This window comes from Puntigrus tetrazona, chromosome 22 (genome assembly GCF_018831695.1).
Source record: "Puntigrus tetrazona isolate hp1 chromosome 22, ASM1883169v1, whole genome shotgun sequence".
Classification (NCBI taxonomy): domain Eukaryota; kingdom Metazoa; phylum Chordata; class Actinopteri; order Cypriniformes; family Cyprinidae; genus Puntigrus; species Puntigrus tetrazona.
In genome coordinates, this window is record NC_056720.1 from 15,415,812 (window position 1) to 15,476,759 (window position 60,948).

Below are 60,948 nucleotides of genomic sequence, written 5' to 3' on the forward strand. Positions count from 1 at the left end.
CGACTTGCATTCCGACTGCAAAAAAAACACTTAATTTCAGTCAATTGGTAATAAACAGCATGAGTTTTAATTGATTTCACCACAAGCTGAGAGCCGTTCAAAATAGTGCTCATACAGATAGTGTTCGTCTCAACAATTGTTTTGCAATTACTTCCCATGTATGGAGCGCTATGTGACTCAAGTCCATGTTGTCATTTTCTTGTGCCATTTTGCATCTCGTGCCCCCCTCTGTGCAAACAAAAAGTTCTGGTGAAACGATGACAGTCTAAGAAATATGAGGAAACAGTGATAGTCGTGACTTCCTGTCATGATGTCATTATTCCTACGAGCACTGTATCTTTAGTCAGACACACATATAAAAAATAACTAGCGTAACAGGTATACATACACAATGCATAAAAATATATATGTGTGAATGTATTGGATGAATGAATGAATATCTATATATATATATATATATATATATATATATATATATATATATATATATATATATATATATATATATATTGTATTTTTGTATTATGTATTATTATTACATTCAAACAGTTATATATATATAATATGTATTTTTACACATTATGATTTTTTACTGAATATTATTTGTTAGTTAGAAATCTTTCATATCTGAAAAATTAATGCCAGCACTAATAAATGTGTGAACGTACAAACTTTGAAAGCGTAAATATTTTTCCAACTGTTAATCAGGAATGAAAAGTTCCCGATCGATAGAATAAATGCATTTCGAAAACAACACCCGCAGCTAAAGCGGTTTGGTGAAGCGTTATTCGTTCTGATTAACGCATTTACAAAAATGAATAAAGATTTAAATTTGGACAGAATACAAGTAAATGCACTTTTAATGACCTGACCATCAAAGACTCTCTTTCATGAATTTTCATTGCGTCTCCACCATTAGGTGAATAAATTAAGTAGCTGATCAAAAATAAAAACAAAAAGAGCCCAGCTTCCCTCACGCTGTATAATTAATCACACAGTATAAGTAATTTAATGATGGAACTGATTTGCTTCAGGTCCACGTCAATATTGAAGAAAGATCACAAATCCCAACCCTAGAACCAACTGAACGACAGGCTCCCATGACAGGAAATGACAGCGTACCCTGGATACAGTCAGTGCTGGTTTTGGGGTTTGGGTTAGGAAGGGGTCGTGGTACGTGCACACACACACACACACACACACACACACACACACACAGAGACAGCTCTCCCGAAGAATGGAAGCACTGTGTCACGGCCTCCGGTTTGCTAACCAGGGCTGGGTCTTTGACAGGGAGGGGCTCTGGGTGCCTACATTTAAAATATATGAAAGTAAACAGGAGGGCAAAAATAGAGTCTGCGGTTTTTAGGAAGCACCACAGAAAGAAAGTAGAGAAAGAAAGGAGGCAATAAAGGGAAGTTGAGAAATTCAGAGTAGCGTAGTATTTTAGTCTCATGCGCCCTGAAGAAATTGAAATCACATGTGCTGCAGAAAGTTGTATACTCAACGTCAAGCATGACGCATTGCGTTTATTTGTACATTTTAAGTGACATTCGAGCGAATCTGACAATGTATGTAAATACGTAATTCAGCTTCTACGTGGTTTTGGGTAAATATAGCATTCCAGTCTTATTTTTTAAACAGGGAAGTAAGCTTTTTCTGGTAACAGACACATACCAGGCTAATAGAGAACATCTTCAGAGTGTTCTTGCACAGTCCCCTTAGATGTATAAACAATATTATTCCAGTAACATTAATAAAATCTGGCCTTTAATAACATCTTCTTTTAGTTTTTTTATGTTGCTACTTGTTTCAGTTATGTTTATGATTGTAATGAATTACAATATGATAATGAGAAATACCAGTTTGCACTAGTTTGCCGTTAATATCTATACTGCTGCTGCACAAATAGCATACAAAATAACCCGCTGCGGACCTACACAGGTGGAGCTGGGGAAGGTGGAGGCTTTCAGAGGAACGCTAAACGTTTAGTTGAGCGAATGCTAGTCATTTTTATGGCCGAACTATATATTTTGCGTCTCACACTATAACTTCTTTTTTTGTTTGTAGAAATGCACAGCATTTTTGACAGCATTTGTGATGTAATGTTGATTACACCATTTTGTATGTAATGTTGATTTCCTTTTGTATTAATAATAATAATAATAATAAATAAAGAAATAATCAGTGTTACTGTGATGCAAATACAATGGAAGCAAATATTGTATTAAACATTTATTGTTTATAGTACAGCCACAACAGATAAACAATATACATTTGCGAACATGATTTTATTTCTGCGTAAAAATAAATTAGTTTAATTCGCTGTTTATGAGAGTGCATTATCTAAAACCTAAAAAATGACTGAAATTGTCTTTAAAGCAGCTGGTAACAAACAAGTTTCAGCGTAAGCATTAATGTAATTGCTTTTGTAAAATTATAAGCTTCACATTTCTATTTCTAATTTTGTCCTTGGCCCTATTGACTATTGTAAGTTGCTCCTACGGTTAGTAATAATTTATAGCAATCAGCAATATGCCGTAAATGATGCCAATTGAGCTTATCTGGTACTTAACATGGAAAATTTACCTTTTAAAAATAATCCACATAACGCTTATACAAACATCTCCAGTAAACGAACTTAGCTTCTGGTGCAAAAATATCAGTGTTTCATTCTCGCTTTGTGTACACTCTCAGACTAAGATGGTGAATCATTAATTACAGTAAAGTGGATCTTAGTCATCTTTCCAAACATGCTTACTCAGAAAAGCATGATGAAGAAAAGCATGCTTTGCATGACAATGAAAGTATAGGCTAGTAGCAGTAAATCACCGAGATAACTGCAGGGTGTTCACGGGTAAACGTTAGCGTTGATTCGCTAGCTCCTTTTACGTCCGCGTTTCGTGAAAATGCTTGTTTAGGTGTCGTTAGCCGTTTCTGGGAGGGTTTCCTTCACCCCTGAAACATAAACCCGCTTCTCTTTAACGTTAGCGCTCACTGTAGCGTTAGACGTTTAAGAAGACAAGCGGACGATTTTCAAGTTCTCATCACGGTTTGCCGCCTGTCTGCCGCTGTTGAAACTCGGCAAAACCCCCAAACGCGTTCTAGCACGTGAATCGCAGGCCTACCTAGCATAAACGCTGGCAGCGATTTTTTTTTTTTTTACCAGCGCGATGCTATCAGTCCTGGCAGCTGCATTGTGCTAGCAGGCACCATCCAAAACACGAAGGCTGGGGGGGGAGGCAGAGCACGCAGAGAGGATGTGGAAGTGGTTAAACCGTTGAGGCCGTGGTTGAGAAGGTAGTGTCATGCGGCCACTGCTGGGAAACAGTCGTTAACTGGGTGTAGAAGTCACTATTTCGTTCATAACAAAACAGAGATGAAACGGAGAGGTACAGACCATTCTTGTAGCTGGCCGCTTGTGAGAAACAAGGGACGTTCGGTTTGAAAAGATCAAGCGTGTGTCTTGCTTTGCAAATTGTTGGCTTCGGCACTCACAAAGACGCACTCTCTAACTCTCTAACATACGAAACTGACCCTTTCTACCGACGAAAAAAAAAAATAAATACACTCATTCATTTGAAGAGCTCATAAAACAGAGACGCTTATTCTCATCGAGTGTTTCATTTTTATTTTATAAGGGAGTTTTTAAATTATGACGCGTTATTTGAATTGCTGAATAAGGTCAGGAAGGTCAAGACCTCATGCCAAAATACTCAGAAGAGGATATAATGTGCATTTAAAGCTGTTATTAACCCTAACTAAATATTATACCGTATGTGTTATTTTATGTTTATCCTCGATACATCTAAACTCTCTATATGAGAGTTTCAGACTTTTTCAGACAGTAACAAGGTTAAGTATTTAATAAACATAAAAAAAATAAATGTATCTAATTATTAAAAAGTAATAATCAATGCCAGAACAGTAACAAGATTGCAAACCTAAAGTAAGCCATTTATAGTATGCTATTCAATGTTGGTTTGTAGTTATTGTAAATGTTAAATTAAATGGAAAATTTGAATTCATGTAAGTGGAAGAAAAATGTTTAGCCAAAATGCAGTTTGTAAAAGATTTTGAATGCAGTTTAAACTCTCATTTGGTGATTCTGTAACAATAAATTAAAAAATTCAGATGTAACCTAATCTAAGTGAGTTTGGGATCCAGTGTTGGCACATAGTTGGTACATAAAACGATTTCAATAAATTATAATTTCAAGAAAATAAAATGTTTTGTTCTCTACATTTTTAGAACAATAAATTAAGTAACAGGGCTGAAAATGCTGAAATCTTTCCATCGTGCAAACAGCGTGTTATATGGTTGTTGTTTTTTTAAGTTTAAAACTGTTACCACAATTTGAGACATTTTAAATAAAGTTTAAAACTGTGACTTTGTGACTTTGTATTGATGAACACAAACAAAATCATCAAATGACTCACAAATTGCGTTTATTTATTCAAATAAATAGGCAAGAAGACTAACAGGGTTAAAAAGTAACAGGGATATGCATCTATAAAAGCATAAAAAGTAATATCCAATGTTATTGTGTAGAAACCGGTACAAAATATACTTCATAAATATTCATTTCTTAACAGTGATGAAAATGATTGAAATTATGCCGGCGAAGTAGACTTCTGAGGAGGGTCAGCAAATATATCCACCTTAAAAAGGGCTTTTAAGCTGAGCTGATATTATGTTAGATAACGGTGTAATATCTATTAGTTTTAACATCAAAAACATGAGAATTTTGTCTCCGGTTCTTTAAAAAAAGTACAAAAAAGAAGGAAGTGCCCCGACAATAAACTGATTCATAATTTACACCAAAGATTACCATAAAGCATAAAGTACAGTAGGCGCAAGCTCTTGCACTTTTATTTAAAGATAATTTCACACCTCCACCTTCCTGGTTGCCTCCGGGTTAGGCATATCAAGGAAAAGAAGGTGCTAGCTTGTCTGAGGCGTTGGATAAGCTCATTTGAAGACCATCACAGGCTCACGAATAAAAGTAGGATGACTGCGGAAAGGAGACGATTAAAAAACGAGAACCGTAAGATACTTCTCTAAACCTGATCTCGACAGGGGGCTATCAGAGAACTCTTAATCCAAAGCTCAGATTGATCCACGACTCCTTCACAGGTTTCGATTTTGTGGGAAGCCATTCAAGTGAGAGGGATCATACTGTATAATTAGACCCACGTTCCTCCGAATTCAAAACCACCTCAGGCCTCTCGTCTTAAGCTTAAGATATTGAGGGTAATTGGCCTTTCTGATGTATGTTAATCCAGAAACACAGTCCTTAACGTTGCCACGTTATGATTGACGGATAAGGAATTCGCCTCCTCGACGCTTTCCTCCGCGCGTATCTTTCGCATCCGCGGTTTTCTGACCTTGAATCCCCGCCGATTTTACAAAGGTCAAACGCGTCATTTCTGCAATAATGAACGCTTTTCTAACGCGTTACCTTAAAGCCTGTCCGCCGCTGGACGCAAATCGGCGCCTTACATAACCCGTTTCATTTCATGCATGACAAAATTACCCAGACTGAAATTATTTCTGAAATAATGAACCATTAATCCTACAAAACCGAACCTGTCTTCTTGAATATGACTTTATTTACTGGGGAACCAGCATTATCTTTCTCTGGGGCAGAGGATGTCACATGAATGCAGGGAGGCTTGTTTGACTCGTGTGTACAAACTCCCCCGCTCTCGGTCCTGGGGGTGAGGGATGCATCAGCGGCCGCGCATGGCCTACATGCTCACTCAAGCACACTGCACTGTGGCTCCAACCTTGCCTCTCTGCGACTGTCCTCTTGTATATGCATTTCGCTCGCTTTGTGCACAACCTACGGATTTCTTGCCTTTCGTAACGCGACAGAGTCAGGGCGGGTTTTTTTAGCAGAATCGTTCCTAAATGAAAACGGTATTTATAAATTAGTTTAGTTGCTTCGGACGTAGTAGATTAGGCAGAATATGCCGTATAGCCTATGCACACTCGGGCTTTTGAGGGACTGACAGCGTATAGAAGCCGCGGCTCTCAAGAAAATGTACGATATTGTTTTGGCAGTGGAAAACCTTTGTAATAAAACCTTTTTATGGCTTTTTAGACTTTTGTAAAAATACTATATATAAAAATAATGAAAAAACTAAATGGCTAAACACAATAAAATTCATGAAATTTGGATTTTTTTTGTCTAAAGTGATGTTAATGCATTTGATTTGCCGAAAAAATAGGAGATAAAACAATTATTTTGTACCTTACTAAGTCACCATGCAGTGACTGTTTTGTTTCTTTCTTCTGCGAGTGAACTTATATTAACTTTTCATCAGATCCCTTTGAATTATTTGATATAACAACGACCAAAATAGCACGTTTGTACTTTTTTTCGTATCATATGCTCTTCGTTTTAAATTAGTAAGAAGCCTGTTAGAGACCCCCGTCAGACCAGCTTAGGACCGGCACACGACCAGCTAAAGACCATCTTAAACCAGCATTAACCAGCTCAATCCAGCATCCCTGCTTTAAAACATACAGCACATGCTGGTTTACTTAACAGGAAATATAAATGCTAGCATTTAACTCTGATCAGTGATGTTGCTTTTCTCATTATTATTAATTGTGTTGTATTAATTTTACTGTATTCAATTACACGTCTCTTGCTATTTTCTTCCAAGTTTCTGTGAATCTGTTACTTGGAAAAAAAAACCCAAAACAGATGCTTACTGAAACTGAAAACCTGTACCGCAAAATAAACGAGACGTCTCGCACAATAACAAGACAGACTGATTAAATCACAAGCCCTGGTCATGACAGGCTTTAATGATGTTTAGACATTAATTGCAGCTAACTAACCAGTTTATGGATCAAAATTTGGGTGCTGTCAATTATTGTGATGGATTGTAAAAATGATTTCATTTTACTCGTTAATTCTGCCTTACATTCAATTAAAATTATCTGTAGTGCGGTAAAATAATTGGGAATCCATGCCCGCAACGGAGTAGTTAACATTGAAATGATTAATGCTGCTGGATTAAACCAAATATTTTCCTGATTTTACACGAAAAAGTAAAAAAATGCTTCCCTTAACATTTCATCCAGACATTGCCCTAGTAGTAAACATCACAGTAGCTTCACACATTCAGTTCTCTCAGTACAAAAGTCAGTCCAGCGGGCTGAGGAGGATATCAGTGCCATCTCCCACTTTACACCAACAATTCAATGCAGTGTTAAAGGGCCTATAGACAGTCAATGGCAGACTTATAATCAGAGCGATCGGATGATCCAACTATGGTTATACTCTGCCAGCTGCCAGAGCGTGAACAGAATTCCCTCTGTGCTGATGCTCAATATTTGGCTTCACCAGCAAAGCACATTGTGGCCCCAAGACACTGCGAAGAGTGTTCTGCATTTGCTAAATGTGCCAGTATTTATTGCATATCTTTATAAGCTCATAATACACACATTAAAAACCCCAAGTAAGTACACACATAGCCATCCGAATACATACATACGAACGTCGGATACCTAAATTCAGTACTTCAGACCTATGTGCCCTCTAGAAGCTTATATATTTTGCATTCCCAAATTGGCTCAAAATCACTTTCACTGTATTTTTTGTTCCAACCTGGTGAAATGACCTGCCCAAAGCTGAATCCTTAGCCAATCAAAAAATGGGCAAAGTTTTGATTGCTTTTATTGTCTTCATATATATATATATATATAAAACAAAGCCAAGCAAAGCCCTTCAGATGCAGGGTTTTTATGAGCTTTATATAGTGACTCCTGAAAAGCCGAACACTCTTGCTGTTCCCAGCAGCCCTCAGATGTACTGCACAGATCTCGCTCTGGGTCGTTGGCTCTCATGGCTGCCTGCTTTCATGCGCTCGCTCAGAGGCTCCGGGGCCAATGGACCCAGTCGTCCTGAAACTTACTTCCTGTTCTGTGGGCTCTCAGGCCTCTGGGTGCTCTCGTCTCATGCCACCCATTATGTCAGGGGTTAGTCAGGAGGAGACGCACGTAGGTTTCTTTTTTAATTATTACTATTATTTTTTTTTTATAAAACGATAATATGATAATATAAAAAATAACATGAACAGTAACACTAATAGGATACTCAAATGTTGTCTGAAATAATCTAAATGTTAGCACAAAAATTGCTATTTTTATGGAATGTTTATTTTTCTGAAATGTTTACTTTGTTGTTCATAAAGCTACTTTTTACAGAACGTTCACTGAAAATTCAAAAGTAACATTCCAATAATGTTTGCAAAATGATCAAATGGATTTTTTGACTGACCGAAAGAAAATGTTTTTTAAACAGTGGACATTTTGAATGTTCAGAAATGAAATGTTATGGCAGCCTGTTGCACTATGGGTTTCCCGAGTTCAAATCCCCGCTCGTAAAACCTTTCCCGATCCCTCCCTCCCTCTCTTTCCCACTTTTCCTACCTGTCATATTTATTATCTGCCATTTTTATCAGTCCTGATATCAAGCGCTCTCAGCTCGATATCATTGCAAGACACGCCCCCTTACTGCTGATTGGCTGGGGGTTTTTTTTCACTTGGTCCGACACCGTAGTCAATAGCACTTTTCAAAAATCACGTAGAGGACCTTTAATGTTTTCTGTAACGTTTGCATAGCCAGTAATTTTTGGGAACATTAGCTGGAGGGGAGTAAAAAGTCTGAGGCGACATGGAAATCTGAGCATTAAAATCATACTCAAATTTGTAGTATTTAAAAATATACATTGAAAAGAACTTTTATTATGAAAAGTCATAAACTTTAAAGACCCTGCACTTTTTCGCGCAAATCAAATACTCAATGTTTCTTCTAATTTATTGTTGATTATATAATCCGCAGTGAGTCATTGCATAATATTTATATTTATTAATAAATGTACTGTAGGGTTAGGTGTGCAGTACACAAGGGTCCCCTATTAGACTTCAGCTGGTGGTCTTTCCAGACTCATGTACTGTATGATCGTCTATATATACCAGGTCAAATTATACATGTGCATTTTACATGTTTACCGCAGAAAATGTATGGAATGTATTTATAGCCTTTATGGAAAAGCTTTTGGATTTGAGCCCAGTCCCCCCACATGCTCGTAATTTTTTAATGCGAGAATAAAACCGTTTCACCCAGCAGGACTTTCAAAAAATGCTTGCTCAAATGATCTTTACCGACACTAAAAGGGTCTCCAAATGGGCGTTTGGGGGAACAGTAACGTCAGAAACATCTTTTCTCCCATCCCACGGAACAAGAGTGGCAGACTCTGGTTCATTTTGTTGTTTTGCTTTTAAGACTTCTTCGGTTTCTCTATGTGGTCTGAAGACAGGGTCACAGACGGCCATAATTATTCAAAGCCTTTACAAAGAGCCGGGTGTAAACTGAAATCAATAGTTATTTTGTCAGTATTTACTCATCTGCATGTCTGTTGTCTATTTTTGCTACTTAAAATCGTAGAAAAATGGTAAATCTGGCCGCGAACTATAACAATAAACTAAATAATAAACTTAAAATAAAAAAGACTTAACCCAGTTTAATCATATGTAATAACACACCTTGCCTCAACAAGATAAATGATTTAAGATATCACTCACGATATTAACGTAGATAAGTTACGCCACTAACAATTAGGGTTAAGGCCTGTTCATACCTAAAACGGTGACTATAATAATAGCTTAATAATAACCACAAAAATGGACGATACTGCAGATTTATTACCTGCCGCTTTGAATGCATCCAGTAGGATGGATTCTGATTGGCTGTCCGTGTTCAATAGTTTCAATAGTGTGTTTCTGTTAAATTTAGAACAATTTTTTTATTGGTTTTCAACCTTAACATGCAGCAAGGCTTATCAATGTCAGTGCCAAAACAGTGGACCAATCAGAAGATCCTGGAGGCGGGGCAAGCATTTCAAGCTTTTGTGTATAGTAGCAAGTTGGCATGGCAACTGTTTTATTTGACGGCAACATGGCACCATGTTTCAAGTTTTTAGACATCTTATGTGTGAATGGCCTTTTAGTATGTTCTAAGAAAATTGGTTTCTATGGCAATGCTGTTGCGTTGTTATGACTATACTAAAAACAGTAACAGCAATACAGTTTACAATACAGATGTTGTCTTGTGACATGACAACAAGTTGCTGTCACGGCTGCACCGTATTATTATATTTTATCTTATGAGGCAGTGGCAGGAATGGGATGCGCAACTTCCATGCTTTCAAAACTCAAAGTACTCAAACTTTTCCTGCTTGACTTGCACTTCGCGACGACACAAGCCTGGTTCCGCAAAGATGTTCAACATGTTTTCTACATAAATGTCTGACGCGTTTACGCTTTTCGTGGCGTGAGGACGCGAGAGAGCTACGCTAAATCCGCTCTGACCGGTCAAACTGAAACGGATTTCCGGAAATGTGATTTGATCAGGATTCCAAACCCGCAACTTCGCTGCCGTTCGAACCGTATAAATATGACCGTATTTCAATCATATTTCCACAAAAACTATTTATTTAAAAATATTTAAATGCTATTCTAATTACGACAAGAAAATGGAACATTTAGAACACTTAGAACTTAAAATAAACATTCAAATAACATAATATGTGTCCTGTATCTATATAAAAAAACTGTATTTTTCCCTTGCCACAAATTTTGCGCAACTACTTGCCGTATCATTTATCCGTGTTGCTGTCGTTATAGTTGTGTAATCTCTGCTATTCTTTTTCTTCTATACTTTTATCTTTTTCACTATACATATTGGTTTGAACTGGCCTTCAGGGGCTGAATCTCTAACCCTAACTGCAGTGTGAGCATCACTTGACACGCTAAATCGCTAATACTTTACGTCATACCAATATAGATCTTTAAAAAGGGGGTTTCAATTGCTCTTTCCGTGAGTAACCAAGCGCCACGCCAGCTTCCCGTCCCAGCCTTCGGCACCAGGCTGGGCTCATCCCAGCATTGATTAAAGGTTTGCGCTGCCGCCCGAGGGGCTCTTTGAATAGACAACTTCCTGTAGTTTAAGGCCAGTGATTAACCAGCCAACCCCCTTATTCCCACCAGGCCCTGTGCTTTTGTGAGCTGTACGCCTCGCCTCCTCTTAGAGAGAGAGAGCGAGCGAGAGGGTTCGACAGCCAACTCAAACATACAAGTGCAATAATGGACCTTCTATTGTTAGCTGCTTCATTGTTGCCCATAAGTGCTAATAGCGCTACGACCCGGTCGCTATAAAACTCCAGAGCAACAAGGCCTTTGCTACGGGGAGATGTTCTGTCATTATGATGCGTCCGAGGCCCCTCACCCATAATTAGAGGCTATTTTCAAATATAGAGACCTCTTTAGCATGACAATTGGTCAGCCATTGTCAAAACGTGGAAGGTTCAGAGCCAGAAAGATGAATCCCAAAAAGATTGATGGTTAATTTGTGTTTTTTTTTCAGCTATTGAGCACAATATAAATACGTGAGAACATCCTATATAGATTAGCTTTCATAGAAAACTGACCCAAGATATTTTGCCTATATATATATATATATATATATATATATATATATATATATATATAGTAGTGCTGATTAATCACGATTAATCGCATACAGATTTTGTTTTGCATAATATATGTGTGTTCTGTGTATATTTATTACATTTATATAAAAATGTATTTAATATATAAACAAAATTTTTCTAAAATATACGCATGCATGCGCTTTGAAAAATCATTTTAAACTGCGTAAAATCGTTAGCCTTTTTGTTTTTGTGTGAATGCAAGAATAGTCTTTAATAATAAGTTTGTTTTCTTGTTTACGGTTTTGCGTATGTGCGTAGGTGCCGAGAGCTTCATTTAGAAACAGGTGCCTAAAAAAATCTTTCCACTGCTCACTTTTCATCTTAACTGGCGACAAAAATACTGTAAGTGACGTACATTTTTCAGATGTTTTTCACACTCCTCCACAAGCGGCAAACGTTTCATATCTAGTTGCTGCTGTTAAAAACTAAACATAGTGAATACATTAGAACAAACTAACAGTTATATAAAGTTATATTTATGTATTTGTGAATCAATGGATTTAGGCAATTCGAGCATCATTTGGGCATATTTTGTACTTGTTTGGGTTTTTTTATGCCAACAATTGCATTACATTTTTAGTCTAAATTAAATTTAAAAGACGTAAGAGACACCGAGACATTTTTCTGCGCTATTCATCAAGATTTTTTTCCTCGTATGGGCAGACTTGCTCTTCTTACATGTGTAAATAATTTTTTTTGGGGGGTCTTGCTGGCCGCGGCCCCCTCGGGCTGAACGGTATTGATCTTACTTTGCTTTCTCACGGCCACCATTCGCCCCTGTGGTGAATGAAAATGACACAGAGACCTCCGAGGCCGCCACCTGCCCAACACCTCCCTTTGTCTCAGTCTGGTGACATCATCTGACCCTGGGAATGTGGGGCCCCTTTTGTGTGACCTTCGGATTTGACTGAGCACCTCTTCCTGTGGTAGGTGCCTTCAAGCGACTATAAGTGGAGCAAAGTGTGCATCAGTGTGAGAAGTCTTCAAACAGGTAAGACACATGTCTGAGTCACTGTAAAAAAAAAACAAACAAAGTGGCGGACACTTTCAGAATGCATGTGTTTTTATATAAATAAAAAGCATTACAATTTATGCTAAATAAATTCCGCAAATGTGCTAATGTTTTATATTAAAATTAATGATTACCTAATAATTGATCAATTCAGTGAATGATATATAATTTAATTTTTATATAAATATTATAGCTTTGCAATTTATACAAATGCATTCTATACAAATTCTACACATGTGTTAGTTTTATATGATTAGAATTATACTTATTAAAATAAATAATTAACTAAATAATAATACATTTTATTTGTTTTCTGTTGATATGAATTACTGCTACACACACAAAACTGTGATTTAATAAAATGTATAACAAATGCATTTTAATTTATTGCATTTATAATACGACATATTATTGTATAAACTTTGTATATTTCGAATTTGTAGGAATGTTTGCTTTATAAACGATTGCTTTACATTTCAGAAAATGTTTTAATGATTTATTTAAAAATGGCAATTTATAATTAATAAATGCCTAAATAATTAATTTAAAAATAATTAAATAATTAAAACATCTCATGCCACAAAGGGGTATATTTCTTGATTTTTGATGATTCTTTTTAAAGGCAACGGAATATTGATCGTATTACATTGTCAAGCAGAAATAGGACTGAAGTAAAAGAGATATTTTTGTGCTGCAGCTTGGCTCGCAGATGTGTGCGTGCGAGTTCGCGTGTGTTGTTTTTGGGAGTGTGTCTGCGGGGCAGCTGCGTCTGAACTGCCCCCATTCTTACAGGATGTGACATGGCTGTCGGAGTGTGTGCTCATCACTCATATGCTACACAGTACATGCTTAGACGCACAAACACACACACACACACACACACACACACACGCCGGCTTTAATTATTACATAAAACGTTGAATACTGCCTATATAAAAAGCACGAGGACAATAACTAAAAATATGTCTGCAGAGAGGCCTCTTTGAAACCGCTTTAGATTTGCTTAAGCGTAAACAACTCAGCTCTTATTTGAATGAGAAACAGCAGCGATGCTAATGCTAATGCTAATTTAGTCGCATAATTCCAGCATCTGCTTCGAAACTGACCCCGAACCCGTCGACCACTGGACGCGATCAGATGCAGAGTAATTACATCCTAATACCCGCAATTCTTTTGTTTTCGCTCATGAAGGAGAAAGGAACAGATAGCAAAGGTCCTCTCTGCCAGAGCTCTCATTGTGCCCAGGGTTAAATATAACTGAGTGGAACCTCTAAAGCAAATCGGATCTGAAAGGCAGGCAAAGTCGAGAGTACGCAGCTGTCGGCAGAAACATGTATTTTTTAAAGGCTGCCCCTAATGATTCGAGACAGTTGGCAATTACGTAAGGCACACTTTTAAGGCCACTGTGGCGTGGCGCAGCCGTCCCTGAAGCTCGCTGGCATGTAATGTGTGTTTGAGGAAGCTGGCCTCTAACCAACATGAGAACGACAACATACACCCAGGGGGGAAAGAGAGGAAGAAAAGAAGGATTGCGACTGATAGAAGAGCTGATGAGGGTGACCGACAGAAGATTGCGAAGAGGGTATTTGCTCAGGGAGAGTGAAACGCGCACGCACAGATACGTAAATGAACGGCGTGTAGTTTGTGCTCCAAAATAACTGACGCTTTAGTTCGGTTATTAAAAAATGCACTGTGGCGCTAAAAGATTTAAAATGAACGTAGCACCTACAGTGTTAACAAAAGCAAATGTTTTAGCTTGCTCTTTTATTGTGATTTTTGTTTAATTGGACTCATGTCTGATACTCAGTATCACATATGTAAGGCTGTACCGGGTGCGCTAACGAGCAATTTTACTGCGTGAAAAAGTTTTATATATGGACTATATATATGGTTATATAAAAATTTATTAGTTTGCAAATAATACACAGTTAAATGTAGTTTGAGGTTATAATATAGTGTTGTGCAAGTTTTTATTATTAGTTTTAAATGACTGAAATCAAATAGCTGACTTTGATTTGACCCTGCTTCATAGCTCGCATTTTACATATAGACAAATAAATCAGCTTGACTGGAAATGATGCACAACATAAAATGAACATTGTTTTTTATATGCAGGTTTAAAGTCCATATATAGACTAATGTCCTTCACCGGATATGACATCTGTGACTCAACATGTAAACCGAGAGACAACCACATGCCATCAGAGAAACGTTTCTTCAATATTTTTTTTATCACACATCAAAAATCATCCAGTCCGGAGTTCAAGGTCGAATGAAGCTTGTTGAAAACCTGTTCATACATTGAAATACGTAAAGCTGTGCATTAGCAGTACTCCGATGGACAATCAACCATCCAGCCAACAAACAAAAATAATGATCTAACTGGATTGTTTTTATGACTCAAATGTACCGTAGCAAGATGATTTAATTAATAAGCTGTATGTTCATAATGAGCGATCAAAGATGCAAAATCAGGTCAGGATCAGGAACAATGAAATTAACGAGATTTGATACCTTGTGTTTAATTGGGGCCCCTGTGAAGTCTCTTTCCATTTCTTGCACAGACGAACAGAATAACTAGGGGCGTTTTTTAATAAAATAAATATTTTTTTTATTTTTTTACATAAGATCTGCGCAGACATCATTTTAAGCGGAAAACCTGCCCAGCTGAGCCTCCACCACTAGAATACAATCATTACAGCTCATTTAGACCAGACATACATTTCCCTATATTATTTCAAGACAACACCATATTTCCTTATTTACTTCTGCGATGTGCCAATGATATATCCCCAGCCATAAATAATAATCCATATTTGAAATGTTGATGAGCCCCGGGAAGAAAAGCCTTGGGCGATTCAGCCCCAACAATGGGAAAATATGGCATTCAGGCTGTACAATGGCTCAAATGCAGCCCTTATTTGCATTTCTGTTGACAAATTATCGCTAATATGGAAATATTTCTCCGGAAACAGCCGGCGCAGTTTGTCTCCCGCTCTGCTTCAAATCATTTGTAAATTCCGAGTGGATTACCTCCTTTTGCTGTGGCATAAAAAACCCCTCAGATATCACAAGTGGTGAAAGGGTTGTCAAACTGGTTTCTAATCTACGAGGGGGATTTAAATAAGTCTTGAATCGCGTTTCAGCCTCTACCCTACCCCTTGCCGCAGCCCTCCCCCTCTCTCCGCTTTTCAAGACGATCGCTTCTTCGGGAGCTTTCGCTAAGTGAGATTAATTCCTGAATCATAAATAACTTGGAACAAGTCTCCGGAGAGCCCTGCAGCCATGGCACATCAGAGACACGTACGCTGTACACGGGGGTCACGTAGTTTTATATCTGCTGTCAATTTGTAATCCTTCCTTTGTTTTAATAGACCGGGAAGCCGTCGATATTACCGAAATATGGCCGGTTTGACAAGACTACGTTTAGAAAGCTCAATCGCACTCGGGAGGGTCAGCAAAACTTATTTAGACGATGCCTGTTAAACGCGTATTTCAAATCAAAGCTGGCCTGTCGACTCGGGAAAGAAATAATCTCATAACCTTAAAAGCCGCTGTGTCCGTTCCTGACAAGGCACAATCCAAAGTAATACAATTATTGGGGCGGTTGATCACCGCGAGTTGAGGCTGCCGGTTGATCAGCGTTCCTCTGGGGTTCCTCACGGTCCAGGAGACGCTAAGGAATCTTCTCATTACTGATAAGTGTTATAAGTTTGCTGGAAGGAAGAGAGGGGGAGATAAACGCTGCTGTTAGAGGTGTGGGAACTTGGCAGCGAAGTGTTTACTTACTCCGCCAATCTAAAGAAATGCACCATAGCTTCCAGAGAGCGTTACTTGAAGAATTTAGCATTAAAATAAGATAGCCTAAAACTACTCTGGGCTATTTTACTTTGACAGCATGCACGTTATAATACTAAGAAAACACATTTTTACACAAAAGAACACAATAACTGTATAGATGGAGATGTGCAATCTCTCCATCTATACAATTTTTCAATTACGGTATAACATTTTATTATTTTTTGTAAAAATGGTTAATTATAATAATATAAAAACATACTGTAAAATAATCACATAGTTTTCTTTTAATATTTTCAATTTTTTAATGCACTTAAAAAAATAATAATAACAACAACTTTATATTTAAAAGGTTTATATACAAATTAAATACATGTTACCTGAAAAGCTGAATAAAAAAGGGTCACACACGCACAAGCGTACACACACATATATATCCCACGTTCAATAGCTCTTTAAAGTACATTTTATGTTGTTATATAATAAATAAATATCCCTGTAGTATGGTTTTAATATTTGCTATATGTGGTGTGGTTTCGCTACTGCACCAGTATTTTTAGGCATATTTAACAGAAGCTACAATTTGACTGTTTTAAACCGTTTCTAAAAATCAACCCGCCTTTTGATACGGAATCACGACCTAACATTAATGCCCGCCGTGTCAACAGGCGAATAACAGAAAAACAACCCGCTAAAATAAAAATATTTGTTTTCCTGGTGTGATACTGTAATAGTATAAGCGGTTTTCTTTTTGGCTGCCGTTTCTGGGCATAATTTCCACAAAATCTGATTAGAAATGCAAGTATATACACTTCAGAACACATGAATTGAATTACAGAACCTCAGACACACACACACACACACACACACACACACACGTCGCATCTAGAGCATTAGCTGCAGAGTTGACCTAAACCTGCTTGACCTCTGCTGGACGACATGCTGTTTATTTGAATTAGTTTGATATTCTTTTTCAGCATCAGGGCCTGCTGCGTCTTGTGTTTACTCCTGAGAGAAGGCTGAAAATAAATTTCCCTTTATAAACAAGTATAAACTTGCTAATATACTCATCCCAGCAGAATTATGAATGGTAAGCCACTGTGGTCTTAAAGGGACGGTACACCCAAAAATTAAATTCTTCATTTGCTCACCATTATATCTTTCTAAACTCATATAACTTTGTTTGCTTCAGCTTCCTCTTCTTTACTTTTTTTTCCCGCGCAGTGAATGGGGACTAGAAAGCACGATATACACGCTATATTGCAAGTCTCCAGATTCATACAATGTTTTCTTTGAGAAAAAAAAAGAAAAGCTGAAAGCTTCCACTATCGCCTCGACTCTCGTCCCCGTTCGTTTATTGTATGGAAAAGAGCATCCAGGACATTCAACACCATAACTCCTTTCATGTTCATGTTCAAGTCTGGAACAACACTGAGATATAAAAAAAACCTATTCATTTACAACGTTGAAAATTTTGAAACGAGACCCACTAGGAAAATATTCCGCTTAATATGAAAAAGACATCACTATTAGGTTGGCATTTTTTCATTTACTGATCAAGCGCAGCCGGAATATATTAAAGGCAACTCGTAGCTCTTCATTTTTAGAAGCTCCATCAACTATTTAAACGCAGAAATAGCTGATATGGCTGTTTAAGTTTTTCGAGAGCTACTTGAATCTCGTACATATTAATACACTCCGTGAGCCACGAGGCACTTCATGGCTATCACCACAGACGCTTGTTCAAACGTTGCTTTGGATTTGTCAATGCCTGTGAATAATTATTTGTCCAAAAGACGAACTTAAATGTGGCTTTGACTGCCAGATGTGGTAAACGGAGCTGAAGGCTCTGACAAGCCTGACAGCGGCTTTGACGCTAATCTGACTGCTGTGTAACGGTCGCGTCGTCGTGTTTGTATTCATGCATAATTGCCTAATTAGTTTTAATGTAATATAGCTATAATTACTTGTCATTACATTCGTCCCCGGACCACTAATTTACTGTTTTATAAAGCAACTCACCCATTATTTCAGGTGAACGAGAGCAAACGGTGGAAAAGGTGGCCCTGTGACCTCACACAAAGCTGAGATTTATCAAGGGTTTGCGCGAGGAGGGTGTTAAACAGCTGTGTTTACGTTGACCAGTGCTGGGAGTATTAGGTAGCACTGCGGAGACTAGCCAACGCTATCGACCAGTCGCTAATCATCTGCACCCCATATTTTATGCGTCACTTGAGTCCATTAATCAAACTCTCAACCTGTTTTTCTTCGGATTGTAATTCATTGCTTTTCAAAGTCTATTGAATGAATCTTTTCAAATGCACGACGCCAACCAATCCCGCTTGGCACATACTCAACCTATGCACATTTTTATTAATAAATAATTGCAGGACATCGGTCAGATGATAGACCGTGGAAGCTGTTTCTGCCTTGGGATAAAAAAATTACAGTAATAACAAGAGAAAACAGTATTCTTGACTTTTTACCTCACAATTTGGACTTGTTTTCTTGAGGTAACACCTGACAAATACAGACTTTTTTGAGCAGTTTGGAGAGAAAGAGCAAGAAGTCAGAGATTTGAGAAAATACGCCACGATTCCGAATTGCGCGACAAACTTGTAATTGTGAGAACAAAAGTCTCTGAACTGAGAAATAAGTCTCAGTCATCTTTGAAGTTGATTTGCATTCCGTGGTGAAACGTAAAACAGAATCCCAAAGATGTGAAAGAAATCTGAGGAAAAAAAAGTCTAAATTGTGACAAACTCAGAGAAAACGTCAGAATTGAGAATTCTGAACTTTGAATTCTGAGATTTTCAAAATTTTGAAACTTGGAACAACGAGAATCAGAATTATGATTTAAAAATTCTTACTTTAACGTGCAATTCTAAAAAAAGAGTCAGAATTACACAACGAAAGGGATATAAAATATTTTTAGAAGCCTTGAAAAGGAAAATAACATCTGGGATTTCTGTTAATAAAGACCTAGCCGTCATATCCTCAATTTGGTCGAGGGGTCGCAACTTAAGATCGGGCAGGTCGTTTCATTTGCGAATTGCAATAATATTAATGACTGTAATTATGATCACAATCACAACGGTACTTGTGTGCCGATCTGCATACCATCAACGCAACGTGCTTTTCAAAATCAGCATCAGTTTCCCAGTTTCTAAACCGCTCTGCTGACTTAATGCAACGGCCTTTTTCATTATGTTAAAAATGTACTTCATTTGGCTGAATTGCAGGCGCAGAGCGCAAGAGTCATTTCATGTAATTTCTTGGATGTTTCCCAGCACACACATTATTGGCTTTTTATTCAAAATGCTCCAACGCAAGCAGGTAAATGGAACAAAATTCTTACTGTGAGCCATCAGCGGCCAGCATAAATCCCAGCCATTAGTTCATTCTCATTCATACTGTACGGCGGGAAAATGTTCATGCAATATTTACACAGCCACCGCGCGTCTAGATTTAATCTGCTCGCGGCGTATGGGAGTCGACGCGAACGCTAATGGATTTTAATGTCCCTCGTGAAAAGTGACGTTTCGAATTGGTGCTTATTTAGCTTCAAAACCGTCCACCGTGTCTAAAAGAAACATATGGCGAAGAATGTCAGCTGGACGATGCAGTTCACGTGCTCTCGTTACAGGTCACTGCTCGTCGAGCATGTAGATTACGCGCTCTTTCGAATGCGTAGGCATGCGGCGCATATGGATGCGTTTCTGTGAAATCTGGGTCAGTTCTTATGGCTAGAAGAACTACTGAAAAAGTAGCGCGCTTGGGTTGGTTGCTCTTTTAAGTTACAATTATGTAGTACCCTGACTAAATAATAGTGTAAACGACCAAGATGATTAAATCCATGCAAACCCACACAAAACGAATAGAAGCATTCAAGCACTGATGCCTGTATGTTGTCAACGATTTCTGAAGATTTAGCCGCTTCAAGATTCCCTGCTGTTCAGTTTACACCTTGGTGGCGTAATAAGCAATATTTCCCCGGGTTTGCAGTCTGAATGTGATAAAACAAAAAGCGTTTACCGTGAAATCTTTCTTTTGAGCGTCTTCGTACGCTGCATTTAACAAGCACGACCGATTCACTCACAAACGACTCTTATAAGTATATCTTACAAGTTCTTAACAGTATAGACAGGTTCTTTGTAGTGAATCAACGACATATGTGTGCAACAGTAGTCTGATTCGTGAACAGATTCTTACAAACGTACATCACAATACGTCCAAATCGATTCACAAATACACTTTGAGCTGTTATTTAGGATTCATTTTAAAATATCCACAAACTCATAAAGCTATTACTACAGTGTTGTTATTGAATCAGTAGCTGGTGACAAATAATGCAGATTCTGCCAGGAATGAAACAGTTCCAAAGGAAGCCAAAGCGAAAATAAACGTGTAGTTGGAACTATTTTCATTGGGAGATACAAAAATAAACTTGCATTGATGTATAAGAATAGTGTGATAGTGTGGCTGTAACTAATGAATCAGATTCAAATCAAGAGCTTCAAAAGTGAATCAAGAGTTGATTCGGAAAATATAAATCAGTATCGACCGGCCGTAATGCCGTTTATTAAAAGAATGGAGTGCAATGCATGTTTATCATCATCAGTAACACCAGAAATGCGTGTTATGAAAGTAAACACTGTCGATTTATGTTGATTTGAACGCATAGAAATAGCTGTTCAAAAAAATCGTAGACGCTCTCAAAAAGCAGCCTCTGAGAGAGATAACTCTCTCTCTTCCTCATGTCTGCGCTTGAGAGGGAAAGATCTGATGTGACGTTATGAGAGCGTCTGCTCCAATATCCTAAACGTGTCTCACGCCGCAGCAGCGATCGCAGCATATCTCCTCACTCAGATAATCCTTATTACATACGTGTCGGCCCCTTTGATCAGATCAAACCCGTTTTGTTCAGCGTGCGACCTTGACCAAATCCGCCACCATTCAGAAAGGCAGAAACGAGACTCGGGCCGCGTTCGTTCAGAAATAACGATGCATTACGACGAACACTGTAGAAAAAGAGAAGCAAAGGTTCACAGGTAGGCCCCGACAGCGACTCCGGTAGCAGGCCGGCTCTGAAAGGCCCATCTGCCTGGGAGGTTTTTGCATGGCGCTCCTCCATCTTGCCTCGCCTGACCCCCTCTAAGTACAGCCTTTGAGGTTTCTCTGGGGTTTAAAAATACTCTCCGCCAAATTCTTCTCTCTCACTGGCTTCAGATGGCAGGCGAATCTGAGCGCTGAGCTTTCCACATAAACATTGACAATTTTTTTTTTTCCTCCTCCTTTTTCCTCTCGCGATTTGGAACAAGAGAGCTCCAAAAATATCAGGTGTGAACAGAGAACACCAGTGTGCTCACCTCCGTCTGGAGCGCGTGTCTTTCCTAACACACCGACGGCACTCTGCTTCACAAAACCGATGAATGCACGATGCAGTACACTTGCCATTCCTTCCAACATGTATGTAAAAGTGCCATGTTTTCATTTAATGATTAAAATCCATGAGAAAACTAAATTGAGTGTATTTATTTTGTCAGCTCACGTTGCTATTTTTGTGCGCTTCCTCAACTGTCCGATGTCAATTTGCAGTAGAAAACAAATCAACTAAAACCTTGTAGCACTTATATGCAGGTGAATCCGCCATAACAAACGAAAACGGTTGCTTTACTAGCATTAGTGTTAGCAACAATATGACTTTTGAATACCACAAAACACTGTGTAGCAAATTCATGCAAGCGTGACGAACCAACATATTATGAATGTTAAATCAGAACTTACCGAGTTTTAAACATGGCTCCTCTGAAGACCTGGCTGATGTCACTTCCTCTTGAGCAGGTTTTATGATGGTTTAAAGTGACAGTGCACTGTTGGTGTTAGAAAAATGCTGTGCTTCTAAATTTAATCCCAAATGTTATAGAGTCTAGAAGTCTTATAAAATTTTGAATTTTGTCAAAATGCATGCACTCCTACAAATATCTATTTTAAAATATAGATAGTTTTAGTGTAATTTATATATATTTATATATATATATATATATATATATATATATATATATATATATATATATATATATATATATATATATAAAACCTAAAATGTAGTTCATATGATGTAAATGTGGTAAAAAAACTCAGGCATATTATTTAATGTAAAAGATTCTTATTTAATCTGACTATTATTATTTAATGTGAAAAAATCAGCACTAAGCAGTCAGATCAGGTCAATAATTTCTTAAAGTAATTACACATTTTTGGGGGTTTTACAGAGCAATTTAGATTATTAGAAATACGTTATAAACCCGTTTCATGAGAAATGAGAGACAATTCACGAGAGCATGAGACAAATACAAAACATTTATCTGTCATTTTACTCTTTCCTGCTTTATTTTAGATCGCCTTTAGCAGATATGTTAATATTAGATTATGAAGCCGCCAGTGAATTGGAGAGCGTTTGATTCACAATATTTGTGCTAATTATTCAAAGAAACCATGTTTATTCATACGCCACTGATGAATTTAGTAATACATTTTCCCATCTCATCTCTTTGCACACTGTACACGCAGAAACACTTCAGATAAATCATTTTTTACTGCCTCGTTTCTGCCTGCAGCATTACAGTTTTTACTATGTATCATGCCGCAACGCTCTTGACTTAGCTTACAATTAGCTCCATTTAAGCTCCCAAAATGGGGCTCATCTCAAAACAGAGGGGGTAGCGCTATCCCCAGCAGCAATAATAGAAATGGCTAAAGCAGCATGCAGTATCGAAGTGCAGCTGTCCCGTCTAATGAGATTTTAAAGTGCTCCCATAATGCCTCATAAATGGCCCCTACATGGGGAATTATATGCTGGAAACGGGGAATCTGATTGGTGTTCCAGGGGCCGGGGGCGTCTGTCGTCCCGGCTCTGTGTTATCGCGCAACAATGAGCCATGCAATAGAGCGTCACAGTTATTTGGGACAGTGGCCCTGCCAGGCACACCCATTCACTACACGTACAATCATGAATTAGTCCGGCACATGTATCATTTACTGTGAGCCACGCTCAATTCAAAAGGTCGTGTATGCAAGCTGTAAGGGCCAGAACGTAACAAAAATGATTACGCACATCTTTGCACCACGCACTTACGCAACAATAACACTAACACTGCTAATAATTATTACTAGTGATTGTTGTTATGATTGTACCGATACATTTGTAATCATTGTTCGGTATTGCGTTCGTTCACTCGCATAATTGTTTTACGTATCAGTAGGTTCTTGTTCGTTTTTTATTATTCTGTAGTATTATTTTCATTGGTTTGCCACAAGTGAGCACAAAAATGCACGGAATCCTGCATGCGAGTGCAAACGTCCTAAAAAATGATTTGTAGAAAATATTTTACGTGCGCAAAAATTCGTGCTAAATAATTGAATACAGTTAAATATGTATGTGTTTATTTTTTTATTATTTGAATTAAATAAAAATGCCAATCGTGGTAAATATTGTTTACGCGATGCACCACACCACGAAACAAAATATGTCCAAAAAGTAATGGTATGTCGATGTTATTGTGTCAAAATGAAACAAAATGGTGTTCCCCATAATTCTACCCTACATGGTTTATGATTTATGATATTATCACACAAATTAACATGGTATCGGATACTGTAGCATGTTAATATGGGCTATGCATGATACTATAGCACTTTCATGCGTGTTAAATATTTGCCCTATTCATGTATCGTAGTATTTGGACAGTGCTCCATTGTCCTTAACCGAAATGCCATGATTTTACCATGAAAACAATCCAGGGGGGAAAAAGAAAAGCAGTTTTAGCATGATGCTTTTTTCGTACAGCGGTACCGATCGATATGATATTTGCATGTTCCCCTTCAAGACAAATATCCAGATGTTTTAGTAACAAATACGTGTTAGCAAATACAATAAATTCTGCGGGATGCATTTACATGTGCATTAATAACTAACAAAACGTTAAACTGCACAAAAACGGACACAGATACCCCAAAGACGTTAAAAACTTCATCTTGGGATCGCACTTCATACCAGCTGTGACCCGAAGAGAGTGCGTTCGAGTGTGTGTTTGCGCGTGAATTCCTCATTGTTCGGGGGCCTGTACCACTCAAGACTCACGCAGACCGCGAGAGAGAGACAAAACATGACTGTATGAGGACATTGGACACTGTGTGGGTTGTGTCCGGGCTCAACACATCTTTTGTATGAGATATGTAGCCTCTTTGTGTGCCGAGAGACCTTGTTTGCATTAGAATACTCAGTCTGGGGCTGGGCCGTCTCGGCCGGTCACGTGCGCACCTCGCTCAGAAGAGCCCAAAAAACATAGTTACGCCGGCTTCTCGGGTCACTTCATCCATCGAGCGTAAAATGAGGAGTAAGCGCAGACCCTCAGACCCAGAGCCGCTCATCTTCTCCACAGTCGGACGCTGTTATCGATGTTATGGGTCTCCAGCTGTGGAGCTGAGCGTCACCTGAGGCCTGGCCGTCTCAATCCGGCTCAATGCAGGAGCCACATGTGTTTCGGGACATTCGTAGTCATAGATCCATCAGCGAATGCATCTTTGATAAGCCCAAAGAGTGCAATGCTTTAAGTGATTGTTTTTGGAATAGCAGGCGTAAAACGTCTGGCTATCTCAAAGATATCATGGAGCACTTGCGCTGGGAAAAATGAATTAACAGTCTAGTCGGTTTCTCTGCCGATGGCACGGGTTCGGGGGTGAGACGAGCGAAAAACCCGTGCGTGAAAACAAATATCTTTGAAATCTGTATTGTTTACGCTGCATCAAGACGATGTTTAGCATTACACTTTTTTGTTTTTAATTAAAACTTTTGTTAATTAAAAAGTTTTCGTTCAACAACGGACACACAAAATAAAACAAACTGCCGGACGAATAAAAACAGCCTACCTTAAAACAAACATAGAACAAATAAAGAAATAAATAAATAAATGTCAATTTCAAAGCAATGTAGTGATTTCGAAGCATAATTAATGTAGTGATTTGCAAAGTCAAAATCTTATTGTATAACATATAAATCATAAAAATATTGTACATGTAAACCATTAATATGTTATTATAATTGCAATTTGGAAATAAACATTTTGTGATATGAAATATGAGTTTTTAAACAAACAAACAAACAAACAAACAAACAAACAAACAAACAAAAAAAGGTTATAGTAAAGTTGTATTATTTACAAATATGAAATTAATGTAAAAACTAATAAAAGGCCATAGCTAAAAACAAATAATAATAATAATAATAATGAGAAAAAACAAAATCTAGCTCATGTGAACCATTAAACACAAAAGCAGTTTCGGGCCAGAGCTACATGTTTTATTATAATTATTATTAATTTTTTTTTTTAAATGATATCAAATGGGAGAATGTTTTGGAAAGAGTTTGCTAGTGGAATAAAACAAATGTTTTTCTTTGCACTTTTTGGTTTATCAGTCAAAACTTTTGTTTCTAAAGCGCATGTTTGTGTTTCGTCCACCTGCAGACTAACAAAACAAAACAAGCAAAAACAAAAAACAAAAACCAGTCCATGCAAAACAAACAAACAAACAAACAGAAATTAAGGTGTTTCAGCAAACACATAAAAATTAAACATAAATATTACTACTTTGAGATTACAGACCAAAAAAACCTCCTCATGTGTAAAAACCCCCACAAATATTAATGCACATTTAAAACAAAAATATTTTGTTACAAATGTTGTTTTTTTTTGCCATAACGTCCTGTGGATAAAAGCATCTGCTAAAAGCGTTAAATGTAAATATAAAGTCCTGCGCCCATATTTCATGCATTTTTCTGCCAGTTCCAGATATGCAGCATGGCCAATAGCATGTTAACATGCATAACAAGTAACCGCAGTGAACATCTCTGAACTCATTTGCTATATTTAGTGTGAGCTTGAAGTGCTCAATTAGAGGCGAAACCCGTCACAGAGCAACACACTAATTACAGAGTGTATAAGGGCAGTTTCACATATATATATATATATATATAACCTATTCAACTTACAGCAGAGAACGGAGGCCTGATTCTGATACTTCTGCACAAATACGAGTTGAAAGAGGGAGACATCGGTCACAAATGTTGCATGAAAGATGGTATGATAATTGCATGGCTGGGTGGAGTTACATGTGACAGCTGAATGCAAATGCCGCTCCGCAGATTCACTGATGATTTATTTAAAGGGAATTTCCCTCCTTTGACCCGCACAGACGTGGTTCACGGTAAAAGCTGCTTGCTTTCACCTCACGGTGCCCTATATAACGTTCAGAGCATTTACAATTACACATTTACGGTTAAAAAGGTCAAAATGACTGCAGATAAAATTCGATCGTCTCAGTGAAAGCTGGCATTCTGATACACTGCCGTATTTATTTCTAAAAAACAAAAATGAGAGAGAGAATTATTTTTTTTTTTAGGCGTAATTATGGTGGTTAAGCAATAAAAAAACTGAAAGATAGTGAGTTTTAAATTCTCCTTTGACGATTCACCCACCGTTGGCCTCCGGATTCGGGCCTAAAATAATATGATTTCAAAAATATATTTATTTATTTATTCCAGCGTGTTATGAGAAGACAATTATTTCTCTCTCCTGAATCACTGCAGGGCCACCGATGCCCCATTTTCTTTTACTGACTTAAAGGGGGAAATGAAATGAAGTGAGACAAATAGTTTTTCGGAGACCTCAGCCAACAAACCGTAATTGTAGTCAATAAAACAGCAGCTGACTTTTTTTTTTTTTTTTTCTCTCCTGACACTTTTTGTTGCAGGTAACTGTTTTAATCATATAATAATTTTTTTATTATAATATATATATATATATATATATATATATATATATATATATATATATATATATATATATATATATATATATATATATATATATATATATATATATATATATATATATATATATATATATATATATATATATATACGTAATGTCAATTCAGAATTTATGTCTATAGGATAATTACAGGTTTGTAAACATCCGGGATGCACGCGCATCACGGTCGGACAAAAATAGCTAGCTTTTACGGCTAGAGAACAATAAAAAGGAGAGGTACATTTGATTTTATGTAGGCATAGCTTACAAAAATAAAAAACAAACAAAAAGAAAAACCCCAAGCAAAACAAATTGGCTTCATGGACGTGTCTGCGTTCGCTTATTAGCAGGCGCCATCTTGTGGCTGATGTTAGCATTACAAATGCTCTTTACGTTACAGGCATATTCTTACGGTTTGACTTCATTTACATATTTTAGGCCAGGTTCGCGTGCACCTGACGAGGACCCAAACGGGTTAAGGAAACCATAAAGAGGGTCTGACCTGGATCGGCACCTGTTTGAAGCTTAAACAGCGGGATAAAACACAACAGCTGTATAGTTCAAGCCATCCTTTATTACTTTTTGTTAAGTTACATCTGCTTAAAATGAAGCGACTTGGAGGGGGGGAAAAACAAAACAGTGAAATGAAAGATAGTTTGATGACAGCGCTGTAGTGCAAAGTAATCTTTGCCCTTGCTTTTGGTTGCTCTGGAACATAAAAGCACTCACTTCCATCAGATGCTATCATTTAGACAATTAGGCTATGCTTTGATACAGTTTCCAAAAACAAAACAAAACAAAAAATACAATAAAAACAAGAAACATATTTTGTGGTCTTATTTTACAATACATTCAAAACGCAATTTGTTAGCCTAAGAATCAAATCATGAAGCACATCCTTTACACGTGTCAATAAACATTATCAATATGCACAGATTTCACACAAAGAGCATCATTATACAGAACTTTCAAACCGAACCCTGAGGCAGAAACGACAACAACAACAACAACAACATTTAATGTACAGTGAAACTCGTATGTAAAATAAGAATTTTAAAAAAGCATTTAAAAAACATAAAAATCTCTCCTTGACACTTGGTGTCAAATTATCTCGAACATGTTGGCCCCCAAGGACGCTTAAACCTCCAGGGTGGCGGCGGGGCCGTTGGTGGCCCCCTCTGTGCCGGGTTTGTCTCCCTCTGCCGGCGGATCCTCGGCGGCGCTGCTCTCCTCGGCCTCCTGCTCGCCGCCGGCGGTGGAGTCCGTCTTCTCGCTGCTCTCAGCGGCTTTGTTCCCTGCGGCTTCGCTCTGTTCCGCGTTGCTCTCTTTCGCCTCCGTCTGGTCAGCGGCGGCGGGAGTGCTGCTGGGCTCGTCGAGGAGCGCCGTGGTTTCGTTTATGACCTGCGCTGTGTCGTTTGCCGGTGGACTCTTCACGGCGCCGTTTTGCACCGGGAAAGCGCCCTCTAGAGCCGCGTAGATGAACTGATACTGCTCCTGTGAGGAGTTTACAAGTACTTCAGCATTTGAACGTGGACCACAAAACCAATGATGAGGGTAAATTTACTGAAAATGAGATTTATCTATCTATCTATCTATCTATCTATCTATCTATCTATCTATCTATCTATCTATCTATCTATCTATCTATCTATCTATCTATCTATCTATCTATCTATCTATCTATCTATCTATCTATCTGTCTGTCTATCTATATGTCTGTCTATTTATCTGTTTGTCTGTCTATCCGTCTGTCTATCTATCTATCTATCTATCTATCTATCTATCTATCTATCTATCTATCTATCTATCTATCTATCTGTCTGTCTGTCTATCTATCTATCTATCTATCTATCTATCTATCTATATGTCTATCTATCGATCTATTTATCTATCTATCTATCTATCTATCTATCTGTCTGTCTATCTATCTATCTATCTATCTATCTATCTATCTATCTGTCTGTCTGTCTATCTATCTATCTATCTATCTATCTATCTATCTATCTATCTATCTATCTATCTATCTGTCTGTCTGTCTGTCTGTCTATCTATCTATCTATCTATCTATCTATCTATATGTCTATCTATCGATCTATTTATCTATATGTCTGTCTATTTATCTGTTTGTCTGTCTATCTATCTATCTATCTATCTATCTATCTATCTATCTGTCTATCTGTCTGTCTGTCTGTCTATTTATCTATATGTCTGTCTGTCTATCTGTCTGTCTATGAAAGCTGAATAAATAAGTTTGGTTTGTTATATAGGAGCACTATTTGAAAATCTGGAATCTGAAGGTGCATAAAATTGAAATACTGAAAAAAAAAACAGCTTTAAGGTTGTCCAGATTAAGTCCTTAGCAACGTATACTACTAATCAAGAAGTATGTTTTGATATATTTACTGTAGGAAATATATCTTCATGGTACATGATCTTTACTTGATATCCTAATGATTTTCATCATAAAAGAAGAATCTGTTATTCTGGCCCATAGAGAGTATTGTTACATATAGACATAAAGCCCACATTAAGAAGTGAAATTTTTCCCCCCACCCTTTCTAGACCTTAGTCGGGGTAGTGTCAAAGCAGATATTTTAAGGGAATGAAAACGGCAAAACAAAGAAATTCATGCAGATTTGGAACTACTAAGACTTTTTTTTACTTTTTTAACACCATTATGAGTTAATAAAAACATTATATAACAGTTTTGAAAGTTGCGTGTTAAGAAAAACCACAGTTAGGCTAGGATCTTTGTAAAACTACAAATCTATCCCCCTTTGTTTTTAAACATAGCAAGAACTTACGAATGTTTCCACCATCCCCTGTCTCTCCTTGCGCAAGTTTTTGACCACTTGGAAGACGTCCAACAGCTTCTCTGTGTAAACGCTGTCCAAGAGGTTCCATAAGGCGCAGAAGATTCCGCTACGCGACGATCCGTTACTGAAATGAAAGTTTAGGGGAGTTTAAAATCCAGCGATCCGTCTCCATCAGGAAAAGTTCAGGTTTTGATGGACTTACTTGCAGTGCACCACTATGGGGATGTTCCGGTTCATTCTGCTGTTGTCATAATTGCCGTTTTCTCTGATGACTCTTATCATCTCTATCAACTCCTGAGTGTTCTCCGGAAGCTCTTGGCCTCTCCATTTCAGGAACTGGTACTGATCCACCTCCAAGACGTCTTTCTTCTGTTACAGGATTCGAGACGGATTCAGAAAACGTGTCTGCAGATAATGACGTCACAGATACGCAGAAGGAGTTTGCTTACCTTTGTGGACTGTATTTCCAGATGCCGTCTCACATACGTTGGGAAACTTTCTGTCTTTTTTACCTCAATTTCCATGTCCCCGAAGGTTCTCTTTTCATCTCCCCAATACTGAAAGCAATAATCCTGAAACAATACAAGGCAAATATGACTTGAAAAACTTAACAGTGGCCAGTCTATCTATCTATCTATCTATCTATCTATCTATCTATCTATCTATCTATCTATCTATCTATCTATCTATCTATCTATCTATCTATCTCTGTCTGTCTTTCTGTCTGTCGCTCTGTCTGTCGTTCTGTCTGTCTGTCGCTCTGTCTGTCGTTCTGTCTGTCTGTCGCTCTGTCTGTCTGTCTGTCGCTCTGTCTGTCTGTTTGTCTGTCGTTCTGTCTGTCTGTCTGTCGCTCTGTCTGTCTGTCTGTCACTCTGTCTGTCTGTCTGTCTGTCGTTCTGTCTGTCGTTCTGTCTGTCTGTCGCTCTGTCTGTCGTTCTGTCTGTTTGTCTGTCTGTCTGTCGCTCTGTCTGTCTGTCTGTCTGTCGTTCTGTCTGTCTGTTGCTCTGTCTGTCTGTCTGTCGTTCTGTCTGTCTGTCTGTCGCTCTGTCTGTCTGTTTGTCTGTCGTTCTGTCTGTCTGTTTGTCTGTCGTTCTGTCTGTCTGTCTGTCTGTCGTTCTGTCTGTCTGTCTGTCGTTCTGTCTGTCGTTCTGTCTGTCTTCTGTCTGTCTGTCGTTCTGTCTGTCTGTCGTTCTGTCTGTCTGTCGCTCTGTCTGTTTGTCTGTCGTTCTGTCTGTCTGTCTGTCTGTCTGTCTGTCTGTCTGTCTGTCGTTCTGTCTGTCTGTCTGTCGTTCTGTCTGTCTGTCGTTCTGTCTGTCTGTCTGTCGTTCTGTCTGTCGTTCTGTCTGTCTGTCGTTCTATCTGTCTGTCTGTCTATCTGTCTGTGTGTCTGTCTGTCTGTGTGTCTGTCTGTCTTTCTACCTGTCTGTCCATCCATCCATTCATCTATCTATACATATCTGTATGCCTGTCTGTCTGTCTGACTGTCTACCTGTCTGTCTGTCTGTCTATCTATCTGGTTTCACTGCTTGTGTGTCTGCATCTCTCTCTCTCTCTCTGTGTAGTTGTGGGATGTCGTACATTGCCGTCCTCTTGGCAGTCTGTGAGCATGACCAGTGTTTTAGTTTGTTGCTGGTACAGCATGAGCAGGAACTCCTCCGTTGTGTTTGCTAAAGGCCCTTGTGCTGTGATCAGACTCTTGTGACACCAGTAACCCTGTTGGAAAGCAATAATGAACATATCTTAATGACTATATCAAAATATAATGATATGTAAGAGAATATAGTTGTATAGTTGAATAGAGAATATACATCAATGAATGAGGCATTGATGTATTCATTAGATTCTTCTTCCTCGTCTGATGAATACTCCTCTTCATCCTCAGGTTCACTGGTCTGGTTGCCCTCAATGTCCAGTCTAAACAGGACTCTATTAAAGTCATCTGGAACAGAAATGCTCACTGTTAACTCATCTAATGATTACATATAAAGAAGTAATACATGTGTGGCTCTATATGATATATAATTTGGCAAAATGCATTTGAAACCAAGATCTGTAGACGAATAAATTTGGTATTGGTCACTGACATGGGAGAACACTTGAGTAGCGGTTTTTCTTCTTGTTGTCCTCGCTGCTCCCTGTGTTAAACGTTCTCCAGTTTTTAAATTTGGGCAGTTTCTTTATAAAAAAAAGCAATGGGAAAACATGCTGCGTTAACAGTCATATACACACGGTACAAGACATTTTAGCCAATAACAGCTAATAACCAATCAAAGGAGGAGGACAAACCTGAAACTCCATTTCAAGCAAACTAGGGCCAGTGCCGTCTTTTTGTTTGAGGGTGTTGAAAGCTGAGTGGAATTCAGACAGTGAGATCTCCGTCTCTCCAAACTGGTTGTGCTCAATCAGAGCAGTGTGGATCAGTACGTACTGGGCCTGTCACGATCAACAACACACACTGTTAAATATGCAAAAACACCTACGACCAATGTAAAATGAAGGGTGTTACAACACAATTTTCAAGTCAAAACTAGGTGTAAAATATAGGATGTTTAAAAATAAAGCAATGGGTGCAAGATACTGCAGATTTGGTCACACTAAGGACAACATGGACATTTTGAAATGAATATTTTTACAAAAATTGTATTACTTTTCCAAACGTAACTTTTAACCTTTAAGTATACATTAAATATATATAATATATATTTAACATATAATGCATTTAATAAATAATGCATTAATTAATTATAATGCATTATATTTAATATATAATGCATTAACATATAAATGCATTGAATAAATCGGTGAATAAAATCAATTCACCTCTACTTGAACCATGAGGCAACGCTGGCGACGTAGTTTTGCTACATATCCATAGATGTCCACTCTGCCCTCTGCCTCGAGAGATTCAATCATTGCATCAATGCCGATATATGTTCCTGTGCGGCCGACCCCTGCACTATAGAAAACAACAATATTCACGTTAAGCTTTATCCTCTCCACATAACCTTTCTTGCTACCGAATGTTAATAACGAGCTCTACAGTACTGTCTTACCTGCAGTGCACCACAACCGGGCCGCTGAAGAAGTTCTTGAAGGAGTTGACTCTTCTCCTGAGCTTCAGAAGCAGACTAGGGTCTCCAGGCACACCATGGTCAGGCCAGCTAATGAACTGGATATGAGTGACTTCTCTTTCTGAGGCCTTCTCTCGCTTCTGTACACACACACACACACACACACACACACACACACACGTTAAACCCATCTAAACGAAGCACATAAGTGCAAATAAGTGGACCACACACACACTTACATTGGCCAGGATCAGGTGGCGAATGATAAAATCAGGGCAGTGTTGCTCAGATCGGATTTTCACCACAAAATCGTCAAAAATCTCAGTCTCTCTGTCCAAAGATGGCCAGTATTGAGCGCATTTGATCTGAGAGGACAAACATCAACAGTCAGCGGAAATAATCGACAAATAACTAATCAAAATACCAAAGCATGAATAAATACTATAAATAACACTGGACCAAACACAACCTTATTTCCTTCCTCACAACGGGTGACCATGACAATAATGGATGACTTCTGCTCCCAAACCATTTGCCAGAAATCGCAAACAGTCTCATCCTTGGGTCCTGGAAAACACAACCAACAAAAAGTCGCAGTCTATCACTTTTAATGACCTTAATTGTTGGTGTAAACAATCTTTTCCTCATTTTACGGTTATAAGGGGACAGTAATACAGAAAGTTGGGTAAAATTGCATATTCATTGGCCGTTTTAGCTAATCACAATGTGGAATCATAACCATCAGGTCAATAAGAGGGTTTTTACCTTGGGCTGCAATGTACTTCTTTGGCTCCTGATATCCCTGTAAAGTTTAATGTGTTACAGGCACAACATGAGTTAACAATTGTATAAATAAATACATGAATATTATTTAATTGAAATTGTAAGTAGAATATGTGAATTGTATTTAAAATGCTACAGTCATATAAAGTTATATTAAAATGAGTTGAGGTAAACAAGCATGATATTATTGAAAAAAAAAAAGTTACTGCAACTTTTTATCTCTTTTTCTGGGAATTATGAGATATAAAGTTGCAATAAAAAAAAAGTTATCATAATTAAAACTTTATATCTCGCAATTCTTACTTTATTGCTTGCAATAAAAAAATCGCAATTGCAATTGCTTAAAACAATTGACCCATACCTCGATAAAGCTGGCGTTGATGTAGTCATCCTCACCACTAGCTGAGAGAGTAACCCGATTATAATCATCTGCGAATTCATTCACAAAAAGATACATTTTCTGGTTAAAATATGAAAGCTACACAAGCACTTGTTTATACTGATTTCTTCATGAAAACCGGAGTGATATTTACAAGGCAGAATGTCTACGTAGCGGTTCTTGGACTGGTTTTCCTGTTTCTTCGCTTCTTTGATGGTGTAATTGGAGAAAATGCGTGGAATGCTCTGAGGAGAAGCAGAATCTGAATGTATTTCTCATTGTATCAAAACAGTAAATGCAGCTTCTTTAGATGTATGGTATCTGGAGAATCACCTGAAACTCGTCCATAAACAGACGGCTCTCATCGGCGATCTTGGTCTTGTAAGCCTCTATTAATCCGTCGGCGTAGATGGGCTCAACTCTGCGCAGCGGTTCTGCTGGAGGAGAGGAAACGTCAGATTCTCAAAGCAGTTTACTTTTTGAATGAACAGAATGGACCGATAGGAGAGAATAGCATACGTGTGAGAAGAATCTCTTCATCCTCAGCAGCCCTGTGAGAGAAAGCCCATCAGAAACACTGAGGAACATTTACTTAAAATCATTGTGATGACAGAGTTCAGAGGGAGACTGTGACACTGACCGCTTTCTTTTGAGAATGTAAATTTTGAAGAGAACAAAGAGGAGGGCAGCTGTCGTCACAACGATTAGAAACACCAAGAATCCAACGACGGCCTTGTCATTGTCTGAGGAAGGACAATATTTGCAGATTAGACTAGGATTAATAACTGCTTCCAGTACTTTTTGTACATTTAAAGGGGCATCAGCATTCGTTTAGAAATATCTTTAGAAAGATAAAATGCAGTCATATTAGCAGGCTAATCATTTTTTTCACAACAATGCTGAGATCAGGAGCCAATATGCCTGCTTCCCAGTAAAATATATACTAGTTTAAATACTGGTCAGCATTTTACATTTGCGTATCGTTGGTCATTGTAATGAAAAAATGACGAAATACAAAATTTACCGATTTACCGAGTGCACCTTTAAAGCACTTTGAGAAAGATAAAACATTTTACATATAACAATTAAAATACTTTATTAAAAGGGAACTTTAGTAAAAGGGAAAACTTCTCGTCTAATTGGGCCAAAATGAGAAAACGTTGTTCTCACATTTAGTAGTAGCTTCAGAAGTAATGAGATCTGAAAGTCCTTCCTTATTTATGGCTGTAATCTGAAATAAATAAATGTGACGTGAAACACTGAAATTCTTACTCATGGGACTCTTTGGCTTTAATGAACGTCAGACTCTGAAAGACATTAGATGAGATTCAAATACCTTAATACCATATGTTGTAAGGTAGTAAAGATCTGAGAACTTAAACAAGCATGTGTCCTGTGTATCTTCAGTGATAGTTTTTCCATTGTATGTGATTTCAGCTTTGAATTTCCCTTTTCTCCATTCCAGACTATCTTTGGTCCATTGATTTCACATTTTATTTCAAGAGAATTGTGAGAAGCGTGAGTTACTTCAACTTTTGATTTGAAACTGGGCTCTATCAAACAGAATAAAACAAAACATATTTTAGACAAACATTGACAATATATTTACATTCAAGTAGCATTTAATAACAACATTTATGAAAATTCAGTAATGATATATATTGTGTTAATGGACTGTAAAGATTACATTATTACACATTATAGAGAGAAAATACATGGGGTTAAATCAGACTGTAGTATCCAGAAAATAACAGCAAAATGAAGAATGAAAAGAGAAAGAGATCTGAGAAAAAATTATAAAAAAAACCTTACTGTCAGAAAGTGTTTTAATGTCATCGGTGTAAATTAGATAATCTGTTTGATTGACTCTTCCAGTAATTCTGCATTTATAGGTTTTATATGGCAATAATCCAGTAATATTGCAGACTGTACTAGTGCCATTGTGTTTTTTACAGATCTCTGAAAATACAAAACATATCTGAATAAGACTTTAAACATCTGTTACCTCTACTAATATCATGAAAGACCTTGGAGTATTTTGTACAGAAAATGTAATAATGATAAGTTTTAATGACGCTGTATTGATAAAACAACAGGAAAGTGTGAGTCCTTACGATTATGATGATCACAGCTGACTGAAAAACTGTCCCATTCAATCCCTGAGCATCGATCTTCATCGAGTGAAGTCCAGGAGATTCTCAATGAGCTGCTGGATTTGTCCTGAAACCGTCCGTTCTTTTGCCAATCTTTGTCAATCAAAAGAAAAATAGAATTCAAAAACAATGCAAATAAAAAAATTCAAAACAGACAAATGTACACAAAACTCTTCAAGACTCAAAATGTATTACTTATTTGAATTCCTTATAATTTTCAGAGTATTGGATAACATTACATAGCTAATATAAACTTTTGTTAAAAACATATGACCTTTAAAATGTAACAAACGGATGAAAAATAACAGGTAATTAATTATTCATTAACTTAACTTACTACTGTTAACTGCTAAAGAAGCTGTGTTAATTCATCAGTATGTAATACAGAAATCACCTGTGTTGAGTAATAGTTAGCTAACCGATAATGTATTCTGTCATTCCTTCTGAAGAACTAATATTAATTATCTACTAGTTAAGTTTCAAGACAAATAGCTATGAAATAACTACTACTCAACAGTTAAAGAACCAGAAGGACATAAGTGGCATATAAATTAGTATATCTTCACTGTCTACATTTGCTAATTTTCATTTTCTCTCAGTCCTTGCCTTACATAAAGGAATCAAAATACTTGCATATGCACACATAGAGTGTGCACACTGTATATGAAATATAAAAACTAAAGTAATGGATCACGAGGCACTGCAGTGGTGGTGGGCTTCTTATCATAAGCTGATTTCTCCAAACACTTTTTTAGGTTCTGTGTTTAATCACCTTGTCCATATGTGATATTAGGTGTGTGTGTGTGTGTGTGTGTGTGTGTGTGTGTGTGTGTGTGTGTGTGTTTGTGTGACCGCACAGATTTAGTTTTTAACTCTTTCTCCTCTCTGCAATACCGTATCATGACAACTAATAGATAACTAACATTGGGTCTTAAGGAGGTATGACAGAATACATTAGTTATTAACTAACGGTCACTTAACACAGTCATACATTGTAATACATACTGATTAGTTTACATAACTTCCTTAGTAGTGTGTTAGGTGATAATGTTACCTGTTTTAACTTCGGTAATTCCTTATTAGTTATGCAGTAAATAAGGAATTAAACAGTATTCTAGTTAACGTGATACGGAAGGAAAAATCTAAGAAACTAAAATCACAATCTTTAGTTTAATTCATGCCTTGAAGTTTAAGTCAAATGCCCAGGTCTGGGGTTTTGTGCCATGTTCATGTTTTCATGTCTTTTATTTTGAAGTCTAGTCTTAATTCTTGCTTCCTTTGCCCTCATGTATCTCTGCCTTGTGTTTGTTCTCATTGGTTTATTGTTTGTCTCAATGTAATCACCTTTCTTTCTTTTTTTTTCCATTCATCATGACTTTATAGGTAAATATTCCCAGGTGTGTAGGGAGAGAGAGAGAGAAGGAACTGAATCAGTTCTGTCTCTTTAACAGGAACTCACCGCATGTTATTTTAAAGGAGAGCTCTTGACTCTTGATGGGTTTCTCATAAGAATATTCTCCAGTGCAGGTGTACTGTGTGTTTGGTAATAATGACACTGAATCATTTAAACCATAACTTCTGATGTCTTCTGAACAATAAAGAAGAGAAAACTCATCAACTGATTGTCTGTTTAATCATCAATAGAAATATAGTATGATTACAATAAATTCACAGTCATTGAACCATTCCCAGTACTTACTGTTCTTGTGGTTGGTGCACTTGATGATAAATGGATCACTACATAGTGCAGGTTTATTAGTCCATTCAAACTGAGAGGGAATAGTTTCTTTGAAGTTTATCTGAGGCTTGACTGAAACAGAAATATTCAGATTGTTAAGAAATTTTTCGAGTCACATCACAGAGACACTTCAACATAATGACTATGAATTTGAAATAAGGTAAAAAGTAGAATTAAAATTCAAGTAAAATGATATCATTAATGAGTTTGCTTTAATTTTGTTATGATACACAAAATTGTTGTGTACTTGTGCACAAAGAAAAAGATATTGAACAGATATTAATAATCAATGTTTGAAATGCCATCTTTAGGAATATATAATTCATATCATTATATTTAATACAATAATTGAGCAATTAATGTCATTAAAATTCCAATAAAGTCTCTTGTGTATTTGACCAATTCAGATGAACTGAAAGTCAATTCAAGAGAGTTTGATTCATTAAATATTCAACATTATTCTACAGACATTTGAGTTTAAAGAGCAGTAAAAATTAAGCATGTTTTTAAGAAGAAAAGCATATTAAACACCAACCTGGAGGCAGATCAACATTCATTGTGTATTCACATGTGTCCAGTTGAACAGTGTGTGTAGAAGAACAAGAGTTTTTCTCCGTTCTTTCAACACATTCAGTCAGATTCCATTGAATATCATTGAATTCTCCTTTCAGACACACTTCAGTATCTGTCACGCTTGACACGACAGCTCTTGAAATATTTCCTTCTTCTGTACAAACATTAAGAGACACATTTAAACATGAACATCACTGCTTTATGTAACTAAATATTAATCAGTTAAGTGTAAATCAAACTGGATCTTTTTAAAGTGTGAGGTCACTGTAAAATATGTCCCATTTCAGGACCTTTTAATTCATGAAGAAATCTTCTTTTTCACACTTACTGGAAGTAAAGCTGTTTCTTTCACTGGGTTGACATTCATCTACAGTGACGATGTACTCAGTGCATGGTTTTAACCATTCAAATGGTATTTTAAAGGCAGTTTGGTTAGATATTTTCTCAGCACGGATCTCTCTGAGCTTATCCTTTATCCTGATCGTGTAAGTTTGGTAGTCAGAGCCATTGATATTCACCACATAAGCTGTGGTTTTGTTCTCGATCTCCATAAGACTGTACTGACCTGTGTGTAAGAGCATATGAACATTCATAAATTCATGAGAAGCAAACCGTGTTGAACAACACAATCAAAGCTGACTTCACACAACAGGAGCGATATAAACAAATACTCACATTGCCTCTCTTTGGTACCTGAGAAAAGCACATATTTACAAGTTAATCATCATAAATCAAGCAATGTTGTCCAAAAAACATCAATAATTCTCTCAGAGGGTGTTACCCGGGGTGTTGGTGTGTGTGTGTAAGGTTGAGGAGGGTTGCGTGGAGGTCAGGAGTGTGATGGTGGTGTTTGGAGGTGAGATGATGTCTTTTTGAGTTGCTAGTTGACAACAGAAGAGTTAAATATGATTTACCAGACTACAGATGTACTGCAAAAAGTTCAATTAACATATAAATAATGAAAACAGAGGTGAGTCATTACCTGGACCTGGTGATAGAGGGGTTTGTGTAGGAGTGTCTGCGGGTGAGGGGCCTGTTTTTAAAGTTCATGAAATTTATCATAACTTTATAGTAATTCACATGTAACAGGGTTTCTAGTTGCTTATTAGTATCCATATTCTCAGAATATTAGCCATGTATTAGTAATAATTTGAACATATATTAATGCCTTATTCTACATGACCTTAATCTATATCCCTCCTACCAAACACCTAACACCCAACAACTACCTTAATAACTATTAAGCAGGAAATTAGGAATTTATTGAGGGAAAAATCATAGTTAATAGTGAATCTATTATCTATTCTGAAGTGTTATCCACAAATATATACAATTTTGTACTATTATATTTCATATATAAAATGGTAAATTACACAATTATAAATTTGGACTAAATTGAAGTTGCACAATCTCTGATGTCAACAATAACATTTATGGAAGGTATAGCTTGAAAAACTGTGTGATATTAGTAAAATATTTGTAATGTTTAAATACAAAAATAATATTAGAATAATATAAAATTAACAATAGAATTATTAGGATAAAAAGTAACACGGTGCACATGGTAAACAACCACAATGCCACAATTTTACAAACTTGCCACATGTTTTTAAATGAGACTGTAAAAAGATTTAGTTCAGCACAGAATAAATGACTGTTGGAAGACTATTATATATTCACCTACAAGCTTCATTAACTGATGAAGAGGCAGACAAGTGATGGAAATGTTTTGTCGTTACAATAACTTATTTTTTAATGAAGTATTTTCTCTCTCTCTGACAAATTTGTGTAATAAAATAATCACATGGGACATCTATTTATACATGTAAGAGACCAATTTGATTTCAGGTTCATGTCTTTAAAACTGAGGAAATTTTTTGTAAAAATGTAAATGTAAAAATGTCTACAAAAGGTAATAACATTCTTCTTCTTCTTCTTCTTCTTCTTATTATTATTATTATTATAAAAATTATACTTATTAAAATACAATTTTAACACAATATAGTTTTATTTTTTAACAATATGGCAGCCTAAAATTGTTTTAGGAACATTTTTTCTAGTTAATAACTGTACCATACTGTGGGTGCACAAATGAGTTATTGCAGCTAATAAAATAAAACTAAACAAAAATAAAAAAATACTCAAACAAAACAAAACAAAATAACTAAATTAAGTTGAATAGCTCAGAGATGGCGTGTCTATAGAACGGCATGATGGGAAGCTGGAGGTCAGAGTGTGAGAGTATAATAATGCAGGAGTGTGAGTTTGATGACAGCTTTACCTTTGCTGGGGGTGTCTGCAGGTGAGTTTGATGAAGTGGAAGGAGTGGTGAGATTTGACTGAGTGGCTGTAATGATGGATTGACAGCATGAAACAATAGCAAATTTAGTCATTACTAGGGATTAAAATTAGACTATTACTATTACCATTAGCGATTACAGATGAACTTGCACCAAAATATACAACTATGAATATATTTAAATTTAAATGTACTGTATAATTTGTTTTAGAAACTATTTTTACTATAAAAAAACCAACAACAACAGCAACACACACATGCACACAATCATAACATTATATATATATATAATTGAATGTGACATTTGTGTGCAGCACGGCATGATGGGAAGCTGGTCAGAGTGTGAGAGTATAATAATGCAGGAGTGTGAGTTTGATGACAGCTTTACCTTTGCTGGGGGTGTCTGCAGATGTGTTTGATGAAGTGGATGAAGTGGTGAGATTTGACTGAGTGTCTGTAATGATGGATTGACAGCATGAAACAATATTAAAGCATATCAAGTTTCAAGACTCATGTTTAAATCAGAAACATCAGACAAAAAAAAACTTTATTACATTACATACCATTATTTCCTGCATCTGTGGAAACAACAGAATGTTTAGTGATTTAATTATTCTCAAGACTCAACAAAATGAATGCTTCTGTGCCAAAAGGAAGTGTTTTCTCCTGCTTTTTAAAAGACTTTGCATGATCATGTAATGTATTTGCTCACCCACTTCAAACCACCAGTTAGTGCTTGTAATAACTTTTAAATGTGATTCATAGCACTATAGATTATCTAGGATGTGTCACTAATTTTGAACAGGGAAAAATGCAAAGCCTAATACGGCCCTTCAGTCGCTGGAAACCCCACCTTCTGAATGGAAGAGCCAATCACTAATCGGTAAAGTGAAGTGCATCACTTCAGCTGCCATTAGAGGCGCCCTTGTTGCTATAGAAACAATAGGCTTTTTATAATGCTATTTGAGAAGCTACATTTATTGTACAGTTGTTGTCAGATTTCATTGGTGATTTCAAATATGAAATTTAGTCATAAGCTTAGTGAACAGTTTGGGAGAATTGAATGTTTCCCCATACAAAGTGATAAGAGCTGCACTTGCATGCCAGAGAGAAAGATGGTCACCGAGTGACATTACTTGCATTAATGGAATAGTTCACTGAAAAATTTTAATTGCACCATAAACTACCCAACCCCAAGCCATCCTAGGTGTACATGATTTTCTTTTTTAAGACGAATGCAGGCTGAGTTTTTAAAATAAAAAAAAAATATATTGGTTCTTCCAAGTTTGTGTTTTGTATCCAGCGCATGGTATTTTCTATATCAATGAATGTTTATGACAAATATTTGCATTACTTAAAATACAAAGAATCAAAATCAATTATTAATAAAGTTTCTTTAAAGGAGCAGTACACCCAAAAATAAAAATTACAGCCATCCTAGGTGTATATGGCACATATGGTACAAGCTGACGTACAACGTACAATGTAGGTTGCGTAACCGATCGATACAGGTTAGTTTTACGTCACAGAACTTGTGGATACATCCGATTTATAGAGCTTGGAAGCTTAGAAGGGCCAGGACAACTTTTTAAAAAACTCTGACTGTGGTACGTCTGAAAGAAGAAAGTCGTACACACCTAGGATGGCTTGGGGGTGAATAAAATATGCGAGGAAGCTCTTTTCTGGACTGCAGCTTTAAACATTTTCAGATTTATGAAAACAAAGCATTAAATATAATGGAAAATATGCTTTTGCCTATGAGTATGTGATCAAATGTAGATCCCAGTACACCTTTACCTGTGGTGCCTGTGTGTTGTTGCATAGTGGTGCGTGCGGGTGAGATTGATGTCTTCATCTGAGAACTGCTCCCTATATGATGAGTATTTCATAAAATCAAATTTAGATCTTATACTTTAATCACATATATTAAATAAATAAATAAAAATAATGCAGAGTACACCTTTACCCATGGTGGCTGTGTGTTGTTGTACAGTGGTGTGTGTGGGTGAGATTGATGTGCTTTTCTCAGTATTTTTCTGATCAGAAGTGCTCTCTATATGATGAGTATTTCATTAAATTAAATGTAGATCTTACACTTTCATCACATATATGAAAAAAAAAACAATAAATATAATGTAAAGTACACCTTTACCTGTGGTGGCTGTGTGTTGTTGTACAGTGGTGTGTGTGGATGAGATTGATGTGCTTTTCTCAGACTTTTTCTGATTAAAAGGGTTTCCTATTGATGAGTGTTTCATAAAGTCAAATGTAGATCTTATACTTTTATCACATATATTAAATAAATATAATGTAAAGTACACCTTTACCTGTGGTGCCTGTGTGTTGTTGTTGTACAGTGGTGTGTGTGGGTGAGATTGATGTGCTTTTCTCAGTACTTTTCTGATCAGAAGTGCTCTCTATATGATGAGTTTTTCATTAAATCAAATGTAGTTCTTACTCATTTATCAAATATATGAAAAAAACAACAATAAATATAATGTAAAGTACACCTTTACCTGTGGTGGCTGTGTGTTGTTGTACAGTGGTGTGTGTGGATGAGATTGATGTGCTTTTTTCAGTCTTTTTTGGATCAGTAGCGCTCTCTATATGATGAGTATTTCATTAAATCAAATGTAGATCTTACTCATTTATCACATATATGAAAAATATTAAACATTAAACATAATGTAAAGTACACCTTTACCTGTGGTGGCTGTGTGTTGTTGTACAGTGGTGAGTGCGGGTGAGATTGATGTCTTTATCTGAGTTGTCTGATCAGAAGTGCTTCCTATATGATGAGTGTTTCATGAAATCAAATGTAGATCTTACTCATTTATCACATATATGAAAAAAAACCCCATTAAACATTATGTAAAGTACACCTTTACCTTTGGTGCTTGTGTGTTGTTGTACAGTGGTTTGTGCGGATGAGATTAATGTGCTTTTCTCAGTCTTTTTCTGATCAGACCTACTCTCTATATGACGAGTATTTAATGAAATGAAATGTAGATCTTATACTTTTATCATATATTAAAAAAATAAATATGATGTAAAGTACACCTTTACCTGTGGTGCTTGTGTGTTGTTGTACAGTGGTGTGTGCGGGTGAGACTGATGTGCTTTTCTCAGTCTGTTTCTGATCAGAACTGTTTCCTATATGATGAGTATTTCATGAAATCAAATTTAGATCTTATAGTTTTATCACATATATGAAAAAAAAACCATTAAACATTATGTAAAGTACACCTTTACCCGTGGTGGCTGTGTGTTGTTTTATAGTGGTGTGTGCGGGTGAGACTGACATACTTTTTTTAGTCTTTTTCAGATCAGAACTGCTCCCTATATGAGTATTTCATGAAATTAAATGTAGATCTTATACCTTTATCACATATATATATATATTTAAAAAATAATAATAAAAAATAATAATAATAAAAAGAAAATTAAAAAAAAATTATATATATATATATATATATATATATATATATATATATATATATATATATATATATATATATATATAGTGTAATGCATACCTATACCTGTGGTGGCTGTGTGTTGTTGTACAGTGGTGTGTGTGGGTGAAATTGATGTGCTTTTCTCAGACTTTTTCCAATCAGAAGTGCTCTCTATATGATGAGTATTTCATTACATCAAATGTATGTCTTACATATTTATCACATATATGAAAAAAAACAACAATAAATATAATGTAAAGTACACCTTTACCTGTGGTGGCTGTGTGTTGTTGTACAGTGGTGAGTGTGGATGAGATTGATGTCTTTATCTGAGTTGTCTGATCAGAAGTGCTTCCTATATGATGAGTGTTTCATGAAATCAAATGTATATCTTAAACTTTTATCACATATATGAAAAAAACAATAAATCTAAAGTACACCTTTACCTGTGGTGTCTGTGTGTTGTTGTGCAGTGGTGTGTGTGGGTAAGATTGATGTGCTTTTCTCAGACTTTTTCCAATCAGAAGTGCTCTCTATATGATGAGTATTTCATTACATCAAATGTATGTCTTACATATTTATCACATATATGAAAAAAACCCATTAAACATTATGTAAAGTACACCTTTACCTGTGGTGTCTGTGTGTTGTTGCATAGTGGTGAGTGCGGGTGAGATTGATGTCTTTGTCTGAGTTGTTTGATCAGAAATGCTCCCTATATGATGAGTATTTCATGAAATAAAATTTAGATCTTATAGTTTTATTCCATATAAAAAACATTAAACATTATGTAAAGTACACCTTTACCTGTGGTGCTTGTGTGCTGTTGTACAGTGATGTGTGTGGGTGAGATTGATGTGCTTTTCTCAGTCTGTTTCTGATCAGAAGTGCTCTCTATATGTTGAGTATTTAATTAAATCAAATGTAGATTTTACACATTTATCACATATATGAAAAACATTAAACATTAAACATAATGTAAAGTACACCTTTACCTGTGGTGGCTGTGTGTTGTTGCATAGTGGTGAGTGTGGGTGAGATTGATGTCTTTATCTGAGTTGTCTGATCAGAAGTGCTTCCTATATGATGAGTGTTTCATGAAATCAAATGTATATCTTATACTTTTATCTTATATATATTAAATAAATAAATATAATGTAAAGTACACCTTTACCTGTAGTGGCTGTGTGTTGTTGCATAGTGGTGTGTGTGGGTGAGATCGATGTCTTTATCTGAGTTTTCTGATCAGAAATGCTCGCTATATGATGAGTATTTCATGAAATCAAATTCAGGTCTTATAATTTTATCGCATATAAAAAACATTAAACATTATGTAAAGTACACCTTTACCTGTGGTGCTTGTGTGTTGTTGTACAGTGATGTGTGTGGGTGAGATTGATGTGCTTTTCTCAGTTTTTTTCTGATTAAAACGGTTTCCTATTGATGAATGTTTCATGAAGTCAAATGCAGATCTTATACTTTTATCACATATATTAAATAAATATAATGCAGAGTACCTGTGGTGGCTGTGTGTTGTTGTACAGTGATGAGTGCGGGTGAGATCGATGTCTTTTTCTGAGTTGTCTGATCAGAAATGTTCCCTATATGATGAGTAATGCATGAAATCAAATGTAGATCTTAAACGTTTATCGCATATATGAAAAAAACAATAAATCTAAAGTACGCCTTTATGTCACACCCTCTGCACGTTCCCTCAGTCCTAGTCACCAGGATCAGTCACCGCCCACTTGCCACACCCTTGAACCATCACCTGAGTACTAATTGTCAACACCTGCACCCACAATCAACCTTCACGTCTATGTCACCAAGCCAGCAGAGGGAGCTCTTACCTCTGGGTGATCTGTGATCACTTCCTCTGCTGTTACTTCCTATTACAAGACTATAAATACTGTTGTAGGCCCCTCACCTGCAGGTTGCATTGTTTGCCTGTACTATTGTTGGTTTCCAAGTTCCTTGTGTTTCCCGAGTCTTAGATTCCCTGGTTTTGACCCTGCCTGTCTTCTGTTGTTCTTATTGTTTGCTGCCTGACCTGACCTTTGCCTGTTTTTGGATTTTGTTTTTGCCTTGTCTCCGATACTCTTGTTTGCCCTGTTTGACGCCTGCCTGCTTTGACCATGCCTTTGTTTAATAAAAGCCTGCACAGGGATCCGCACTCCTCAGACCCTTCTATCATGACAGTCTACCACTCAATCTTCGGCTGGAATCAAAGTAACACAATAGCTCTGATCTACACCTTTGTTGCTTCTTGTCTTCTTGTGCTCCAATGAAGTCTTTCTTTCTGTATCCATAACTCCTTCCATTTCCCATATACCTCATATTGAAGCTCAACCGGTAATTAATTCCTGTACTCTCCCCATACATGTCCTGGTGGATTCAGGAGCGGCCATCAACTTCATCTCCTCCCATTATATAACAAAGCACCAAATACACACAGTTCTCAATGAGATCCGCTACCAGATCACCACCATTCAGGGCTCACCATTGGGCGAAGGGAAAATAACTCGGAGGAGCAAAGAGATGACTCTCGTCTTCCAGCATAACCATCAGGAAAAAAAATCACCCTCCTCGTTTTACCCCTTGCCACAGTGGATGTAATCCTTGCCAGCTGGAGCAGAGGGGAGATCACGGAATGGAGCCCAACGTGCAAGAGCCACGGTTATGGTGATACCTCACCCCATTCTAAGCCACCTAGTCCCGACACCACCACCATCATTGACATTCCCGCCACTTACCAATCCTTCACCGACGTCTTCAGTAAAGAACGCACCACCCAATTACCATCTCACCGGCCCAGGGACTGTAGTATTGACCTGCTGCGAGACGCCAAACTGCCACACGGAAGAGTCTATTCTCTTTCTCGTCCCGAACATGAGGCTATGGAGGAGTACATTCAGGAAGTCCTATGCCAGGGGTGCATCAGACCATCCACCTCGCCAGCCGAATCCAGTTTTTTCTTTGTGGCCAAAAAGGATGGTGTCCTCTGTCCCTGCATAGATTACCGTGTATTAAATGAAGCAACGGTAAAATTCACTTATCCACTTCCTCTGGGACCATCGGCCCTGGAAGAACTCAGCGAAACCTGTATCTTCTCCAAACTTGATCTCCGCAGAGCCTACAACCTCATCCATATCCGAGAAGGAGATGAGTGGAAGACAGCTTTCATCACCCTGGCTGGACACTACGAATATCAAGTTATGCCCTATGGGCTCACTAATAGTCCATCCATATTTCAGAGTTTCATGAATGAAATCTTCTGTGATTTCCTCCACCAGTTTACCATCATTTACATTGACAATGTTCTCATCTATTTCCGTAATTTGGATGAACATCAGTCCCATGTCCGTCAAGTCCTCCAACGTCTTCCAGAGCATAACCTTCATCTCAAAGCTGAAAAATGTGAATTCCATCAAACTACCCCCTACTTCCTTGGGTACCAGATTTCCATGGAAAGGGGTTCGAATGGAACCTGCTAAGGTGGATGCAGTGACCAACTGGACGAAGCCGAAAACTGTTAAAGAATTCCAACGCTTTCTTGGATTTGCCAACTTTTACTGTCGCTTCATAAAAAATTATAATCTTCACTCTTCTCCGTTAACCTCTTTGCTCAAGGGAGGAAAACATGTGCTATCCTGAACACCCGAAGCTTAACTGGCCTTCGAATTCCTCAGACATCCTGATCCTTCTAAACCGTTCAGTGTCGAGGTGGATGCAGCTAACCTTGGCGTAGGAGCCATCCTCTCCCAGTGGTCTGATAAACGCAGTGCTCTCCATCTGTGTGCATAGTACTCCCGGAAGTTATCCCCTGCAGAACGAAATTACGGCATTGGAGAGCACAAGCTACTGGCCATCAAGCTCAACCTTGAAGAGTGGAGACACGTGACCTATATATGTTCCACAAGCCATCGACTTCAGCTGCTGGATAGTATGCATACGTTACCAAGTTCTGGACATCACGGCAGCAGGCGAACCCTCTCACTCCTCTGACAAAAGTACTGGTGGCCTGATATGGCTAACTACGTTACACGTTTTATCCAAGGATGCTCAGTCTGTGCCATCGCCACAACACCTTGCTGTCTACCTGAAGGCAAACTACAACTTCTATCCATTCCTCGTCGTCCCTGGACACACATTGGCATCGATTTATAGATTTATAGAGTATATTGTATCCGACAGAGGACCGCAGTTCATATCCAGGGTCTGGTGAGCCTTCTTGGGACATCAGTCAGTTTATCCTCCAGCTATCATCCCCAAACAAATGGCTAGACCAAGTGGAAGATCCAGGAGATTTAACGCTACCTCCGTACTTACTGCTTCCAACATCAGGAGACGTGGAGCCAGTATTTACAGTGGCCTGAGTATGCACAAAATTCTCTTCGCCAAACGCTTACTGGTCTAACCCCTTTCCAGTGTGTGCTAGGACATCAACCAGCTCTGTTTCCATGGTCACGTGAAACCTCTGAAGTGCCTGTGGTAGATCACTGGTTCCAGGAGAGCGAGAGGATGTGGGACTGAGCACACGTCCATCTACAGCAGGTAGTATGGAGGCATACAGAAGCCGCAAACCTTCATAGGTTACTTCATCCCACTCCATCCCCGACACATCACACCCGAGAACCATCATCTGAGTACTAATTGCCAACACCTGCACCCGCAATCAACCACACCCTTGTGTCTTCCCTGTGCTCCAAGGAAGTCTTTCTTTGTGTACCCGAGGATTAACCAACGCCTGTGTTGAAGAAAGTACTCTTGATTGTACTAGAACATTCTTTGAATGTAAACTTTCCTGATCACCTGAGTTTTAAGATACACTTGTTGAACATATTTACTTACCTACTTTTGTGAATCTCAAAAAACATCACAAAGTTACTTAACATAACTTTGTCTCTTTTCTGTGTGTGGACGTGACACTTTTTCCTGTGGTGCCTGTGTGTTGTTGTATAGTGGCGTGTGCGAGTGAGATCGATGTCTTTAGTTGTTTGATCAGAAATGCTCCTTATATGATGAGTATTTCATGAAATCAAATGTAGATCTTATAATTGTATCGCATATATTAAATAATTAAATAAATATAATGCAGAGTACACCTTTACCCATGGTGCCTCTGTGTTGTTGTACAGTGGTGTGTGTGGGTGAGATTTATGTGCTTTTCTCAGTCTTTTTCTTATCAGAAGTGCTCTCTATATGAGTATTTAATTAAAATAAATGTAGATCTTACACATTTATCACATATATGAAAAAAACCCAATAATTATAATGTAAAGTACACCTTTACCTGTGGTGGCTGTGTGTTGTTGCATAGTGGTGTGTGTGGGTGAGATTGATGTCTTTATCTGAGTTGTCTGATCCGAACTGCTTCCTATATGATGATTATTTAATGAAATCAAATTTAGATCTTATAGTTTTATTGCAAATATGAAAAAAAACACTAAACATTATGTAAAGTACACCTTTACCTGTGGTGGCTGTGTGTTGTTGCATAGTGGTGAGTGTGGATGAGATTGATGTGCTTTTTTCAGTCTTTTTCTGATTAAAAGGGTTTCCTATTGAGTGTTTCATAAAGTCAAATGTAGATCTTATACTTTTATCACATATATTAAATAAATAAAATGTAAAGTACACCTTTACCTGTGGTGCCTGTGTGTTGTTGTACAGTGGTGAGTGCGATTGGTGAGATTGATGTTTTTATCTGACTTGTCTGATCAGAAGTGCTCTCTATATGATGAGTATTTCATGAAATCCAATAACAATCTTACACATTTATCACATATATTGAAAAAACTATAAATATAACGCAGAGTACACTTTTACCTGTAGTGGCTGTGTGTTGTTGCATAGTGGTGAGTGCGGGTGAGATTGATGTCTTTGTCTGAGTTGTCTGATCAGAAGTGCTCCCTATATGATGAGTATTTCATGAAATCAAATTTAGATCTTATAATTTTATTGCATATATGAAAAAAACATTAAACATTATGTAAAGTACACCTTTACCTGTGGTGCTTGTGTGTTGTTGTACAGTGGTGTGTGTGGGTGAGATTGATGTGCTTTTCTCAGTATTTTTCTGATCAGAAGTGCTCTCTATATGATGAGTATTTCATTAAATCAAATGTAGGTCTTACACATTTATCACATGTATGAAAAAAAAATACATTAAACATTATGTAAAGTACACCTTTACCTGTGGTGCTTGTGTGTTGTTGTACAGTGATGTGTGCGGGTGAGATTGGTGTGCTTTTCTGTTCCTGATCAGAAGTGCTTCCTGTATGATAATATTTTGTGAAACAAAATGTGTAGCTTATAAACTCTTTTTGGTCACACTTTGTTTTAGGGACTAATTCTCACTGTTAACTAACTATTAAGTATGACTAAACTATGACTATTGCTTTAGTAAACTCCTAATTTGCTGTTTATTAATAGTTAGTAAGGTAGTTGTTAGGTTAAGATATGGGGTGCATTAGAATCTAAAATATGATTGAGCAGAATAAGGAATTAATGCATGCTAATAAGCGACTAGTTAATAGTGAGAATTGCTCCCTATAATGAACTGTTTTTTGAGAGAAATTCATAAAAACATAAAATGTGATGTAAGTTACTTTCATATAGATCATATATTCCATTCAAAAAGTAAATATGATTAATTTTAATACATTGATATTTAACAGCAAAAAAATATTTTATCATTAGCCATTTAACAGTAAAATTTGTGATTGACTATAAAGCACTGGCTGTGAGAGTACCTCAAAAGAGGGTAATCAGTACCTATGTCATGTGATTTGGGGTTTTTTGGACTTAAGGGGCTTAATGCTAAAGGAAAAAGCAAGTTCATTTTAGGCAGCCCAGCAGTATGGGATCTACGATTGCTGGAAGACCAACTACAGTACATACAACACCAACCTGTACAGCCAAGAAACAATGTACAGTACTACTCGCAACAGTAGCCTAAAATAATGTGTTGTTTATTGGTTAATATTGTTTTGCTGCCTGTATGTCTACAGCACATGACATGAGAGATGAAAGAGATAAAGGGATGGAAAAAGTGAAATTTTGATTAAAGATAATGAAGATACTTTCCCACCAGAATAACATGCTGACAAATTGCTTATAAGAAGAACAGGATTATGCATTTCAAAACTAAAAAAACTTTTTTTGGTTTCATGTTATTTTTAAATGATCAAATTCTGCATCAGTAAACGGCAATAAAAAAAAAATGAATGAAAAAAAATCTATAACGCTACACACTATGCCTTGAAAATGAATACATAAATAATCATTATTGCAGCAAAGGAACTTGATTTTTTTGATTATACATTTTTTTATATAAGTAACTATTTTTAAATGTGAAGCCTAGTGTAGCCTAAAAGGGCTTGCTTGGGTCTCAAACAAATAAATAACACCTCTTGCTCAGAAACATTTGCTCGCAGCACGGCATGGTGGGAAGCGGGAGGTCAGAGTGTGAGAGTAAAAATGCAGGAGTGTGAGTTTGATGACAGCTTTACCTTTGCTGGGGGTGACTGAAGGTGTGTTTGTTGGAGTGGAGGAATTGGAGAGATTTGACTGAGTGTCTGTAATGATGGATTGACAGCATGAAGAAGCTGAAGTATTCACTGATATATATTCTATAAGTTTAAATCAGGATCGGCATAACAGAAACTTACCTGCATCACCTGTTTTTACACCTGTGGATGAGATATGAGATAAAAAACAAATTAATTACCTTCATTATAATTACATTACGCTATGAAATGTTTAATCATTGCTTCTGAGACTCAACATAGTGAATGGCCTTTGTGCCATTCCTCCTAACTATACCTGATTGTGTGACTAGATTAATTGCATTATTGGCACTTGCAATGGATTCTTTTCTGCTCGCAGATCGAATCGTTGAAAATCAACAAACCAAAAGCAGCACTCACCACAAAGAGTTATGTAAATATATTTAAAATCACATTTGATTTAATACTTACTCTTTATTAATATTAGCTAATAAAATGTGTTAACATGAACAAGAAATAAAAACAGAAAAGCTCTAAATGCTGTATAGTTGAAATACCTGAAAAACTGTAACTACTAGTTAATGCATTAACTAACATTAACTAATGGGAAATCATGGTATGATGTTAAAATTGAAGAAAAACACAAAAAGAATTGGTGCAGCAAGTCAACAATAAAATACATGAGAAGTTAAAGTTGAAAAATGAACTCAAAACTGAATTCATCAACGTTTTTTTTTATGATGTCAAAAATGGTACACATTTTTAACTGTGTGCATCTACGCATCTTTTAAAAAGATTTCTCCTTACATCCTTACTTCACATATTCAGAGTTACTTTTTTGTAGAAGTAATAAACATTTTCAAGAAATGTCTTAATGAAAGAACCTGCTTCAGATTTTTACTATTACCTTTTTCACTTGATTTTGAGGTTTGTTCAGGAGTGTGTGAGGGTGAGGGCTCTGATTCTAAAATTAAAAGCGGGTTCATTTTAGATGGTCCAGTACAGGATTTAACTACAAACATACTAAAAGTATAAAGGCAATACAAAAGAACAAAACATATTCTTGATCGGTTACATGTGCTCATGGCACGGCATGGTGGGAAGCTGGAGGTCAGAGTGTGAGAGTATAATAATGCAGGAGTGTGAGTTTGATGACAGCTTTACCTTTGCTGGGGGTGACTGCAGGTGAGTTTGATGAAGTGGATGAAGTGGTGAGATTTGACTGAGTGGCTGTAATGATGGATTGACAGCATGAAACAATATCTAAGCATCGAGTTTTCACGTATACATTTTTGAGCCAAAAGTACAACCTTATATAAAACAAAAATGGTTACACAGTCACACAGACACACATACAACAGACTGGAAGCATCAACATAAACATTTATATCTAAGAAAAAGCTACTTGATTTTGACTAGATTACAATATCTAGTACATCCTTACGCACACGTTTCTTTTTAACCAAAACAGGTGCTTAAGATTTTGAATACATTACATGAGAAACACTCCACTATTTTTGAAAATAGGCTCATTTTCCAACTCCCCTAGATTTAAAGACTTGAGTTTTAGTCTTTCGAATGAATTCAGCCACTCTCAGGGTGATTAGGCCTGTAGTGTCACGCTCAAAAATGACCAAAGAGTTTAAATATTTTTCTTATTTTGAAACTCGACACTTCTACAGTTACAGCGTGTACTAAGACTGATGGAAAATTCAAAGTTGCGTTTCCAGGCTGATATAACCAGGAACTATTCCGGTGTAACAGTCAAGAAACTTCACTGCCGTACTATGGCCGCAGCAGATGCAGTGATATTACGCAGCATCTTCAAAATGATGGGGACTCTTTGGTCCTTTTTGAGGGAGATGTTAAAAGTCTAATCAGATTCAATGATCCATGCTAAGCGACGACTAAAAGTCCTACATCAGACCTGGAGAACGACTGAATGGATTCAAAAATGATAAAACTCAACTGTTTAACTCTAGGGAGTTGGAAAATTAGCCTATTTTCAAAATTAGCTCTCTCAAAAAATAAGTAATAGTAAACGAAACATACAAAATATCTAACAACTTGATCAGGAACGGCATGATGGGAAGCTGGAGGTCAGAGTGTGAGAGTATAATAATGCAGGGGTGTGAGTTTGATGACAGCTTTACCTTTGCTGGGGGTGTCTGCAGGTGAGTTTGATGAAGTGGGAGGAGTGGTGAGATTTGACTGAGTGGCTGTAATGATGGATTGACAGCATGAAACAATATCTAAGCATCGAGTTTTCACTTATACATCTTTTGAGCCATATAAAAGAAAAATGGTGACACAAACCATGGTGAAAAATGGTGACACAAAGAGACACACACATACAACTGATTGGAAGCATCAACATAAACATTTAAATGTAAGAATTGCATCTAGTACATCCTTATCCTATCCTTCACAAACTGCTGCCGGGAAAAGCACGTTTATTTTAGGTGGCCCAGTATAAGATTTAACTACAAACACATACAAAAAAACCCCAAACCGATTATTTTAGAAAGTCTACACAAACTTTTAAAGCACATGATCTGTGTTTCTTTTTGACTAACCAAAACAGATGCCTAATATTTTTAATCAAATCACACAATCCTAAAGGAACATGACACTTTTTTTGAAAATAGGCTTATTTCCCAATCCCCCTAGATTTAAAGAGTTACCAGATTACACCGTTCAAAAATGGCCAAAGAGTTTCGATATTTAAATCTGTACCTTCTATAGTTGCAGCGTGTGCTAAGACTGACAGAAAATTTTAAGTTGTGATTTTCTAGGTCGATATTGCTAGAAACTATACTCCTAATTCTGATTCTGGCCTAATTATCGAGAAACTTACCATGGGTGCAGCAGAAACATCAATATGATGTAGAGCCTGAAAATGCTGGGGACTGTTTGGTCAGTTTTTAGGAAGCTATTAAAGGTCTGATCCGATTCAATGATCTATGCTAAGCTACAACTAAAAGTCCTGCCTCAGGCGCGAACTCAACTGTTCGACTCTAACGGGGTCGACATTTAAGCCTGATGTAGCCTTAAAAAGTTCTTGCTTGGGTCTCTCGCTCTAAAGCTTTCTCAGATGACAAATAAATAAGTAATAGTAAACAAAACATGCTAAATAATTGATTAATTAGTAAAGTAAATGAAGAAATATCTAACCACTTGATCAGGCACGGCATGTTGGGAAGCTGGAGGTCAGAGTGTGAGAGTATAATAATGCAGGAGTGTGAGTTTGATGACAGCTTTACCTTTGCTGGGGGTGTCTGCAGGTGAGTTTGGTGAAGTGGGAGGAGTGGAGATATTTGACTGTGATTTGTCTGTGATGGATTGACAGCATGAAACAATATCTAAGCATCAATTCTTCAAGTTTTTTGAGCCAAAAGTATGGTGTTATATAAAAGAAAGATTGTGACACGAACAGATACACACATACAACTTAACCCCATAATGCACCATGTACTCGTAACATCGTAAAAAGAATGGCATCTACGCTACTATTAGTCTGTTTCTTTCTTATTCTGGTACTCGGTTCGTATCCAGATCAGTCTAATCTCATCAGTATACATTACTATCACTCCATTCTACTATTTGATGCTGTTCAGCGCTTTGGCGCAATCTGTATCGTTAAAAATATAAATGAGTGATTAATTGAGACAACTGACTGGAAGCGTCAACACAAACATTTAAATCTAAGAACTTGATTTTGACTAAATTTAAAAAAAAGATTTCTCATTTTTGTCATTGAGTACATCCTTATCCAATCCTTCTCAAACTTCTACTGTTACCTGCTTTTTCTGGTTCTGTTTCTTCGGTGTGTGAGGGTGAGGGTCTGGTGACTGAAAGCAAAGGCAAGTTTAATTTAGGTGGTCCAGTAAGATTTAACTACAAACACGCTAAAACTACAAACTCATGCAAAAGACTTCATAGTGCTTCTTTCTAGCAATTTGGACTCCTTTGATGAAGCCAATATTTAACATGATAAAAGGTAGAAATATAGAATTTTCACTACTATGCCTTCGTCTTACTAAATATTCATTACGCACAAACAACTCTCAAAAAAACTGACAATTTAACCAAATCCAATTTTTTTTTTCTGCCTCCGAATAAAGTTTCGGAGGCAGTCTATAAACATGAACCAATGTAAGGCCAAATAATTTTTTTTTTTTAATATATAGTATTTTCTTGTAAAACCTATAAAACCATTGTAATCGTTCTGTATTTACCAGTTACAGTTGGCCAAATATAAATTGTAAATAAAACCGACCTACTTCTTTACACTAAATAAAACATTTCGCATCTCTCAAGACAGGCTCCTTGTAAAAGCTCTCAAAAAGCTTCGCTTTGGTCAGAAAGGGGAACGGAGTTACTAGCAGTGGTCTGTATGTGGTGCGACCTGGCTGCCATGGAAACGCAGCGTGCACAAACTATTTCGGTTTCTCAACCACAGCTTCCTGTAGCTCGACAAAACCCTTCCCCCTTCTCAAGGCTCTGGCGCTTTGCTTTCTTTTCTTTTGTTCGGCTCAGTAAACGCTGCGGCCATACGTACGGGTGCAGAAGGGGGAGGGGTCAAATGTACTCATGTGGGTGGGGGTAGACAATTATAGATTATAGACTATAGATATGCAAATCGTATCTGTGCAACTAAATCTTCTAAACGAGAGCTTCGACTACGATAACGCTGTAAAATGTCAACTAGACTACTAATCTAAGGCAGAGTCAAGATAAAGTATTTTGTGGAAAGATTTGGTATTTTTTGATACTAAGAATGCTAAGGTTGATTATTTGTAGAATTCTGAAAATCTCACAACAGCTTTCTTGGACTTTTAACTCTGAGTAACTGTAGTTTTAGCTCAGAGTTGCAGTACTTTTCACTTATTTTCTTTGCCGGATGTGGTTTTGCTCAACTTGATGCACATGCATCTTGAGCATCGCTGTTGTAGCAGGTCCACCCATTACATGAAACTTGACAGAAGGAGAAAAGTCACTTTAAATTTACAGTTAAATACAGTTTCCCGTAGCTTTCTCGCTGTTCACTTTCAGAAAATGTTACCTGAATTGATTTGTCTTGTCACAGCAACCGCAACGAGACATAAAACATCGATCCCCTCCAAGTTGCTATTTTACCGTTTTTTTAAAAAAATCGTCTAACCCTCACAACTGTGTGACTATTAAAACAATGCATATTACATATTTTTTATAATAATTAATGTAACATGAACAATGCATTAAATCTTTAAAACTGTTCGCCCCAAAAGAATTTTGTAATTTTCAGCATTATTCGGTTTAATAAAATTTCTAATCAATTCTGGAAACCTGATTTTCTTCGTTCCAAATGGTTAAACATCTGTATTATTGATTTTTTCCCCATTTTACTATTAATTAAGTTACTTTTTGCTAACTCTTTCGTATAGGGACCAATTATCACTATTATCTTATTTGCTTATTAGCATATAGAAATATTGCCCGTTAGTACATATCAAGCACATATTCTTTATAAACATATTTCTCATCCCAAAACCTAAACTTAAACCTAAAAATCTAAACTTAACGACTACCTTACTAACTATTAGTCAAGCATTTTATTAAGCAACTTTCTGTTTAAATCACTATTTTTACTTCAGCACCAACATTGCAACACATATCTATACCATCTTTAAAAACACACAAAGATTAGCAGATAGCCTGAGAGCGAGTTAAAAGGAAAAAATACAGTCATTCAATTAATTCAACTTTATAATCATCCCTCTTTCACGAATAATTATTAACAGTAATAATAGTTTGTAATATAATAGTTTGTAAAAACGGTGCCACTTTTATTTAGTCTTTTAATAAAGCCAAAGCAGTCAACCTCAACGGAAAATAACGCACACTAAGTCAACGCAATGAGACACTGGATGCAGAAACATATACCAATGACAAGAGTTCATATGAATTGTGTTTACATACGCTGGTAATACAGTCTCAACGTATTGAATTAAACAGCTCATTCTTAGGATGCAGACATGTCAAATTACAAAAAAAGCACAATCAAAATCCACATGCAGTATATTCACAGACTTATGTCTATATGATAGATTTAAGACTTAGATTTTGGCCTATTCCTCGCACAAAGATGTCTGACTTCAGATGCCATTATAAACTATTTTTATGATACACTGAGGTTCAAAATCTTTGGTCACCATTAACTTGTATAGTATGGAAAAAGTGCAGCGTGAACATTCTTCTAAGCAGCTTTTGCGCTCTACAAATAAAAGAAAGCTATACGGTTTCGAAACAACATGAAAGCAAGTAAACGGTGACAGAACATTCATTTTCAGATGAGCTGTTCCTTTAAATGAACATACGGACAAATAAAGACACTGAAATAACCCTGAAAAGTAGATAACATTATTCTCTTAAGGCTTCGATCTCCCATGTGATCTCCATTCTTCCTTTTCTACATGATTTGCATGTACAGTGCAGTCACAAGGATGCTTGTCTACAACACGTCTCACGAGCACCATTTTAGCCGGCAAAACGAGATGCAGAAGCCGGCTCAAAATGGAACAAGGAAGTGGTCAGGGGCCTGTGCAGTGAGGCGTCATGTTCAAAAGTTATCATGCAATGTGCAATGTGACACCTAATATAGATTGAAATTTATTATATAATTTATTATAATGGTAACGTTTTACAATAACCTTCATTAGTTAACATTAGTTAACGAACTAAGAATGAACGATACTTCTACAGCATTTATTAATCTTAGTTACTAATGCACAAGTTTAGTAATGCATAACTGTTAACATTCTGTAGCACTGCAAATTAATTTTTCATTAACAAACTTTAACAAAGAATGATAAATGTTCGCTGTTGGCTAATGTTAGTTAATGCATGGTGCGTTATTTTAAAGTGTCACCAATAATATAATATAATAATGGCTAACATGCACTCAAAATGTCTTACGTACAATCATGTGATCGCTAGCCCCTGGAGAAAACACCATTTTAATTCACAGCACAGGTAAATGTACATATTGATGACCAACCGGAAGGAAGTACTTGAAGTATGTCTTTTATATTTCCTTGTATGCATTTATTTAAATGCTGTATTTATGCGCAGTAAAAATACGAAACATAATTTGAAATACGAATAAGTAAATCCTATGTAATTAAAAATCCTAAAAAATACTTTGAATACAATTCTGAAATGTAAATGGTATTATATAATAAATAATATATATATTATTAAACATGCAAGGAATACGGATTTCAGTAGCTGATGCAACGGCCTGATGCAATGTTCCCACAATAACTCAAGAACATCAAAAATGGTTCTTCACAGAGAACCTTTCCTGTTAAGACACGGCACTCTGTACATAAAAATAACAATGACATCCTCAACAGCATCCATCAGAATGTTTCACGCGAAAGAAGGGATGATTGATTGACAGCTCGACCTCCGCGCCGGTCAAACCTCGAGCGAGTTTGAGGGGATACGCCCAAACCAGACAGATCTTTGACAGCTGCTTTACCAAGTAATACAAACCAGACCCCAACACACCTCTCACGAGTGTCCCGCCAAAGAACCTTACAAAAAATCACGTTAGGAATTTCGTAAAACGCTCTTTTGCAACATTTTGCAAGCTCCGACTGTACAAAGCAACAACTTCTCACTTTGGCCTTCTAAAGAGAATTCCCCTTCTTTTTGGTGAACAACAGTGACAAGTCTCAGTAAAATATTCATATTTCTAACAAACAATATTTCAAATAAATTGAAGTTTGCAATGCACGCGCACATTAAGATTTAATTCATCGACATCCCTGTCAAGATTCAAATAAACACTCAATTATTAATTCTATGTTAGCATTTTAGTGTTACGACCAGTGATGATAAAAATGCCTTACTAAACTCTACTATTATTATAGGAGTTTATTATTATAAACTCTTCTATTGAGAGATATGTATATCACACAACACAGAAACTGGACCAAAATGCGAATGAATCCACCTTCAAACAATTAATTCACAAAAAGCCACATAATAAAATTCAACATAATAAAAACACAAGGCTAAATATAACAATAATTTAAAAAATGTATAATATATATACCTACACCATTGCAAATGTATTTAATTATATATGTATTATATAGTTGAAATCAAACTTTTAACAATAAAATTTTGTACTTACAAAAGACCAAGCATAGGACCAAAACCAAGGGTCCTAGCGCTAAAAATCTCGCCATATCCAAGAGTTCAAAAGCCGCTTCTAAGACACCATATGTCCTATTTGAAACAGACACAGATCTGGGTTAACCATCAGAAAGCGTACTGGCTTCTTGGTCTCTCTTGCTCTGTTTTCATGTAGTCTTACGTGTTCTCATGCGTCTAATCAGTCGGTTCTGTTGCTGGTGAATTTTCACCTTCAAAAAGAAAATCCTAAAGCTGTTTTTTGGGTCTAGAGATAGCAGAGCAGTGTCAGAGACACTCTCCTCTTCAGCTTTGCGTTAAGGCCCTTTCTTAACAGGAAGTTGCATTTTCATCTACGCCACACATCTCTCGCCTTCTACTGTCGTCGTCCTTCAAATGGGAAATGTCTCATTTTTGCTATTTCTTTCGACGGCCTGTATCCTTAGCGAGAGCAGCACATTCATATATAAATATAGTGTCTTGCAAAAGTATTCATTTTATCCATGGTTTGTTACGTTGCAGCCTTATGTTGAACTGCTTTAAATTGCTTTAAATCAATCTGCAATCCCACACATAATAATGGCAAAGCAAAAACAAAACTGAAAGAAGTAGTTTAGGTTGGATTAGGTTTTCATTAAGGCTATCTCTATATTTTGGTACACCTCACTCCCTGCCGCTGAAAACATTGAAAAAATAAAAGAGTTTGAGGACTTTCGCAACTCACTAATATAT

The 60,948-nt window shown here is 36.9% G+C and overlaps 1 protein-coding gene across 1 annotated transcript; it reads right to left on the reverse strand.

The window, feature by feature from the left end:
• Positions 1-27,805: 27,805 nt before the first annotated feature.
• Positions 27,806-60,564, reverse strand: ptprc (protein tyrosine phosphatase receptor type C). Its single transcript, XM_043223423.1, is given in 45 exon segments — positions 27,806-28,745; positions 30,056-30,191; positions 30,270-30,436; positions 30,517-30,639; positions 31,646-31,780; positions 31,876-32,006; positions 32,152-32,242; positions 32,354-32,500; positions 32,888-33,023; positions 33,121-33,278; positions 33,378-33,503; positions 33,608-33,705; positions 33,904-33,940; positions 34,283-34,350; positions 34,455-34,545; positions 34,634-34,737; positions 34,820-34,851; positions 34,941-35,043; positions 35,471-35,531; positions 35,637-35,716; positions 35,719-35,853; positions 36,113-36,259; positions 36,415-36,546; positions 37,913-38,041; positions 38,153-38,263; positions 38,727-38,918; positions 39,093-39,329; positions 39,440-39,457; positions 39,546-39,644; positions 39,747-39,797; positions 41,046-41,111; positions 41,452-41,517; positions 41,627-41,641; positions 42,861-42,932; positions 50,351-50,434; positions 50,718-50,798; positions 52,036-52,101; positions 52,195-52,215; positions 52,940-52,996; positions 53,197-53,262; positions 54,186-54,251; positions 55,296-55,364; positions 55,833-55,883; positions 60,218-60,312; positions 60,401-60,564. Coding segments are annotated over 44 exon segments (4,467 nt in total). The 5' UTR covers positions 60,273-60,312; positions 60,401-60,564; the 3' UTR covers positions 27,806-28,388.
• Between the last annotated feature and the right edge of the window lie 384 nt (positions 60,565-60,948).